The sequence below is a fragment of the Schistocerca serialis genome, chromosome 2, assembly GCF_023864345.2.
Source record: "Schistocerca serialis cubense isolate TAMUIC-IGC-003099 chromosome 2, iqSchSeri2.2, whole genome shotgun sequence".
NCBI classification, from domain to species: domain Eukaryota; kingdom Metazoa; phylum Arthropoda; class Insecta; order Orthoptera; family Acrididae; genus Schistocerca; species Schistocerca serialis.
The window spans coordinates 304,467,712-304,539,800 of NC_064639.1; the positions used below are offsets into that span (position 1 = coordinate 304,467,712).

Below are 72,089 nucleotides of genomic sequence, written 5' to 3' on the forward strand. Positions count from 1 at the left end.
TCTAAACATACACTCAGTTGTAGGTAAAGATGCAGGCAAATTTGGTTCATTTGTAGGTTACTGGAAAAATACAGTCAGTCTATAAATGCAGATCACTTACAAAACAGTCATGTGAACCATTCTAGAATACTGTTCGAATGTGTGGAGCCCATGTCAAAGAGAACAGAACATATTGAACGTACACAAAGAAGGGCACTATGAATAGTTACAGATTTGTTTGGCTTCAGAAGAGCATCACTGAAATGCTGAAAATGTTGAACTAGGAGATGCTTGGTGATATGCATCAACTGTCTTGTGGAATCCTACTTTCTATGTTTCGACAACCTGTATTAATTGTGGAGTCTAGGCATATACTGCAGCCCTGTATGTATCGCTCCTATATGGACAATGACGACTGATTAAACCAATTACAGCACCCCTACTAAATATTACAAAATTCTTGGGCCTGGATAGTTCGTTCGGTTGCCATGGAAAGAAAGATTACCGGTTTGATTCCCGATCCTGCACACATTTTTAATTCGCTAGGACGCTTCACTCCATTGCACACACCGTTGCTCAGTTACAAGTTTGTACTCTAAAATTATTTACTTACTTTTAAGCTCAATTTCTGCGGTCACTTAAAACCTAGTTTAAAAGCGCACATCTTTCTTGTTCATATTTTAGAATTTTATTTTATCAATATGTAAAATCTGGCATCTTAAACCGGCAAAACCTCCCATTTCATAATTTACATTGTACTGCACTAAGGCCCCAACTCTTCGAATAGCCCGCGTCTCACATTCAATTGAATACGAGATCTTGCAGGTTAGCCAAGATAGAAACGCAGCACTATGCAGAGCAATAAAAACCGAAAACAGCATTTACCATCAGATCTCTTCTGCGTAAGGCTCCCTAATGATTTAAACATTTTGTTGGAACCAAACAGCATTTAAATCAGTCATTACACAGGTGAAGTTGCAATTCAAAATATCAGCAATACTGCAACGACAGGAAAATGCGAATCGTTGGTATCTAAGGAGGTAGTTCCACAGTACTTAACATCTGTGACTAATTCATAAACACAAAGTGAGAGCCCTATGGTTGAGGAGGGAAAAATGTAATGTTTATGTTCGCGGTTCAGTGACATATTGTGTGATACAGTCTTGTAAGTATTGTGGTATGCGACGTGTGTCGTTTAGAATGGTAAATTGCTTGTTTAATTCAGGTCTTGTCTTATTCGTAAGGGTGTCCAAATCAGAATTTGACAATTTGAAGCACAAACAAGTGACACCCTCTGATCATTAAACTAACCAGAATTTAAGTTGCTTAAGGTGTATCATCATTCTTGCATGGAAAATCTGTACCAGATGATTCCGATATGCGCATTACAGAGCATATTGCGCGCGTAGCATGTTGTTAACATCTTGTAACTTTCGACTCTAGTCTCCTACGTCAATCAGTGTATATACTCAATGTTTGTTTCATTTGTATTGCGTAAAATATCATTGCGACATCTTCCTGCGAATATTTGGGAACTCATTTCCGTAATATATGTTTGCTGGTCCTTTTCTGATCTAAGCGTTTGACGTTTTGTTTTGTAAACAACTAAAAACTGTTTACCGCACTGACGGGTAATAGAGAAACATTGAGTGAGCATACTACCGAACAGGATAGATTGCAAGCACTAATGAACTCTTTACATATAGAGATATCTGGACTTGAGATAATCTTGAAATGGATGCTATTGGTTTCATTAGTGTAAGTCATTTGGGGTAGTACATTGGATCCACTCATTTCGGGCACAAATTACTTTTAGTTCGTTTATTGCTTAGCTCGGTTATTGTGCTGTGTGTATGCCAATATAACTCAGAACCTTCAAGATGGGGAACAAGTCAAGAGGTGGGTCCTATATCAACAAAATGAAGTAACTGTTAGAAACTGCGTTTATAATCGTAATTGGCCAGATAAAAAACTATTTCTCCTTAAGTTTTAGTAAAATTTAGGTGCATCTCACTAGTTGGGCTGACCGTAAAACTGAGGTGCTCTGTTTGTTGAGACCTGACTGATTTATTTGGTATCTATAGCCTACCTTCCGACTGAGCTGTCTCTTGGGAAATTGGACACATGCTTTGATCCGCTACTTTAACCTGTGAGTTCATGAGTGATGTAAATTTTACAAAACTTCTCTCCAACCAGGATTTGAGGTTCTGGTAGTGTCACTCGATGAGCCACAAGGTCTTGCAATCTTCTTGAATTTTGTTCTTTCTTTGCTGTCCTTCCTTCCTGACATATTCTGTTTCCCGCAACCAATAATCATCTGCTTCACTAGTTCCTGCTTCTTTCGTTTGCTTCATCCTTGAAATGTGTAGCCCCATAGTGTAGAACCATTCATGATAAAGTAACAGAGCCCACTGCCTGTGTGGCCAATCATGTTTGTGTTTGTGAAAATGCCTTTTCACCTATCAAAACCAATATACCATTGTGATGTGTTCCTTTGTGCTGCAATACTTGTAAATCATTTGATCTGCAGTCATACGACTTGTGTAATAAGCGACAAGCCATGGTGCAGTTCCATAACCTAGCCTACATTTGTAAGGAGGATTGTGTTCCAGTGTTGCCAGCCATAATTCTGTGTGCATTGGGATTTCTCCATATCGTAGAACCAAGTACCTGACCTGGCCATTTTACACAAACGCTAGTGAATCACTTTCTGCTTTGGAAATAGCTTGAATATTAAAACTGGCAACTCTGTTTCTGTTTATATGTTTGTCACAACGTGTATGTAGTTTTAAATTAATAGGCTACATTTATGTAGTCTATGGGATTGAATAGCATCCTTGCCATTTGTCATGGCCAACAAGAGCAATGATAGTAGTACAAGATTTTGGGTCTAGTCTACAATAGGTGTATGAGGCAGTGTTATACTCTTTCAAGTGTGATGTCTGAAGTGTTTACCATTGTTTTGTTTATATATTTCAGTTGTGTTCTTTAACATTATGTTGTTTATTTACTGTGGGTGGTGGCTTGGAGTGCGTTGTGTACTTAACCTGTGTATGTTAATTGGAGATGGCGGCTATGTTGATGATTGTGATATTGTCATTCGGCTTTGCACATATTTAAATGGTAATTGTGGTGACTGACTGATCTCTAGCAAAGTCACAGATTTAGGGTAGAGTGGAAGGTATTTGGGAACTACCAAAATATTTGATACTACTAGTCAGTTTTGACCCATGATGTCATCATGATGGTGGACATCACCATGTTGCCCTTGCACAAAACGATGACCATGATATCACATTAAAGGTGCAAACAGACAAAACTAGTCCAAGATACATGTAATTGTAAAACAAATGTAAAACCAATGGGACAACTGCAATAATTGGATTTTGGGTGGTGGCTGACAAAGTATGACATTTCTTATATCAAAGACATTTCAAACAAATACTTATTTAAAAGTCTATTCTCAAAAATTCAAAAACCTTAACAAACACAAATATAGAAAGTGAAATCTGTGATACTAAAACACAAATGAGTCTGCAAAAAGTTGGTATTGGAAATTTCATGTGGCCTACATAGCTGAAATGAAATCTACAATACCAATAGGCCAAAGCTCTATATGTAGGTTTATTGAAAACATAGCCTAACCAAAATAGCTTGCACAGTTCCCATGATACCCATCAATCTCAATCATTGTTACTGGCGACTGATAACTCCACTCAAAAATTCATAAAAAATTACATTACCATCAACTTTGATATACTAGTAACGAACAAGTATGACACAAACACGGGGGGGGGGGGGGGGGGGGGGATATTATGTCAGTCATTTCTCTCAAACTGGGAACCTCTCCAAATGGATCTCCAAACATGGTCGTGCTGATTACACCAAATAACTTGCCACTCTCCAGTGATACAGTAACTTCCATTATTTTTGTAACTTTAGCACAGACATGGCATTCCACATGTGCAGAATCAAGCCATACATTTGCAAAAGGTAAATAGTTGTCACCATATCATCACCCATTATGACATACAAGAAACTGCTGGTAAACTTCATAGTCATATCAAATAATTAATAAGAATCGAAAAACATGTTTAAATCTTCAACCATGAGCATAAAATAGAAATAATAATTCTAAAGCCAGAAGCAAGTCTGTAGCTGACATTAAAATTACTAACAAATCACCATGCATACAATTCCTAAACGAGTTTCAGCAGATAGGTCTCAACCACTCCAATGAATCTCTAAAATCACTAATAAACAATTTTGAAACACCAATGTTCAACACTAAGGTGTGCCACCACTTAGTCCATAAGGACAGAAGGAATACCCCTGTGAAGACTATGTCCCGCCAGCCAACAAACACCTTTGTCTTCATCTACCAAATGCAAAGGCTCAAAGAAACCTAACAAAGGCAACAGTCTTTTCTTTGCTGACTCGAAGACCCTCTCCCACGGTGTCATTGCATGATACTCTTACCTGGCCGAACTCCATCTCGCTGGTGCGCCCTGCCAACCATTTCTCTGCCCTGGAATGTGCTGGCTGACCTGAGGAGAATGCCAACACCTCTGTAGATCTTATGGAGCAGATCCTCCAGCCTCTGCACTCTGTAGTAGTGAATCTTTGGAGGCTGGCACTCAGTAGCCGCTGAGGTGACAACCCTTCATTTATTTCTCTCCTCCCCTTTCCCCCATCATGACTCTCCTCCAATGGAATTCTCATGATGTTAAATCCAATAAGGACGAATTAAGGCTGTTCTGGGAATCACAGTACCCACTTGTTTTCTGCCTTCAGGAAACAAAATTGCATCCTTGTGACTGCTTTGATATCTTGCAGTTCTTTTTTGGTGAACGCTGACCTTTCCCACTGAGGACGGCGTTCCAACCCATGGAAGAGTCGTGCTGCTCACCCAGGATGACATTTGTGGTCAAACAATCTCACTGAACACCTGGCTGGAAGCTGTTGCAATCTGCATTTTCCTTCCCCACTTCATCTTTTCTCTTTGTACCGTCTACATCCCTCCATCATTCGGTGTCACCAGGGCAGACTTCGTCCAGCTTATTGGACAACTCCCCCTCTCCGTGACTTTAATGCACACTATCCCATTTTGGCTCTTAGCTAACTTGCCCAAGAGGTGCCCTCTTGGCTGACATTCTCAGTCAGCTCAACCTCATCTGCCTTAACACTGGAACACCCATGTTCCTTCTAGACTCTACACACACCTATTCCCATTTAGAGCACTTGTTCTACACTGCCCAGCTTGCCCTTTGTCTCGAGTGGTCCGTTCTCTCAGACATGTACTTGAGAGATCATTTCCCATGTGCTGCCCATTTGCTGATTCCTACTTCACTTACATGTAAACCAAATTGGCAGCTTTCAAAGGCCAACTGGAGGCTTTACTGCTCCCTGGCATCCTTTGATGAACAACATTTCCCCAGTTGTGATGACCAGGTAGAATATCTTACAGATATTATCCTGCAGAACATTCCATCTTCGCATTTCACCTTTACCCCATGCCAAGTCCTGGTCCCATGGTGGTCAGAGGTGTGGTGTGACGCAGTTTGCGCACAGAGATGAGCTTTCCACATTTTTCACCATCATCCTACATTGGAGAACTGCATTCCTTATAAATAGTTTGTGTGCAGTGTTGTCACATTCTTCAGGGTAGCAAAAAAGCTACCTGGATTTCATTTATTAGTTCTTTTAACGGTTCCACTCCCTTTTCCTTCATTTGGGCCAACCTCCGATAACTGTCTTGACCAAGGTCCATTGCCCAGTTTCCACCCTGACCATAGCAGATGATGTCATTGTGGGCACCATTGCTATCTCCAATGTTTTGGGCCACTATTTTGCAGAGATTTTGATCTCCACTCACTATCACCCTGTCATGATATCATTTCCTCTCAGAATCGGGCATGCTAAAATGCCACCTTTACTATGCGGAGCTAGATCATGCTCCCACTTCATCCGGATCTTCTGTCCCAGGGCTGGATGATGTTCACATTCTCAGATGTTGTAGCACCTTTCTCTTATGAGCAAGCACTTTCTCCTTCATACGTACAATCGCATTTGGGCAGGTGACACGTTTCCCAGCCACTGATGTGAAGACTTTGTCACACCCGTACCTAAGCCTGGCAAGGACAAACACCTTCCTTCCAGCTACGGCCCATTTCACTCACCAGCTGAGTTCACAGGGTGATGGAATATATGACTTATGGCCAGCAGGTATGGTGCTCGAGTCCCGTAATCTACTTACGCCTGCAGAATGAGGATTTCATGCACAGTGTTCTACAGTTGGTCGTCTCATCACTTTGTCAATGCATGTCATGAACCTTTTTTCTGCAGAAATATGAGACTGTGGTTTTGTTTTTTGATTTGGAGGAAACCTACAACACCTGCTGGAGAGGACTGGTATCCTGTGTACTCTATACACCTGGGGCTCCTTAGTCCGCCCGCCACTTTTCCTTCAGGGATTTTTAAAAGACAGAGTTTTCAAGGTAAATTTGGATTCGTCTTTGTTGGACACTTTTATCTGGGATATTAGGGTACCTTGATGCTCCATGCAGAGAAGGGAAAGCAGAAAGGTGGAAGGAGTATATAGAGGGTGTATACAAGGGCGATGTACTTGAGGACAATATTATGCAAATGGAAGAGGAGGTAGATGAAGATGAAATGGGAGATATGATACTGCGTGAAGAGTTTGACAGAGCACTGAAAGACCTAAGTCGAAACAAGGCCCCGGGAGTAGACAACATTCCATTAGAACTACTGACAGCCTTGGGAGAGCCAGGCCTAACAAAACTCTATCACCTGGTGAGCAAGACATGTGAGACAGGCGAAATACCCTCAGACATCAAGAAGAATATAGTAATTCCAATCCCAAAGAAAGCAGGTGTTGACAGAGGTGAAAATTACCGAACTATCAGTTTAATAAGTCACAGCTGCAAAATACTAACGCAAATTCTTTACAGACGAATGGAAAAACTGGTAAAAGCCGACCTCGGGGAAGATAAGTTTGGATTCCGTAGAAATGTTGGAACACGTGAGGCAATACTGACCCTACGACTTATCTTAGAAGAAAGATTAAGGAAAGGCAAACCTACGTTTCTAGCATTTGTAGACTTAGAGAAAGCTTTTGACAATATTGACTGGAATACTCTCTCTCAAACTCTGAAGGTGGCAGGGGTAAAATACAGGGAGTGAAAGGCTATCTACAATTTATACAGAAAGCAGATGGCAGTTATAAGAGTCGAGGGTTATGAAAGGGAAGCAGTGGTTGGTAAGGGAGTGAGACAGGGTTGTAGCCTATCCCCGATGTTATTCAATCTGTATATTGAGCAAGCAGTAAAGGAAACAAAAGAAAAGTTCGGAGTAGGTATTAAAATCCATGGAGAAGAAATAAAAACTTTGAGGTTTGCCTGTGACATTGTAATTCTGTCAGAGACAGCAAAGGACTTGGAAGAGCAGTTGAACAGAATGGACAGTGTCTTGAAAGGGGGGTATAAGATGAACATCAACAAAAGCAAAACGAGGATAGTGGAATGTAGTCGAATTAAGTCGGGGTGACGCTGAGGGAATTAGATTAGGAAATGAGACGCTTAAAGTAGTAAAGGAGTTTTGCTATTTGGGGAGCAAAATAACTGATTATGGTCAAAGTAGAGAGGATATAAAATGTTGACTGGCAATGTCAAGGAAAGCGTTTCTGAAGAAGAAAAATTTGTTAACATCGAGTATAGATTTAAATGTCAGGAAGTCGTTTCTGAAAGTATTTGTATGGAGTGTAGCCATGTATGGAAGTGAAACGTGGACGATAAATAGTTTAGACAAGAAGAGAATAGAAGCTTTCGAAATGTGGTGCTACAGAAGAATGCTGAAGATTAGATGGGTAGGTCATATAACTAATGAGGAGGTATTGAATAGAATTGAGGAGAAGAGGAGTTTGTGACACAACTTGACTAGAAGAAGGGATCGGTTGGCATGACATGTTCTGAGACATCGAGGGATCACCAATATAGTATTGGAGGGCAGCGTGGAGGGTAAAAATCGTAGAGATGGAGCAGATTCAGAAGGATGTAGGCTGCAGTAGGTACTGGGAGAAGAAGAAGCTTGCACAGGATAGAGTAGCATGGAGAGCTGCATCAAACCAGTCTCAGGACTGAAGTCCACAACAACAACATAATGCTCCATTGTAAGTGTCGTTCTCTTTGCCGTAGCGTGTAACCCTGTTATGGCCTGTCTCCTGCTAGGCCTCTCTGGCTCCCATAAGGCATCTGTGGCTCACTTTTCGTCAACGACTTTGCAATCTGTTGCAGTTCTTCATGGGCTTGTCTCCTTGAGTGGTGTCTTCAGCGATGTCTCAATTGTCTTTAATCGTGGAGCATTATTGGTGGAATGTCCCCTTCTTTTGTCCCTTTGTACTAAGGATAGCCTTTGAGATTCCCTGTCTTTAATATTAGCAGATACTTCATGGATGGTTGAACTGGTCCTCAGTTTCCTTCATGAAAGTGGTTTTTATTTTCATTTATAATCTTTTACTTTCCTCCTGAAGCAGGGGCAGGGTAGTTGTGGTGTGGCCGCTCTTCAAGTTTTCTGGATCTTGGACCCATAAGCGCCCATGTCATAAACTTAGAAAACCAATACTTGAAAGAAATGAAAAGCAACTATGCACTAAGCCCGACCCTCAGTCAGAGGGTTCAAACTATAAAGGAAGGAATCTATCTAAAACCACACACACTAAAGGCATAAAAGGCAGGTAAAATCTAAAACCTGGAAAAACAGAGGGATAAAAGAGCGAACTTTGTATGGGGGTGTGGTCATGGGTCCCTCTGACTGGATGCACCCACTTTAAGGGGACGCCTCTATCTTTGGCACGTAATTTTTGAATCATGGGATGATGATCCTGCCATTTAGTACTACAACCATCCTCACTCAATCAGTCAATAGTGGAGCATTGACAATGGCTTTCGCTTTTCCATTGACAAAACCGTGTGTATAATTTTCTGTTGACGTGGTGAGTTATTCCACCATCTATGCATCTTGGGGCTTTTGCTCTTCCGTTTACTGAAATTACAGAATTCCTGGGGCTCAATCTTGATAGGAAACTTTCTTGGTTCTCCCACGTGCCTTGCCTGGCTGCACACTGTACTTGATCCCTCAATGTCCTCTGTGCCCTAAGCAGTACTTCCTAGGTAATGGATTGGACCGCCCTCCTTTGTTTATACTGATCCTTGTTTGTTTGAAGCTAGACTATGGGTGTTTTGTTTGTTTATCTGAACGTCCAACCACCTTACACCATCTTAACGTAATCCCCCATTGTGGAATACGTTTGCCCAGTGACGCCTTTTACACTAGCCCAGTTGAGAGTATCTGTGCAGAAACTGCTGAACTCTACCACTGTCCTACCAGTGTGATGTCCTCCTCAGTGGATATGAATGCCATTTCTCTTCCATGCCTGGCCATCAAGCCTTGCCCCTTTTTCAATGACACTCTTGACTGCCGGCATGGGGCCCGCACTTCTTCTCTGTTACCTCTCGGAGTTTGCTTTCGGCTACTGCTCCGGCAGCTTAATTTTGTGCTGTCTGCCATGTTCCTGATGGGTGTGAAACTTGCACCGCATTGACTTTGTGCAGCAGCCCATGTTCATCTTGGATTTCATAGGCTTTCCAAGGACACTACTCCAGATTCGATCTATTGCTGTGTTTCTCGACCTTAGCACGCAACTTAGTGGTAGCTCCTTCGTGTCTGCTGATAACTCTAATACCAACTGTTGACCGTGCCTTCTTCATTGGCACTGACCATTTTCAGTATGTACTTCCAGAACACTGCTAGATTTTTACAGCAGAGCTCTTTATCCTCTATGAAACCACCCAGTACATGCAGTAACGTGACTTTTTAACTGTGGCATATGCTCCAATTTTCTCAGTGTCCTTCAGAGCATCAGTATGCTGTATACGGTCCATCCCTTAGTGCATCAGGTCCAAGGAACCTTCCACTTGCTCGCTGTTGAGAGAGTCATCATGATGTTCGTGTGGGTTCCTCGTCATGTTGGTCTGATGGGAAACGAACCTGCTGTCACTGCTGTCAGCTGTCAAACTGTCAAGGATGCAGTCCTCCTGCCTTGGCACGCTAGTACTTCTCCATTCCTTTCAATGATATCCGTGTTGCCATCTGTCACCAGGTGGTGTCACTTTGGCATCACACAGGTATTTCCATCATGGGAACAAGCTCTGGGAAATTAAAACACTCCCAGCTGCTTGGCTAACCTCTGCTTGGCCCTCTTGCTGCGATGAGATAATTTTATGTAGGTTGTGTATTGGGCACTCTCTTTTTAGTCACAGCTATTGGTTAAGTGGTGATCCCTCACCACTTGTGCTCATTGTCATCAACCTTTGACGTTTCACCATTTCCTGACCCAATGCTTTTATTTTAACTGCTTATATGTCAGTTTATGTTTTCCATCTTAGTTTTTGGCTGTTTTAGCTAATGGTACATGGGCTATCAATGGGGGTTTACTTTTTCTCCATTGTAGGAATATGGCGTAAAACATTTAATCTTTGGTTAGAGACCTCTGCTTCTCTACAGCATATTTTGTTGATCTTTACCTTTGGTTTTAGCTGTCTTTCCTTCCATTGGTTGGGCTTAGTGTATAGTTGCTTTTAATTTCTTTCACATATTGGTTTTCTAAGTTTATGACATGGGCGCTTATGACCTCAATTGTTTTTGCTGCCCCCCCCCCCCCTACCCCCCCCAAAAAAAAAAAAAAAAAATGGATGAATAATCATTCATGAACAGTGCATTGGTGAGATGTTTTAATTCTGCGTCAAACAACTCTGGTTCACAAATTTTCTTTGCTCTACCACCAATGTTTTTATGATGCCTTCGCTTTTGTTGTGTGTGGTCATCAGATCCTGGTGTAAGTACCTGTCTGTGTACGTGGGTTTTCGATAAACTGTGTAGTGTAAGCTACCATCTGGTTTCTTGAAAACTAGCACATCAAGAAAATTCAGTCTTCTGCCTACCTCCTCCTCTGTGCTAAACTGAATCTTCAGATTAATCCCATTGAGATGCTTGTGCAAATGAGCTAGTTCCTCTCTGCCATACCTCCACACAATAAATGTAGCATCCATGTACCGGAACCAAATATTCGGTTTCTTGTTTCCAGTTTCAGTGCTTGCTTTTTGAATTTTTCCGTAAAGAAATTTGCTATTACTTTGCTTACGAGGCTCCCCATAGCCCATTGAAATGTGTGGTTTGAGGCAATATTCAAACAGTTCTGCAATATTGGGAGGAAAAATCTTGCAACCCTTCATTGAGTGGAATGATAGTAAATAGCAATACCACATCAAAGCCCTCAGGGGCTGAGCATTGATGTGCTGGGTATGGGCTTGGTGACCGCAGAGTTCCTGAGCTGGAGACTGGTAAGTGCCACCCAGCCCCCATCACCGTAAGCTCTGGGCATGCTTCAATGACCACTGCGCAGTGTGGCGGTGGAATGTTTTGTGTCTCAGGGAATGGGGATCTTGGCTTGACTGCCTGGATTGTGAGGACGGGATAAACCTCTATAAAAAAAAAACCTCAGTCTCAAGGTGTGCTGCGCGCTTTTGGGATGCCTGCCTGTTGAGGTGGAACAGCTGTTAGTGGGCAACCTCTGGGAAACCTGCCACACGTCAGTTGTATAAGGCTTACTGAGGCATGTGGGGCTCTGTCTCAGTGACCCTTATTTCCCAAGCTGCTCGTGGGACTGAGGTGGAAGCCTCGAAATCATCATCTTCTCCTCCCAGCAAGAAGGGTGTACCATCTGGGAGTATTCACACCCATCCATCCAAAAGAATGAGAGAGGCTGGTCGTCCTGATAATAAGAATATTTTGGACTGCAGTAACATGGCTCATCGAGTCATGAATAAAAATGTATTTCTGGTGATAAAAGAGGATGGAGGGGACATTTGAAAGTGTCCTCCTTTTATGTCCATAAGGGTTTAAAAGGCCTTGCTGGAACATTAAAATCTATAAAACGATTGCGTAGTGGCTTATTGTTGGTTGAAACTAACGGGTCAAAGCAGGTAGACGTTCTTAAGAAACTGGGTGACTATGATATCATTGTTGATACACACACCTCTCTGAGCTCCAGTAAGGGCATTATCACATGCCGGATAACATGGACATGGACATAGAACTCAAGCAAGAATGGGCATCCCAGGGAATAGTCGATGTGGAGCAACTAACGCACAAGAATAATGGAGCAACTGTAAAGACTGCCACTTTTTTGTCACATTCAATTCTGCGTCACTGCCTGAACATCTTATGGTGGGGTTCCTTGGACCCAGTGATCGGTCTTACATTCCAAACCCTACGTGGTGCTATAAATGCCAGCATTTTGACCCTACAATCATAAGTTGTGGAGGTGAAGCAATCTGTGGGAACTGCTGAAAAGCCACTCATGACACTGGGGCTGACTGCTCAACTCCGGCGAACTGCATCAATTACTCTGATGACCAGCTAGTCTGGAGCTGAGACTGCCCTGTTTTTGCTGAAGAACGCAAAATACAGTGGATAAAAGTGATCAAGCAGATCCACTATGCTGAAGCCAAGAAAGAATATAAGGTGACAAAACGCCTTGTCTTTGCCACCTCTATTCTTCCATGGTGCAGAAACCTATTCCCAAGGCTGATGCCCCCAGTGGGTCTGGGGATTAGAATAGGACCGAGGTATTTCTGCCTGTCATAAGAGGTGATTAAAAGGAGTCTCACACTTTTCGGCCCTACGAGTTTAGTTCCCATTGTATGGTTTGACCTGCCACTTTCAAAATTCTACAGAAGTACGGGCCATAAGGGGAAGGATGCCTTATGTGGTGCACGAGTTATCCATAGTGCCCTTAGATTCGATCTCCTGAATCTCTTGACATGACTTTGCATCTCCACCTGCGATTCAACATTTTGGGCGAGGACACTTTCCAGGGTATGTCATCTTCTTCCATTGTCCTCTGTCACCCCCATGACAATATTGGATTTCTCTGCGCCCTATATCCAGCATGGCAGTCAGTCCATTGTGGTGGGGCCATCACGTACCCATTTGGTGGTAGCCCCATAACAACACAGGGATTGCACTGCTGATGCCTGAGCTGTAAACTCACCTCGTATGCCAGGGAGTAGATGCCTGTCTTCCTGGGGCATCAGGACTCCCAGCAATGGCCATCATGCCAGTTGACCTTTGCTGTAGCTGGGTGGCACCTGTGAGGAGAGCGCCTGATCGGAGTGGGTGGCCTCAGGATGGATGACCTGCAATGAAGTGGACTAAGTCATCTCTTGCTGGTGACCGTACAACACCAGCAGTCTCTAAGAAGGGCAAGATCGAATACAATGCTGACAGGTATGGCCCTAAATCGTTTCCCTCCCTCGCTACACTATAGGAGGAACGTAGGGCTACAGAATGGTGAGAGCCACATTCGCCTATGATTTTAGTCTGCAGCAGAACTGGTAGGAACATCGCGATTTCCTCTTGCAGTCTGACAACAATCTCCACGCCCATTTAGAATGGTGTGGTGTTCATTTCATCCGGTGCATTTACAGGGGACTCAAAAGACAACAGGGTTGCAACCGGTGCCTTCATCTTGGTCTTTGAGGGTGATTCATTGCCTGAAAAGGTCAAGGTGATGGTTTACTGCTGTGATGTTAAACCATATGTCCCTCCCCCTATGCGGTGCTTTAAGTGTTGGGAGTTCGGTCACATGTCTTCCTGCTGCACTTCCAGTGTCACATGTCGAGACTGCGGATGTCCACTGCACCCAGATACTCCATGTGGGCCTCCTCCCACTTGCTTCAACTGTGGAAAGCACCACTCCCCCTGCTCGCCAGACTGCCCAGTATTCCAAAAGGAGTGGAAAATCATGGAGTACAAGAGCCTGGACTGGTTGACTTACCAAGAGGCTAAATGTAAATTTGAAAGATTATACCCCATTCGGTTGACGTCGACCTATGCTGCAGCTACGTCACCATCACCATCCCAAGTGCCAGTGGTTCCTTACTCTGTGCCATAAACAGTGGGCCCTCCGGGCCACTAGAATACATCTTCCCCCATGGCGGGCATCTTCCTCCGTTGCTCCCAAAGCACCTACTTCGAGAGCAAGGACCCCTCAAATGCAGGGGACATCAACCCCCCCCTCCTGCCAGAGAAGCAACAGCCTCCTCCTGCTTCTCTTGTGCAGAAGGGGTCCCATGGGGCCCTCTTTCCCAAGGTCTTCACTAATGCCACGGCGGACATTTGTCAGTGGCTCATGGAGCCAAAAGCTGCTGGACGAAGAGCTTCATGGCCTACCTCTGTGCCTGAAGCTGCTTTGGAGATATCTTTCCAGCAAACCCCTAAAGAGAAGTGAGAGAGCAAGCAAACTAAGAAGTCTGCTAAGAAACAGGACCACCACCACTCCCTATCAATTCTGCATCTGAGGATGTGGTGGAGATTTTAGTGTCCCCTCTGGGCCTGGATCTCACTGATTCCTCATCCACCATAGAAATGGCTACAAATACTCAATTTGTGGCAGCAGGTAACCGTGAGGCATAATGTGCATGCTTGTGCGCTTCATGCCTTTCCAGCGTGAAGATAACGTCATCCTCCAGTTGAATTGTGGCGGTTTTTTCTACCACCTGGCTGAGCTACGGCAACTCTTAAGCTTTACACCTGCTTGCTGCATTGCCGTTTGGGAAATGTGGTTCCCAGCAATGCGGACCCCTGTCCTCCTCGGCTATAGAGGATGTTACAAGAACCGTAGTGACTATAATAGAGTGTCTATGTCCTGAACTCAGTATGCAGTGAACCTATGCCGCTTCAAACCCCTCTTTAAAGCTGTGACTGTCAGGATAAGGACGACACAGGAAATAACTGTCTGCAACGTATATCTTCCTCCAGATGGTGCAGTACCCCTGAATGGATTGGCTGCACTGATTCATTAACTCCCTAAACCTTTCTTACTTGGGGGGGGGGGGGGGGCACTGTGCTAACTGGCCGAGACAGAGATGTCGAAAATTTACTGTCACAACTTGACCTCTGGCTCTTAAATACAAGTGCCCCCACACATTTCAGTGTGGCACATGGCACATATTTAGTCATTGATTTCTCAGTTTGCAGTCCTGGCCTTCTCCCATCTATCCACTGGAGAGCACATGATGACTGTGTGGTAGTGACCACATTCCCATCTTCCTGTCACTGCCGCAGTGTCAGGCCCACTGACGCCTGCCCAGATGGGCTTTAAACAAGGCAGACTAGGAAGCCTTCGCCTCTGCTGTCACCATTGGATCTCCCCCACATGGTAACATCAATGTGGTGGTTGAGCAGGTAACTACAACGATCGTTTCTGTTGCGGAAAACATGATCCCTTAACTCTTCAGGGTGTCCCCGGCGAAAGACAGTCCCTTGAGGGTCGCCGGAAGCCACTGGGGCAGTGAAGTAGCGTCAGCGAGCTCTATAGCAGCATCATTGCCTGTAACACCTCATAGCCTTGAAATGGCTCTGTGTCTGTGTTCGCCAGCTTATCAAACGATGGAAACAGGAGTGTTGGGAGAGATACGTCTCAATCATTGGGTGCCAAGTCTGGGTGAAGATCAAATGAGTTTTTGGGTACCAGACCCCAGCAGGTGTTCCCGGAGGTAACATGAATGGCAAGTTATCTACTGACGCAAATGCAATTGCCGAGCACTTTGCTGAGCTCTACGATCGCACCTCTGCATCGGAGGATTACCTCCCAGCCTTTCCCACTCTCAAACAGTGGATGGAAGGGAAAGTCCTCTCGTTCACTATACTCAACAGTGAACCCTATAACGCCCCTTTCACGGAGTGGGTCCTCCTCAGTGTCCTTGCACATTGCCCTGACACAGCTCTTGGGCCAGATCGGAACCACAGTCAGATGATTAAACATCTCTCGTCTGACTACAAGCGACATCTCCTTGTGATCTTCAACCGGATCTGGTGCAATGGCATCTTTTCATCGCACTGGCGGGAGAGCACCATCATGCCAGTGCTCAAACCCGGCAAAAACCCGCTTGATGTAGATAGCTATCGGCCCATCAGCCTCACCAACGTTCTTTGTAAGCTGCTGGAATGTACCGTGTGTCAGCGGTTGGGTTGGGTCCTGGAGTCATATGGCCTACTGGCTCTGTGCCAGGATGGTTTCCGCCTGGGTCGCTCAACCACTGATAATCTTGTGTCCCTCGAGTCTGCCATCCGAACAACCTTTTCCACATGTCAACACCTTGTTGCTGTCTTTTTTGATTTGCGAAAAGCATACGACACCACCTGGTGACATCATATCCTTGCCACATTATATGAGTGGAGTCTCCGAGGCCCACTCCCAATTTTTATCCAGAATTTCCTGTCGCTTCGTACTTTCCGCGTTGAAGTTGGTGCCTTCCATAGTTCCTCCCATGTCCAGGAGAATGGGGTCTTGCAGAGCTCTGTATTGAGTGTATCTCTATTTTTAGTGGCCATTAATGGTCTAGCAGCAGCCATAGGGACGTCCGTCTCACGCTCTGTGTATGCAAACGACTTCTGCATTTTGTACTGCTCCACCAGTACTGGTGTTGCTGAGCGGCACTTACAGGGAGCCATCCACAAGGTGCAGTCATGAGCTCTAGCCCACGACTTCCAGTTTTCGGCTGCAAAGTCATGTGTCATGCACTTCTGTCGGCATCGTACCATTCATCAACCAGAACTTTGCCTTACTGGCCATCCCCTCACTGTAGTAGAGACATATCAATTTTTAGGACTGGTTTTCAACGCCCGGTTGACTTGGCTTCCTCACCTTCGTCAGCTTAAGTGGGAGTGCTGGCAGCACCTCAATGCCCTCCGCTGCCTGAGCACCACCAACTGGGGTGCAGATCCCTCTACACTGCTGCAGCTCTACAGAGCCCTTGTTGAATCCCACCTTGACCATGGGAGTCTGGTTTATGGTTAAGTGGCGCCCTCAGCATTGCGTTTACTCGACCCAGTGCACCACTGTGGCGTTCGACTAGCGACAGGTGCTTTTAGGACGAGTCTGGTGACTAGCGTCCTGGTGGTGGCTGGAGTACCTCCATTGCATGTCGGGCATGTGTAACTGCTTGCCAGTTACGTTGCACACATTTGTAGTTCTCCTGCGTATCCGAATTACCGTCTCCTTTTCCCACCCACAGCGGTTCATCTCCCTCGTCGGCGGCCCAGGTCAGGGCGTACAATTGCAGTTCACGTCCAATCTCTTCTGTCTGAAATGGGATCCTTCCCTTTGCCACCTATATACCAGGTCCATTCGTGTACACCTCCATGTGTACACCTAGGCCGCGACTTCGTCTGGACTTTTCACATGGCCCAAAGGACTCAGTTCACTCTGCGGCTCTCCACTGTCACTTCCTCTTTGTTCTTGACATGTACCGAGGCCACGTTGGCTTCGCGTATGTCCATGGAGGACATATTGAACAACATTTCTTGCCCGATGGCTATGTTGTAGAGCTGGTGGCCATATCTCGTGCTCTTAAGCACATCTGTTCATGCCCTGGGGAGTTGTTTCTTCTGTGTACTGACTCCTTGAGCAGCCTACAAGCTATCGACCAGTGCTACCCTCATCATCCTTTGGTAGTGACCATTCAAGAGTCCATCTATGCCCTGGAATGGTCTGGTCATTCAGTGGTGTTTGTGTGGACCCCAGGACACGTTGGAATCCCAGGCAACGAACTTGCTGACAGGCTGGCCAAACAGGCTATGTGGAAACCGCTTATGGAGATTGGCATTCCAATAACTGATCTGCATTCGTTTTTACACTGCCAGGTTTTTCGGTTTTGGGAGATGGAATGACAACAAACTGCTTGCCATTAAGGGGACTATGAATGTGTGGCAGTCCTCCATGCGGGCCTCTCGCAGGGACTCTGTGGTTCTCTGCCGGCTCCACATTGGCCATGCTTGGGTGACCCACGGCTACCTCCTGCACTGTGAAGACCCACCTCCGTGTCAATGCGGCATGCGGTTGACAGTGCCCATATCCTGGTGCACTGTCCCACTTTGACTGCCCTGTGACAAAATCTTTGGTTACTGGACTCATTTCCGCTAATTTTATCTGACGACACTTCATTGGCTGATTTAGATTTACATTTTATTTGTGAGAGTAGATTTTATCATTTGATCTAAGTTTTTGTGCATGTCCTTTGTCTCTCTATGTCCTCCACCCTAGTGCTTTTAGAGTGGAGGTTTTAATGTGTTGCAGGGTGGATGGATTCTCCTTTTTATTCTCATGGTCTGCCAGCCATGGTAATCAGTTTTGTTGTTTTAATCTATTTTCCTATTTCTTGCGTTTCTGTGGTTTTTGTCTCCCCTTTTGTCCATTTAAGTGTTTGTTGCCCTTCCGTTGTTCTTGTGGCTTTTTCTCTCTCTCTGTTTTGTGTTGTCAGTGTCATGTGTTTTATTCTCACCCTTGTGGCATTGTTTTATTCGGAACAAGGGACCGATGACCTAGCAGTTTGGTCCCTTCCCACTGTCTTTTAAACAAACAAACCAACTAATCAAGGCGGACACTTAGACACAGATGATGCCTAGCAAGCCTGTAGACCCAACAAGCTCCTGTACTTGCACGTGCACATGTCAAAGGAAAATGAATGAGGACAAAGCAGTCCAGGCAGCTGCACCTGGAAAGAACAACAACAGTTCCGCAGTGAGCATCCAGAAGGTACAAGAAAAGCAGAGTGCCTCTCAACACCCTCTTTCCTCCTTATCCTCTAAGGGCCAGGGTACAGGGAAAGGCTCATGACGCTCGGGTCAAAAGCTGTCCCGAGCTCCATCAGACATCATTCTTTCCCATCTGACTGTTGAGGAGAATATCATGGAGTTAGATGCCTTGGATTCAGGCAACCTCTCCACTCCCTCTCGCTCTTCAAGTGCTTTACCTCCCCAGGGGTAAATTAAAATGGCACTGATGACACGGCTTCCACACTACAGTGGAACATGAAGGGGTTCAGAACTCATGTGGAGGAACTGAAACTTGTAGCACAGGCACGTCCTGTGTGCTTTTGTTTACAAGAAATGCATTTTAAAGATACAGATGTCCCTGTGCTACAGGGATATAAGCTATACCGCAATGGTGACCTATTGGGGGAAGGGCCAAGGGAGGTGTCACAGTGTTTGTCAATAATGTGCACCATTCCTCTGCTCTCCCCTTGGCTACTGACCTTCAAGTAGTTGCAGTTCAAATTATTGTGTGTCGAAGGATCAGTCAACCAACCAAGGCGGACGCTTAGACACAGACGACGCTTAGCATGCCTGTATCCCCCACTAGCTCCTGTACTTGCGTGTGTACAAGTCAAGGGAAAACGAGTAAGGACAAAGCAATCCAGGCAGCTGTACCTGGAAAGATCAACAACAGTTCTGCTGTATTTACCTCCGCAAGATGCACTAGACTCTGAGGCTCTCACAGATCTTGTCACACAACTCCCGCGACCATTCCTCCTGCTGGGAGACTTCAGTGCCCATCATGTCCTGTGGGGCTTGACCAGTACTTGCCCTTGGGGTTGGATCTTGGAGGGCCTCATGACATCTCATGAGCTGTGCATCCTCAACAGCAGTAATCTCACACATTTCTCTACTGCTACTGTGTCATTCTCAGCCATTGACCTCTCTTTCTGTTCTCCCACCCTCACTGATACTGTTCAGTGGGAGGTCATTAATGACCTTCATTCCAGTGATCACTTCCCTATCTGCCTTCACCTACTAAATGGCTCACCATCTGAAGTTAGGCCCCCTAAATGGATGGTCAGCAGGGCTAACTGGACACATTTCAGCCAGCTGGCTGTGTTTGAACACTGTGACAGCATCCAAGGATGGGTGGATTACATCACACAAGTGATTCATTGTGCCACTGACCTCCATCCTCAGGTCACCTTAGGAGGAGACCAGTACTTTGGTGGACAGATGAGTGCCATTCCGCGATCCGGGAAAGGCGTGCTTCTCTTCGACATTTTAAATGCCAACAGACAGCAGACAACCTTAGGAACTTCAAGTTGCGAGGCCAAGGCTCGATGTATCATTAGGGAGAGTAAGAAAAGGTCATGGCAAGTGTTCCTGTATTCCATAAATCGTTCCACCTCTTGTATAAAAATATGGGAAGCCATCGGGAGGATTTCCAGAAAACGCAGCCGTTTACCATAAACAGCAGTGCTGAAACAGGGGTGCATTGAAACAACACCCAAAGATGTCTCAGACACTGGCTGAACATTTTGCACAAACTACTGCCAATGAAAACCAGGATCTGCGGTTTCATCGCTATCATGCAACTGTTGAGAGGGAAAAGTTGGACTTCAGGTCCAACAGTTCTGAGGCCTACAACTCTCCTTCTCTCCACGTGGGAGCTTGAATCGGCACTGACTGAGATCTGTGACACTGCACCTGGTCATGACCAAATCCGGTACTGCTTGCTTCGACATTTACCAGCGGAATCAAAGGAAATCCTCCTCGTAAGTTTTAATCTAATACAGCAGACAGGCAAATTTCCAAACTTGTGGAGGAAAGGACTACACATGCCGCAGTAGTTATCAGAGTATCGCCTTAACGAGCTGTGTAGGAAAGACTCCGGAGCGAATGGTTAACCATTGTCTGGTCCATTTGTTAGAGACCAGGCAACTCCTTAGCCGCTCTCAGTGTGGATTCCGAAGATTTCGGTCCACTGTCAACAATCTGACCCTCCTAGAGGTGGCTGTTCAGCAGGATTTCCTCCGTAAGCATCACTGTATCGGCATATTCTTCGATATAAGTAGGGCATACGATACTACTTGGAGACACTGTATTCTTGCACAACTGTTTCAGTGGGCTTTCGAGGCCACCTACCCATCTTCATACAGTCTTTGCTGTCTCGGCAGTTTTTTAGGAACCAAGTTGGTGACACACTGCTTGATCGATTTGAGCAGGAGGATATGGTGTTCCTCAGGGCAATGTTTTAAGTGTTACCCTCTTTGCCATAGCCATCAACAATATCACATCTATGGTAAGGAGTCCTGTACAGTGCTCCTTATTTGTAAACAATTTTGCTGTTTTTTGTTGCTCCTCCAGTGTTACAACGATGTGCTGTCAGTTGCAACTTACAGTGCAGATGTTAAGGGAGTGGGCTGCAACGATGGGTTTCCAGTTTTCTGCAGATAAGTGTGTGTGTGTGTGTGTGTGTGTTCATTTTAATTGTTCTCATCATCTTTTTAATTTGCCTGTCTTGAATAGGGGAGACACCATCCTACATTATTTTAGAGACACAGTGTGGTTTCTGGGCCTCATGTTTTATTCCCAATTGTCATGGTTACCAAGCCTGTGAGACATGAAAGCCAGAACCCTGAAGGCACTGAACATCAACAAGTGTTTTAGCCACAGGTGTTGGGGAGCGGACAGGGCGTGCCTCCTTTAGTTTTATCAGGCGTTTGTGCATTTGCGGCTGAATTATGGTTGCACGGTGTATGGGTCAGCAAGGCCCTTTTACTTTGGATCATTGATGCTGTCCATCGTGAGGGGATTCGGGTGGCCACGGGTGCTTATCGGACCAGTCCCATACCTAGCATCTGTGCTGAGGTGGGGGAACCGCCACTTACCATCTGGCGCCAGCTCCTCAAGATGCTTCAGGCGTTTAAGTTCCTTGCAGCTCCAACTTCACCTGCATACCATACTGTTGCTCGTCCTCCTCTGTATCACCTTTTTTTCCAACTGTCCATGAGCCACAATGCTATTTTGGATTTGCATGCAGCATGTGCTGGAGTCACTCAGTGTGGAGCCAGTATGACCCCAAATCCAGGGCTTTAACAGTCTGCCGCTCTGTTGCAGAGTGATTTTAGATTTGGTGCAGTACAGGAGAGATAGTGCTCCTGTTTCTGTTTTTAATGCGATATTCTCTGATATTTTATCTGAGTACCACGACCTTGTGAAGTTGTTTTTACAGATGGGTCTAAGCAGAGGTCTCTGTTGGTTGCTCTGTCATTTTCCTAGATCGCGTCCTCAAGATCAGACTGCCTCGAGAATTTACTGTGTTTGATGCAGAATTATATGTGATCTTCTGAGCACTGGATCATATGAGACATTCTCCTGGTGTTAGATTTCTTGTGTGCTCAGATTGTCTGAGTGCCCTTTACTCTCTGCAACGTTTGTACCCAGCAGGTACAGTAACCCAGAGTAATCAGGATGCCCTTCTACAACTACAATTACTGGGTAAAGAGGTGTAATTCTGCTGGGTACCTGGGGTACATTGAAATTGCGGGAATGAGAGGGCAGATTTAGCAGCCAAGGAGGTGTGTCGTGATCCTCTGGTATTTCGGTGTGCTATCCCCCTGCATGCTATCACCTCGTTATTGAGGTACAAAGTCGTGAGTCGACGGGAAGATGAGTGGCTGGCAGTGACGGATAACAAGCTGTGTACCATCAAGCCCACAACTCGGCCGTGGAGTACTACCTTCCAGTCATGTCGGCGGGACGAGGTCCTTCTTACTCATCTTTGCATAGGCTACAGCCCTATGTCCTGGTGAGAGGTGCTTGAGGTGTGCAGATCACAATGCACCACATTTTATTGGACTGCATTTTATTTGCCGACCAGTGAACTGTGGCATATTTGCTGGCAGATCTGCTGTCTATTTTATGTAATGATCAAACGAATGTGGTTAGGTTTCTATAGTTATGTGAATTGTCCAACTTTTTAACAAGATTTTAGGGAGATGTTCTTAATGTGTCAAAGGGTGGCTGGCTCACTCTAATTTTTTGTAAGTGGTCAGCCAGTCACACTTCCCTGTGCTTTTCTTTTAGTTCTTTTGTGTTTTGTTTTCTCTGTGATTTAATTCCTTGATTAGCTCTCTTCCCTCCTAATTGGTTTTAGTGCAAGTGATGCAGAGTGGCTGTGTGGTCATTTCGAGTGCATGCATGTTCAAAACTTTAAGTTCATCTTCACATTCGTTTGTTGTCATAAGTGTAAGGGTGCTGATGAGCTCGACGTTGGGTTCCCATCTCGACGTTGGGTGCCCATCAGATCCACACACACACACACACACACACACACACACACACACACACAAAATCAAAACTAAATATGTCCTCTGGTTGAATCACTATGCTGTTTAATTTAGTGATAAAATTCTTATTATACTTATTATTCCCTTCATTCCTTTCTACGTGGTTATAGATTGTTATTGATGTCCTTAATGTCATATCTGTGTTTTCTTTGGATAGTCACTTGATGTATTTGGAAGACTGTGTCCCCACCAAGGGATTTCCACATCTGTGTATGGGTGTTCTTTTGTGGTAATATGGTGCTGCTTATGTTGAGGTTTTTGCTCATGACAAAATCAACCAGACTCAATCTGTTGTCATTACACTCTTCATGTAGATTGTACCTTCTCATATTTAGTGTAAACACAGTTTCCCTTCTCACTTTGGCTTTCATATCTCCTAGAATCACTTTCACATCATTTTTAGCTGTAGCATCATACATGCTGTCAAGTTGTTTATAAAAGGAGTCTTTAGCCTTATCATTCGTTTGCTCTATTGGAGTACGAGTGCAAATCAGTGTAATGGTGAAGAATTTCAGATTTTATTCTCAGTGTGCATACCCCACTATTTATTGTTCCAAAGGTCTGTATTGCTAACTTGTATTCCCATTGTACTAGAAAGCTGGTTCAAAGACTGAATCCAACCAACAGGTTTCTCCCCACCTATCTCCTGCAGTGCTGCTATTCCTGTTTAGTACTTTATCAGTTGGTCTTGTTCCTGAATGCTCCTGCTTTGAAAAGACTCAGCACATACCAAATAGCCATTATTAGAGGTTATCTGGTTTTCACATGTGCTTGACATTTTCATGTCTACATGCATATTACACACCCAAGAAGTCATCTCTGCCCACTACCACCACTGGGGCTGCCCCTTCACATCCTGTTGAGTGGCTGCCTTTTCTGTCAGAGGTGGTTTCTTAGCCTTTGAGGATCCCTCCTCTTCCTACAAGGTAGCTGGTTCCTACTGTTAGCCTCAGTAAGCAGGTGCCCCTTTTGCCAGCTCTGCTACACCAATAACTTTAATCTCTGCCTTTACTGCTATTGGGTTCTTCACTGTTACCCTGCCTAGGCCTCCATACAAGTACTATCACCTGCACCAGGTGACCCAAGGTTTTGTAAAGAGGTGTTACTCCTCTATCCCTCCCTACTTTCTCATCCTGGCTTGGAAACAGAAGTGGTGGAGTCATAGAGTGCTGATAATTTCATAAATACAAGACCCACTGGTATAGGCAATTGCTAGTGCATTCTGGGAGCCTGGTCTTGGAGCCTGAACAGTGATGATAATAGCTTATGATCTGTAATTAAATGGAACTTCTGGCCATGTGAAAAATGACAGCCAACTTGTCTTTTGCAATTAATGATCCTGGGCTGGTTTAATGTTCTGGTCACAAACATTTTAAGTTTTTCCATACCATTTGTTTATGAGACAGGACAGCTCCTATTCCATGTGCTGAGCCATCAGTAGCCAGAGTTAGTGATAAAGTAAGGCTGCTGCATCATGAAACAGGGCACAGGATTGAAGAATTTCAAGGTTTGAGAAGTCTTCTGACAAGTGTAAGCACCTGATCAGTGAAAGGGGACCTCTGTGTAACAGTCAATGGATAGTCAATCTAAACTGTCCATGGGATAAAATGGAAACAGTAATTAAACTTCTCAAAAAACACTTGTCGACCTGTTATTGGCTTGGGGATCGTCGATTTACATGCAGTGGAAGTGTACTCTTGCATGTGTCAAAGGTTCTTTTTACTGAGAACATAGTCAAGGTATGCAACAAGAGGCTGGAAAAAAGAATATTTTGAAATATTATACTTTTGAGGCCTCTGTGGCCACTGTGAAAATGAGACTCAGATTACGACATTTTCTTTGTTAGCACACCTCATTATCCAAATGCTATCCAGGTAGTTTCCACAGCAGGGGATACATGTAATGACCTGTTCCAAAACTCTTTGAAATATGGCTGGTGTACTAGCAACTCAGAATTGTAATCTATTGTACTGACAGAGGCCAAAGGGGTGTTCAACACCAACATTTTTTGCTCTGGTCTAACAGAAGCAGAAAACAAGTTTCTCTGAGATCAGTTTGGAAGCAGGTTGCGATCCCCTGAAAATTTAAAAAAGGGTCTGTCACGGCATGGGAACATATATGAAGCTGCTTCTGGTTGTACATCGACTATAAGTTTAAAATTGCCACGCAACCAGAAGGAGCCACCCGGCTTTTGTGTTACCACCAAAGGACAGGCCCATTGGCTGAAAGAAATAGATGGAAGAAGTTGTTGCTTTTCAGTCTGTCTAATTCTAGCTTAAGTCCTGTGGGCATTAGCGGAGTTGATTTGCTTTAAAGAATTGCAAGCCTGATAGAGGTTTCAAAACTGTGTGAGCATGAAAGTTTAAAACTTCCCTCAACCCACCTCCATGGTGCAAATTAGATCGGGTAGTGTCTATTGTTCAAAATGGCACTGAAGGTTGAATAGAATACACAGAATGTTTGACTAGAAAACCCATGTGTGGAATATTGTGTGTGTGTGTGTGTGTGTGTGTGTGTGTGTGTGTGAACTGAGATGCTTGAAAAATTGCCACATTGTGCATGAAGTTTCAATACATTTATTCTGTACTAACTACTAAGAAACTTGTACAGTTGAGTAAATTAAGGAAATTCCTGACAGCTGGCAGTGCTTTTGACATTTTTGAAGTGCAAGGCACGAACGACTTAGAGCTATGAAGAGTGTTGCCATAGAGACATTTACAAATTCGCGTTATAGACACGTGATGCAGCTGCGCCCAGGATATGGACATTTCTGGGATAATGTTGCTTAATTTGTATACTGCACTTATACATCTAAACATTGTGCATATTTCTTTGTTTGATTGTTTCACAGTTTCAAAGGTATTTTCACGAGTATATAGAAGTGAGATGTTTTTGATACTTCATTACAAAAGCAGTTCATTTTTTGCTTTTGTTTCTAATAGAAAATTGACAAAATGACTACCCAGGCAATGCCAAATTTGTCAGTTAGTTTTGTTGTATTTGACTAAAAGACACACTTGGCCTGCCAGTTGAATCTTAATGAAGTTCATAAGCCCATAATTTTGAATGCACATTGTTGTTGTCGTTATTGTTGTTGTTGGGTTGTCGAACTAGCTGCTCAAGACTGTATTTGGAAAACTGTGTTCAAAAGTACATCACAAACATTATATTTGTCCATTGCATTGAACACTCCCCTCCTATGGCATTTAATCTGTCTTTTCGATATGCATTACACCTTCAGATGAAGTCATGTTTCCAGGTAGAGAAGGAATTAGCATATTTCATCAAAATATAAGAGATATTAGAGATAAAGGTGAACTGCTTATAGATATTGACTCTGAAATTATTGGTATGTCAGAGCACCACTTAAATAATTTGACAATTCAAAGGCTTCCTTTACCAGTATACAGATTAACTGGCTGTTTTTCAAGCAATTCCTTGCAGAGTGGAGGAGTGGCTATGTACGTAAAAAAACAGTATTTCATTTGAGTCCGTAGATATATCACAGCACTGCACTGAACAGATATTTGAATTTTGTGCAGGGACAGTTGAATTTAGTGAAACTAAACTTCGAATTGTTGTTGTTTATTGGTCTCCTTTCTCTGACTTCAGAGCATTTCTGCTCAAGCTAGAGATGGTTCTTGATTCACTTTGTAGGAAGTACCAGAAATTATTTATATGTGGTGACTTCAGTATAAATTTTGTATATCACGGTGCAAGAAAAAAGATGTTGTTGATCTCCTAAATTCATATGATCTGATGCAGATTGTGTTTTTTCCAACTAGGATACAGGGGAACAGTAGCACAGACATGGACAATATTTTTATTTATTCTTCATTACTAGATGTCCATTCTGTTAGTAAAAGGGTGAATGGCCTTCCAGACCATGATGCACAAATTTTAACACTAAAAGGCTTTTGTACCCAAATAAATGTCACTTGTAATTACAAACTATGTAGGAAAGATAATCCAACAGTAATAGAGAGTTTTTTAAACCTTGTCAAAGAACAAGAGTGGCAGGATGTTTATAATGCCAATGACATAGATGATAAATATAATGCTTTCCTTAACACATTTCTCAAACTATTTGAGAGTTGCTTTCATTAGAACTTTCTAAATGGGATGCTAGCAGTAATAAGCAGCCCAGATGGCTAACTAGTGGGATAAGGATAGCATGTAAAACAAAGCAGGAATTATATCAAAATGTTAGAAGTAGTCACAATCAAGCTACAGTAGCCCATTACAAACAGTATTGTAAGGTGCTTAAAATGTTATTAGGGAGGCAGAGACTATGTGGTATGCAAATAGAATAGCTAATTCACAGGATAAAATTAAAACCATATGGTCAGTTGTGAAGGAAGTGTCTGGTCAGCAGCACAAGGTCAACGATATAAAGTCAGTTCATAATAAAAATATTTGTGTTACTGATAAATCAGATATATGTACAGCATTTAACAATCATTTCTGAACATTTCTGGTAAATTAAATAAAAATTTAGTTTCTGCAGGGAATAATATAACTTTCTTGGAAAATGCCTTTCCGAGATTGATGTCTGAATTACTCCTCTGTGATACAGACGAGGAGGAGATTGAGTCAGTAATTAAATCACTGAAGACTAAGGACTCTCATAGTTATGATGGAGTGCCTAGCAGAATATTAAAGTATTGTGCTGCACATGTTAGCCCTGTATTTAGCCATATTTATAATTTTTCCTTTAGGAATGGTTAGTTTACTGAACCATTAAAGTACACAGTAGTAAAGCTGCTTTATAAAAAGGGAGAAAGGGATAATGTAGATAATTTTAGACCTATTTCTATGCCGTCAGTGTTTGCTAAAGTTGTTGAAAAGGCTATGTATGTAAGGATAATTGATCATTTTATATCACACAATTTACTATCAAATGTAGAGTTCAGCTTTAGAAGTCGTTTAACAACTGAAAATGCTATATTCTCTTTTCTCTGTGAGGTACTGAATGGGTTAAACAAAAGGTTTCAAACGCTAGGCGTATTTTTTGATTTAACTAAGGCATTTGATTGTGTTGATCACAAAATATTGCTCCAGAAGCTGGACCATCATGGAGTATGAGGAGTAACTCACAATTAGTTCACCTCTTACGTTAGCAATGGACAACAAAAGGTGATTATTCACAATGGCTTTGATGTGGGGTCTGAGTGGGGTATGGTCAAGTGGGGGTTGCCACAGGGATCAGTGTTGGGGCCACTCCTGTTCCTTATTTATATAAATGTTATGCCCTCTAGTGTTACGAGTAACTCTAAAATATTTGTGTTGCTGATGAGACTAGCTTGGTAGTAAAGGATGTTGTGTGCAACATTGGCTCGGTTTCAAATAGTGCAGTTCATGGCCACGTGCACGGTTTGTAGAAAATAAAATAAAGCCAAATCACAGTAAGACTCAGTTTTTACAGTTTCTAACACACAATTCAACAAAATCTGGTGTTTTAATATCACAGAATGGGCATATGATTAGTGAAACTGAAGAGTTCAAATTTCTAGGTGTTGAGATAGATCGTAAACTGTCATGGAAAGCCCACGTTCAGGATCTTGTTCAAAGACTTAATGCTGCCATTTTACTATTCGAACGGTATCTGAAGTGAGTGATTGTTTGACATGAAAATTAGTGTACTTTGTGTAATTTCATTCGCTTATGTCACATGGTATTATATTTTGGGGTAACTCTTCCCATTGTAAAAGGATATTTTTAGCTCATAAATGGGCGGTTCAGGCAATAAATGGTGTAAGTTCATGAACCTCTTGTCGACCGCTGTTGACAAGTCTGGGTATCTGTAATCTGCTTTCTTGTTTTACTCTCTTCTGTTTCTAGTGTCTCTCTGTTTTCTTGTCCTCTTTTGTTCCTTTTAGTGTTCCTTGCATTTCCTTCGTTCTTGTGGTTTTTCCTTTCTTTTCGTTTTGTGTTATATGTCTCATCTGTTTTATTGTAACACCTGTGGCATTGTTTTATTAGGAACAAGGGACCGAAGACCTCATAATTTGGTCCTTCCCCACTTCTTTTGAACCAACCAACCAACCAACCATCTTGGCCTTTGAGGGTGATTTATTACCTGAAAAGGTCAAGATGATGGTGTACTGATGTGACGTCAAACCCTATGTCCCTCCCCCTATGCAGTGCTTTAAGTGCTGGAAATTCATGCACATGTTCTCCCGGTGCAATTCCAGCGCCACATCTGTGGACATTCACTGCATCTGAATTTGCCATGTGCACCTCTTCCCACATGTGTGAACTGTGGAGAGCATTGTTCTCGCTGCTCGCCAGACTATCTGGTACTCCAAAAGGAGCAGAAAATTATGGAGTACAAGACCATGGACAGGCTATCTTACCATGAGGCTAAACTAAATATGAAAGACTAGACCCTGTTCCCTTGCTATCTTCTTATGCTGCCCCCATGATGACATTGCAATCGATGATGCTGTTACACCCATCATCTAAGGTTACTCCACTGGGCTTCTACTTTGGGAGCATTGCACGCCCCCCCCCCCCCCTCCCCACCCCCCGACCCAAATGCTGGGGACATTGGTCCCCTTCCCCCCAGCTGGAGAAGTAATGGCCTTCTCCGGCTCCTCTCAACCAGAAGGGCCCCTTGAGACTCTACCTTCCATGGTCCCCCCACCCCACCCCCAGCCCCCACCCCCCCAGTTGTCCAGTGGACACCAGCCAGTGGCTGAAAGAAGTCTGCTAAGAAATGGGAGCCTCCAGTGGCACCAGCACTCCTCCACGGATCTGCGTCAGAGGACGAGGTGGAGATTATGCTGTCCCCTGAGGACATAGATCTCCCTGACCCCTCTGATGCAGTGATACTGGATGCCAACACTCAACCAATGGCGACAGGTGATGATGAGGCCCAATTTGCCTCCTTGGTCACTCCGTGCCATCACAGATGACAGAAAGCGCCATTCTCCAGTGGAGCTGCAGCAGTTTTTTCTCCCACCTGGCTGAGTTATTTCAACTTCTAAGCAGTACATCTGCTTTTTGCATTACCCTTCAGGAGATCTGGTTTCCCATAATGCGGGCCTCTGCCCTTCATGGCTATCGGGGGTATTGCAAAAACCATCCTGCCTATGACAGACTGTCAGGTTGAGTATGCATCTTCATCCTTACCTCTGTCTGTAGTGAATTTGTGCGCTTTTCTCCTTCTGGGTGATTTTAACGCCCATAACCCTTTGTGGGGTGGAGCCAAGGCTTACTGGCTGTGGCAAAGATATTGAGAACCTACTAACCCAACTGGACCTTTGTCTCCTAAATACAGGTGCCCCCACACATTTCAGTGTGGCAAATGGCACATATTTGGCCATCGATCTCTCAGTTTGCATCCTGGCCCTCTCCCATCTGTCCACTGGAGAGCACATGACAACTTGTGTGGTAGTGACCACTTTCCACTCTTCCTGTCCTACCCCAGTGTCCCTTCTCTTGACACTTGCCCAGGTGGGTTCTTCCCAAGGCTGAATGGGACACTTCCACATCATTGAGTATCCGTTGCATGCCACCATCTATGAAGTGATCCATGTCGTCACTAATACCATTGTTGCCGCAGTTGAATGAGCAATTCATTGTTCCTCCAGTTGCCCCCGGCGGAAGTCAGTCCCTTGCTTGTTGCCGGAAACAGCTGTGGCCATTAGAGACCGTAGGCGGGCCTCCAATATCATAAGCGCCACCTGTCCCTGGAGAACCTTATTGTATTCAAACGGCTCTGTGCCCGAGGTTCGCCTCCTCATCAAACGAAGGAAGCAGGAGTGTTGGGAATGCTATGTGTCCACCATTGGAAGATGAACTTCCCCCTTCCATGTTTGGACCACACTCTGCCGACCTTACAGCTATCAGAACCCTGCAGGTGTACCTGGAATTTCCACAAATGGAGCTGTGTTGGCCAATCCAGATGTAATCATAGAGCTTCTTGCTGAGCATTATGGTTGCATTTCTGGGTCTCAGAATTACCACCTCACCTCCATGTTTGGACCACACTCTGCCGACCTTACAGCTATCAGAACCCTGCAGGTGTACCTGGAATTTCCACTTATGGTTGCATTTCTGGGTCTCAGAATTACCACCTCACCTTTCGTCTCTTCAAACAGAGGGTAGAACGACAACACCTATCTTTTGCTCCACTCCACCCTGAACCTTATAATGCTTCCTTCAGTCAGGGGGAATTTCTCAGTGACCTTGCCGACTGTCCTGACACATCCCCTGGCCCAGACCGCATCCATTCACACATGCTGAAATATCTGTCACCGGATTCCCACCACCGCCTCCTTGCTATCTTCAACTGCATCTGGAGCGATGGTGAATTCCCATTGCAATGGCGACCTTTCGCCGCAAAGTTTTCGGGAACTGGAATACTGAATGGTTGCACCCTGAGTACACCAACTAAACTTCGCACTATCAAGGACTAATGTGTGGCGGTCATCCATGCAAGCCACTCGCAGGGAATCTGTTGTCCTTTGCTGGCTCCGCATTGGCCATACATGGCTAACACATGGTTACCTCCTCCATCGCGAGGACCCACCTCAGTGCCACTGTGGCTACCATATGACTGTCATCCACATCTTGCTGGACTGCCTAATTTTAGCCGCTCTGCGGCGGACTTTCAGCCTTCACAGCACCCTATCTTTGGTGTTGGACGACAATGCCTCAACAGCAGATTTAGTTTTATGTTGTATTTGTAAGGGGGTTTTTTATCGTACCATCTAAGGGTGGGCATTTGGCCTTCTGTTCGAGGCCTCCAAACTCTCTGTCACCCTTTTTTTGCACTTGTTTGTCTTGGTGTTCATCTTTTCCGTACGTGTGTTCATCTTGGCTTGTCTTTTTGGGGTGGACATTTTAGTGTGCTGCAGAGTGGCTGGCTCATCCTCTTTTATTCTTGTGATTAGTCAGCCCAGACCATCTGCTCTTTGGTTTTAATATCTTCTGCTACTTTTTCTTGTAGTGTATGTTTTCCCCATTTTTGTTCGTTCCATTCTTTTTTTTTTTTTTGGGTCTGGTTCCCCATTCCTTTTCCCCTTTTACTTTCCCAAACGTACTTTGGGTGTTGTTTTACCTTGAGCGTTGTTTGCATCATGAAAAAGGGACTGATGACCCTATAGTTTGGTCCCTTTATACCCCAAACCAGCCAGCCAACCAACCAACCAACCAATCAATCCTCCGCCAGTGTCTACGGTGATGGGTCTCCCTTTAGAGAACCCTCTCTTGAGAAATCTACAGACCAACGAACAACCAGTGGCTGAAGGAGTCAGTGACTATGGGCCCAAGGGCTGCCATCTTCTCTTGAGTTCCTACCCCCCATTACTGATAAGTCCTAGCAAGCATCTCAGTCCTCCAGCAGCAAAACTGATCATGGGACATGACCAGTACCATTGGCCCCTTCACACCTAAACAGGACATCCTTAACATGGCAGATCAGTGGAACTGTAGTGGATTTATTGTCACTTTATTGTGCATTTTATTGAAACAGTGCTGGCCCTGAGAGAGCACCTTAAGGGCTCTGATTGGTTCGCACATACGTCATCAGTGAGGGGATTTCACTCTTTACCACAATGGAAGCAATAGAAGTGCAAATGTGAATGAACCATGCAATCACTATTTTTACCATTTATTTACATTTAGCAAGGCACATCTTATCTTGTGATAGCCACCCTAATTTGACAGCTCTGCCTGCTTTTCCCCTACTTGGGGATTTCGATGCATAACAGCCATGTGGGGAGTACAAAGTCACCTACTAGGGCACTTGTGATTGACTAACCCTCTTCAACTGTTGCCAGTGGCATATTTTCCCATGTTGGCAATACAGTCTTTTTCCTCCAGTCTCATAGCTTCGATACAGTGGTTACTGCACAATACACTTTGTGACAGTATCCACATTCTGATGATCCTGTCACTTCCTTGGCACCACCTAATGGGGCCAGTTGCCATGTTGGGCGCTCCGAAGTGCCGGCTTGTAGTTGTATACCACGTCTGTCACCTTTTGGGCCTGCTCTTTCAGTTTGCATTGACAAGGTTGTGGGTGGTCTCATATCTACATCTACATCTACATCTACATTGATACTCCGCAAGCCACCCAACGGTGTGTGGTGGAGGGCACTTTACATGCCACTGTCATTACCTCCCTTTCCTGTTCCAGTCGCGTATGGTTCGCGGGAAGAACGACTGTCTGAAAGCCTCCGTGCATGCTCTAATCTCTCTAATTTTACATTCGTGATCTCCTCGGGAGGTATAAGTAGGGGGAAGCAATATATTCGATACCTCATCCAGAAACGCTCCCTCTCGAAACCTGGCGAGCAAGCTACACCGCGATGCAGTGCGCCTCTCTTGCAGAGTCTGCCACTTGAGTTTATTAAACATCTCCGTAACGCTATCACGGTTACCAAATAACCCTGTGACGAAACGCGCCGCTCTTCTTTGGATCTTTTCTATCTCCTCCGTCAAACCGATCTGGTACGGATCCCACACTGATGAGCAATACTCAAGTATAGGTCGAACGAGTGTTTTGTAAGCCACCTCCTTTGTTGATGGACTACATTTTCTAAGCACTCTCCCAATGAATCTCAACCTGGTACCCGCCTTACCAACAATTAATTTTATATGATCATTCCACTTCAAATCGTTCCGCACGCATACTCCCAGATATTTTACAGAAGTAACTGCTACCAGTGTTTGTTCCGCTATCATATAATCATACAATAAAGGATCCTTCTTTCTATGTATTCGCAATACATTACATTTGTCTATGTTAAGGGTCAGTTGCCACTCCCTGCACCAAGTGCCTATCCGCTGCAGATCTTCCTGCATTTCGCTACAATTTTCTAATGCTGCAACTTCTCTTTATTCTTCTTCTTCTTCTTCTTCTTCTTCTTCTTCTTCTGCTTTTACGGCCTCATTGGACCACTTCAGTCAATCATTTCTGGTCCTCTTCTTTGGTATTTTCCCCTTCCGAGTGGCCCAGTATCTCTTCATTCGTTCCGATGCTTTTCGTCGTTCCTCATCTGTAAATACCCTTTTCATTGTATGTCATTTGTCAATTTTTGGTTTAAATCTTATTTCTGTGTCCCTCAGCTTCTTTAAATTTGGCGTTTTGTTCTGCAAATCATCCAGAGTTATTTCCAGTTCTTCCATATCCTCTCTTATTTCCTTAAGCCATCCTCCTTGTTGTTTCAAATTCCAGAGTTTCTCAATAATTTTCCTTGATAATCTGGTTTCTGGTGTCCTCAGAATGTGACCACAGAAAGAGATCCTTTTCTTTCGTATAGTATCAGTGATGGGCTCCAGTTCTCTGTATACCACTTCATTTGGAACTATCCTCCATTGCCCAGCTTTTTGATATTTCTTATTTATGCATGTTCTAGCAATTCTTCTCTCTACTTTTAAAATTTTGTCAATTCTGTTTTTCTGGGTGACTTTAAAAAGAGTTTCACTTCCGTATGTAACCTCTGGTTGAACCACCGTCTTGTAATGTTTTAATTTGGTTTTAATTGATAGACATTTTTTATTGTACGTAGACCAAGTTAGTTTTTGAGCTTTTATCATTTTATTAGTTCTTGCTCGCCATGCAGGTTTCTCGTCCAATTTATGTGTTATAATTTCACCCAGGTATTTAAATTGTTTCACTATTTTAATTTCCCTATTGTTCACTGTGATGTGATCTATTACAAGTGGATCCGTTACCATTATTTCAGTCTTTTCAAATGATATCTGGAGTCCTAATTTTTGTGCTATATTTTGTAAGCTTGTTATTTGTTTCGTGGCTTCCTGAATATTATTAGCTAGTAATGCTAGGTCATCAGCAAATCCCAAGCAATTTAGGTTTATTTTATCTTTCTTAGTTCCAATTTTAATATTCATAGGATTTTCCTTGTACCATTCTCTCATTACATATTCAAGAGCACCATTGAATAGCAATGGTGATAAACAATCTCCCTGTCTCAACCCTGTTTTAATCGTAAATGGTTCAGATATTTCTCCTCTAAATTTTACTTTGGATTTGGTGTTCGTTAAGGTTAACTGTATCATTTTTATTAATTTAGGATGAAGTCCAAAATTCCTTAATATTTTCATCATTGAAGATCTATGGATGCAATCATACGCCTTTTTGAAATCTACAAAGGTTATGACTAGTTGTTTTTGCCTTCTTTTGTAGACATCCATAACTAACTTCAAGGTGATTATCTGTTCTGGGCAGCTTCTCCAGGATCTAAATCCTCCTTGATATTCTCCCAGTTCCAGTTCTAATTGATCTTTACAGCGGTTGTATAGTATTCTTGACATGATCTTATACGTGCAGTCCAAAAGGGAAATTCCTCTATAGTTGTCTGGATTTGATTTTTCTCCTTTCTTATGTAATGGATGTATTATAGCAGTAGTCCAATTTTCTGGTAATTTCTCTTCATTCCAGATTTTTACTATGCATTGGTGTAATGCTATCTTTACTGGTTCTGCTGCATATTTCCAAAGTTCAGCAAACGTTTGATCTTCTCCACTTGCTTTGTAGTTTTTGAGTTCTTTCAGAGCTCTGTAGACCTCATTTATTGTAGGTGGATTTATATTTTCTGCTGGTGTTTTAATTGGGGTTTCTGTGTTTATCTGAAGAAGTTCTGGGGGATCTTCACAATTTAGTAACTTGTTAAATGTTTCTGCTAGAATTTCTGTATTTTTACTATTGCTATGGGCTAGGTTATTATCTTTATCTTTTAACATTAATGTTGGAGGATCATATCTTTGTAATTGTCTGCCAAATATTTTGTAATAGTCTCTTGAGTTTGTTTTTTCACTATTTGTTTCTATCATTAGAAGTATATCTTTTTGGTACTGACGTTTAACTCTCCTTATTATTTTTTGTGTTGTCTTCCTTTGTTTTGTGAGTTCCAAATATGATTTTTCTGTTTTTTCATTTTGATGCCTTAACCAGGCTTGGTGTCGATCCAACACTGCTTCATCACATTCATCGTTCCACCACTGGTGTTTTTTCCTTGGATTTATAGGGGCAACTTGTTCAGCTATTTGTTTCAATTTGGGAATTATTTCTTCCAGATCATCTGTTATTTTTATATCCCTGGTTTGTGCTTCATAATCCTCATTTTGTATCAGTTTATGAGGGTCATAGGTTCTCTTCTTCTTCTGGTGGGATTTTTTCTTTGCTAATGGGGTTAATTTAATTTTAATTTTTATCGTGTAATGATCTGATCCGGTATCTGTCCCTCTCAGTACTTTCACATTGTAAATTTCCTTGTGGTAATTCTTATCCATGCAGACATGGTCCAGTTGCCATTCTCCTTTTTTCCAGTCTGGATGTTTCCAAGTTTTTAGTTTACTTGGTCTTCTCTTAAAATACGTCGACTTTGAGATCATGTCATGGTTTCTGCAAAATTCCACTAGTCTTATGCCATTTTTGTTTGTTCTTCTTTGTGCTGTCCATTTCCCTATTATGTCTCTATATCTCTTTTCCCTTCCTAACTGGGCATTGAAGTCTCCAATTAAAATTTTGATGTGATTTTTATTAATGTTATTCGTCGTTTGATCTAAGAGCTCCCAAAATTTTTCTACCTCTTCTCTGTGTTCTTTTTTATTATTTTTATCATTTGTCGGGGCATGGGCATTTATTATTGTGTACATTTTATTTGCAGCTTTTAGAGTTAATGTTGAGAGCCTGGGAGATTGTGCTTTAAATTCTATTATGGACTCTATTATTTTCAGACTCACCACGAATCCTGTTCCAAATTGTGGACACTGTTTCATGACTCTTTTCCCTGGTATTCCCTTATAAATCCTATATCCTTGTGATTCTATCGGCTCCTGATCAGTATTTCTCATTTCTTGAAGTCCGGTTATGAGAATCCCCTTGCGATCCATTTCATCCGTCAGAATTTTGAGTTTGCCTGGTTGTATGAGGGAATTTATATTGTGTGTCGCAATGTAGTTTATTTGTCCTGTCTTGAGTTTTGGTCGTCTGTCCGTTTTGGGTATTTTCAGATGCTCCAACTCATCCAAGTTATCTTTCAGGTGACTGCCCACCGTATCCGAGTGCAGTCTTCCTTGGTTATTGCCAAGCGGTGGATTATTCCTTGAAAGATTTCCTTCCATGTTTGACTTTCAAAGGTAGTCAACCTTGTATGGAGCAAGCTTCGAGTTACAACTACGGTTGTTAGCCGTAGAGGTTGTTTAGTGTTTGGTCCGCGAGAGCTATTTTATTTCGCTCAAGTCCGCCGGTAAACCGGTGAGGACCCCCCTATCCGCCACCTGGGATGCGCCACGTCGGAGTATCACCTCTCCGCCTGTTACGACACCGTAGTAGGTTCGTGGACTTCTCTTTATACTACAGCATCATCCGCGAAAAGCCGCATATGCAGTCACCTATGCCACTGGAACTGCAATCCCTCTTTCTATGGGCGCTGTCCACCTGCATCCAGTACCATGGTGGACTAAAGATAGTGCAATAACTATTCGTGACTGTTGATGGGCTTTGCAGTATCTGAAGTGACATCCTTCAGAGACCTCTTTCATTGCTTTTAAACTGCTCCGTTCAAAGGCTTGCTACCTAGTTTAATGCAGCAAGAAGGGATGTTGGGAATGGTACACCTGCTTCTTGTGAACCTTTATCTATCCCACTCTCCTAAACTGTTATATTATGAACATTTCACTGTCTCTGAACTGCTTCAGGGTGTCAACACATCACACAATACAGCACCAAGCCCTGATTTGGTTCATAATAAGATGATCCAAAATCTTAATGTGACTCAGACTCCATCTACTCAGAGTTTTCAATTATTTTGGGCTAGAAGGTGTTTTTCCTTCATGGTGGAGATAGTATCATCATATCAGTCCTTGAACCAGGCAAAATCCCCACACCCACCGACAGCTACTGACCGATTAGCCTCACCAATGTGCTTTGCCACTTGTCTAAAAGGATGTAGTTTGATGATTATTCTGGATTCTCAAATTGTGATGTTTTTGTTCCCTTATCAAGAATGGTTTCTGGGACGATGATCCACAGTCAACCATTTGCAGGAGTTGGAATCAGCAATCCGAAAGATCTTTTCGAAATGCCAATACCTCATTGCTGTTCCTTTGACCTACATAAGGCGTACACCATCATCTGACACCATCACATTTTACTTACCCGCCATGACTAGGTCTGTTGAGGCTCACTACAGATTTTTACTCATCAGTTTTTGTCCCATTGTTCATTTCAGTGTAGAGCTCACAGATCACTCAGCTTCCCAGCATTAAGAGAGTATGGCATCCTTCAGGGCTCCATGTCGAGTGTTACTTTTGTCCTGATTGACATCACTTGGACATTGTTTTGCAGTGCTGATTTTCAGGGCACTCTGTGATAAAAAATGGATACAGCTGCGCCATATTCATCAACTAAAGGCAGGCAAAAGCTTAACTTTCTCTGCTTCCTTGCCCACACTTCCCCATAGTTGCATCTTTCATAATGAGCCACCTACTACTGATGGCAGCTCATATTCTTGTGGTATACCCCATTGATTTGGCTCTTCTTTCCAGATGTGCCTTCAAGACTCTTTGCTTTTAATATTGGTGGACAATGTACTGTCCATTGAAGATGTTCTTTGTTGCCCCCAAGAAAGTGGCTTTTATTCTCAGATCTAACGCTTTAAAATGCTTTTGGCATGGTGGTGGGGTGATCGTGTTTGGGGTGTCGGCCGCTGCATGCATGTTCGACCCGGGCTCTTTAAACCCTGTCTCTTCTGCCAGCTGCTCTGTTCATCCCTCTTTTACTGTAAATTTAATTAATTTTTGAGACACCCTATTTCACTACTCTAGGATTGTCCCTTTCATATAACACTCTGATGAAGACAATGCCTTAAGGATTCTGTATCCTTGATACTAGCTGATGAAAAAAAAAGACAGTTGAACAGGTTGTGCATGCTTCTTCTGAGAGAATGGTTTCTATTTCCATCTCTCTGGAGTCACTTGACTTTCTATTTCTCTTACTTTTGTCAGTCCTACTAATGTTCATTATGTTTTTACCCTTACCACTTCTGTTACAGATCTCTTCTCCACTTGGGTGGAAAGAAAATTTCAGTTGCTGTCATACCCCTTCATAGCAGTGGTGGGGTCAGATATGGTAGAGGTGTCTCTCACAGCTGCAGATGATCCCTTTGTCTGCTCTCTGACATACAGACTGGCATGACCTATACGCTTTAAAGTCTGTTTAAATTATTTCTCATCTGTGGCATCAGTACTGCTTTCAGTGATGCAATTTTACCATCCTATTTCAGTTCTGTTAAATTAGTGGCTGATGTCACTAATTCCAGATGGACTGTAACATGAGACACTTGACATTGTTGTTTAGCCCCTTAACCTCCCCACCCAACCAACTGATACGTTTGCAATAATGGATGAACACAGAATGCTGTGTCTTCCAAATCTGACACTTACAATAATGGCAAGCAATGCAATAGACTACAGATATGTGAGGGGCGCCATAAAATTTTTACAAAAACAGTGAAAGAAAAATTCTTTTTGGTACTAATCCTTTTATTGCTACTCAAAATATTTGCCTTAAAATCTTACATACTTTTGCAAGTATTCAAACTAGTTCAGGAAACATTTTTTCCACTTTCAAGTTGGTACTTTAACATTGCAGTTTTAGAAGGATTCAACACCTTCTTGATGTGATGAAGATCACTGTTCACACATTTTTTGCAGTCATAAAGGAACAGAATAAGTTTTTATGCAGTAAATAAGATGAATGTAGGCAGTGAGATATTAATTTGAGGGTTTTTTTTCTGTCAGATAATCAGTTGTTTGATGTCCTGAGTGGCAGCAAACATCATCACGATGAGGAATGGTGTGATGTTTCTGGATTTTTTTTCCTCTGGTTTCTTCTATGCCTTGTAGTGAACGATTTGTGGTACACCATTCAGTATTAATTATTCTCTAATTACCTAAACCAGTGGTCACAGCCTGCTTAGTGTAACCAAAGGTATGAGCCATCTATCATTTTCAAAGAAGTGATTTGTGAAAAAACCAGTTTTCTTTATTTCAGTTAGTCCTGGCACACCTGAACAGTTAACTGCTGCTTTGATTTCAGTTCATACAAATATATACAACTTTTGTGTCCTGTTGTTTATTTTGTATAAGGTTGTATAAGGACTTGGCATTTTATCAGTGGAACTTTTTAGCATTTCCATGCACCAGCTGTTATATGCCTGCTTTTGAGCTTTGGTCAGATTTTGCTTAATTCATTGGGAACAGATCTTTTTCACAGCTAAACATTCACTCAAATTCAAATGTACGACAGTGTTTAGTATGCCTAAGAACACCTCTATCTCATGGTAAGATCCTGCTGATCATCATATTGTTGTGGATAATAGCAGCTTGTTGCAGGCAGGTTGAGGACCGTGTGACCAGAGTTGCTCTTGCCATACCACAAATGTATCATCAAAGCATCTGTAGAAATGCTGTGATGGTCATCGTGCTATCTTTAGCGTGATTTCTTCAAATTCTTCCATGTAGAAGTTCTCCACAACAGGTGACAGATATGAACCAGTTGGAATCCCATCAACTTGCTCATTGAAGTTCCCAATTTGAAGGAAGTACATCGTTGTCAGGCAGGGACAGAACAAGCTTAACATATTATGTTTAAAACAGTACCTCAGGGAAGACAGTGTTTGTTGGAAGGAACTCTGATGAACAGTGAAAAATCAAAACACAACAAGGTATTGCCTGGATCCAGTTTCATTATTCAATATATTGACAGTTTTTGATGTGGTGATTGAAGTGGTTTATGGGGGCTCCTAAAATGGTGCCCAGATGTTTGGACAGTGCGTATGTCAGTGAGTCAGTAGCAGAACTGGGTGTCTTAATGATGCACACTCCTTGTGTGTCTTTGGTACACCATATAGATGAGGTGGCATTGGTGCTTGTGGTTTCAAATGCTTCAAGCTCGTGCAAAAGTGTGTGTTAGTTATTATAAGACACTACATGTTAAACAGGAGTTGCCAGTGTTTCTAAATGATAAAAGGTTTGAGAGTCAAAGGTAATGAAATGGTTGCCTTATGATGACCGAAGAAAAATATGTTCCACAAAGATATCCAGTATAAACGCTGTCTTGTGCATCAGGTTTGGAGATGCCAACCCAAGTTAATGGGTGTATTGAGGAATACAGAAAAACCTAGGTTTTCTGTGATTTCCCTAAATCGCTTCAGGCAAATGCCGTTATGGTTTCTTTCAAAGGGCACAGCTCACTTCCTTCCGTATCCTTTCCTAATCGGATGGGACTGATGACCTTGCTGTTTGGTCCCCTTCCACAAATCAACCAACCAGCCAGAAACCTATACAGGGGATCATATGTAAATACTGTTATTATACCTGCTACATCCAAAAAAATTGATGATTAATGCAAAAGCTATCAACAAACCACAGTAGCACCACAGTAGCACCACAGAAAAAGCAATTTGTAACAAACAGTGTTCCTCTATCTGAATCAGTAACAGCTACTCTGTAGCAGCTACTCTACTAAAGGAGAAAGCTGCAGGGAAAAATTGAAAAGGACTTAAAATAGGAGGGTCTAGTTATAGAGATGGTCCCCACTCAGCAATTTTAGATTTTTATCAATTTTTGTATGTTAGTTTATGAAGCATCCCTTTAGTAACCTTCTCCCATAAATTGTTAAAAAAAACCTGCAAGTTTTTGTCACATCTGGATTTGTAGTTGAGATACAGGGGGATGAAACTGAGTGGTGAGGGGGGGGGGGGGGGGGGGAACTGTGCTGCATAAATAAAGGACTTTTTGACCACTGTGTCTCAAAAGGTACATACCTGCAATAATCGCCATTATTTCTTCCAAAAAATATAAAATTTCCTCAGTTGTTCTTTTTCCATGATGGTCTACAATTATCCATCCAAGCCAGTATTTTGAAGCATCATAAAACAGAATTATGTGAAGCTGTTGTTAACTACGATTAAAATAAAAGCAGTATCTGATATCCCCATTGCCAAGTGGCCAAACCTGCCAGGCTCCCAAGGTTGCTGGTGTGTTATTTGTTATGGGTGCATTGTTTTATCTGGGAAATTGTTAACAATCCATTGATGATGTAGGGAGCACTATTTGCTTTACAAATGTCTGCTTATGTCTGTGTATGTGCGGATGGATATGTGTGTGTGCGCGAGTGTATACCTGTCCTTTTTTCCCCCTAAGGTAAGTCTTTCCGCTCCCGGGACTGGAATGACTCCTTACCCTCTCCCTTAAAACCCACATCCTTTCGTCTTTCCCTCTCCTTCCCTCTTTCCTGATGAAGCAACCGTTGGTTGCGAAAGCTTGAATTTTGAGTGTATGTTTGTGTTTGTTTGTGTGTCTATCAACAAGCTAGCACTTTCGTTTGGTAAGTTACATCATCTTTGTTTTTAGATATATTATTTTTCCCACATGGAATATTTCCATATATATATATATATATATATATATATATATATATATATATATATATATATATATAGAGAGAGAGAGAGAGAGAGAGAGAGAGAGGGGGAAACATTCCACGTGGGAAAAATATATCTAAAAACAAAGATGATGTGACTTACCAAAAGAAAGCGCTGGCAGATCGATAGACACACAAAAGGCATGTTTAGCCACAGGGTGATCCTCATTACCAACAAACACTGTCTGCCTGTGTCCATTCATGCGAATGGACAGTTTGTTGCTGGTCATTCCCACATAGAATGCGTCACAGTGTAGGCAGGTCAGTTGGTAAATCACGTGGGTGCTTTCACACGTGTCTCTGCCTTTGATCGTGTACACCTTCCGGGTTACGGGACTGGAGTAGGTGGTGGTGGGAGGGTGCATGGGACAGGTTTTACACCGGGGGCGGTTACAAGGGTAAGAGCCAGAGGGTAGGGAAGGAGGTTTGGGGATTTCATAGGGATGAACTAAGAGGTTACGAAGGTTAGGTGGACGGCGGAAAGACACTCTTGGTGGAGTGGGGAGAATTTCATGAAGGATGGATCTCATTTCAGGGCAGGATTTGAGGAAGTCGTATCCCTGCTGGAGAGTCACATTCAGAGTCTGATCCAGTCCTGGGAAGTATCCTGTCACAAGTGGGGCACTTTTGTGGTTCTTCTGTGGGAGGTTCTGGGTTTGATGGGGTGAGGAAGTGGCTCTGGTTATTTGCTTCTGTACCAGGTCGGGAGGGTAGTTGCGGGATGCGAAAGCTGTTATCAGGTTGTTGGTGTAATGGTTCAGGGATTCCAGACTTAAGCAGATTCGTTTGCCACGAAGACCTAGGCTGTAGGGAAGGGACCGTTTGATGTGGAATGGGTGGCAGCTGTCATAATGGAGGTACTGTTGCTTGTTGGTGGGTTTGATATGGACGGACGTGTGAAGCTGGCCATTGGACAGATGGAGGTCAATGTCAAGGAAAGTGGCATGGGATTTGGAGTAGGACCAGGTGAATCTGATGGAACCAAAGGAGTTGAGGTTGGAGAGGAAATTCTGGAGTTCTTCTTCACTGTGAGTCCAGATCATGAAGATGTCATCAATAAATCTGTACCAAACTTTGGGTTGGCAGGCCTGGGTAACCAAGAAGGCTTCCTCTAAGCGAGCCATGAATAGGTTGGTGTACAAGGGGGCCATCCTGGTACCCATGGCTGTTCCCTTTATTTGTTGGTATGTCTGGCCTTCAAAAGTGAAGAAGTTGTGGGTCAGGATGAAGCTGGCTAAGGTAATGAGGAAAGAGGTTTTAGGTAGGGTGGCAGGTGATCGGTGTGAAAGGAAGTGCTCCATCGCAGCGAGGCCCTGGACGTGCGGAATATTTGTGTATAAGGAAGTGGCATCAATGGTTACAAGGATGGTTTCCGGGGGTAACAGAGCGGGTAAGGATTCCAGGCGTTCGAGAAAGTGGTTGGTGTCTTTGATGAAGGATGGGAGACTGCTTGTAATGGGTTGAAGGTGTTGATCTACGTAGGCAGAGATACGTTCTGTGGGGGCTTGGTAACCAGCTACAATGGGGCGGCCGGGATGATTGGGTTTGTGAATTTTAGGAAGAAGGTAGAAGGTATGGGTGCGGGGTGTCGGTGGGGTCAGGAGGTTGATGGATTCAGGTGAAAGGTTTTGTAGGGGGCCTAAGGTTTTGAGGATGCCTTGAAGCTCTGCCTGGACATCAGGAATGGGATTACCACATACAAAGTTTGCCCCAGGTGTAAAACCTGTCCCATGCACCCTCCCACCATCACCTACTCCAGTCCTGTAACCTGGAAGGTGTACACGATCAAAGGCAGAGCCACGTGTGAAAGCACCCACGTGATTTACCAACTGACCTGCCTACACTGTGACGCATTCTATGTGGGAATGACCAGCAACAAACTGTCCATTCGCATGAATGGACACAGGCAGACAGTGTTTGTTGGTAATGAGGATCACCCTGTGGCTAAACATGCCTTGGTGCACGGCCAGCACATCTTGGCACAGTGTTACGCTGTCCGGGTTATCTGGATACTTCCCACTAACACCAACCTATCCGAACTCCGGAGATGGGAACTTGCCCTTCAATATATCCTCTCTTCCCGTTATCCACCAGGCCTCAATCTCCACTAATTTCAAGTTGCCGCCACTCATACCTCACCTGTCATTCAACAATATCTTTGCCTCTGCACTTCCGCCTCGACTGACATCTCTGCCCAAACTTTTTGCCTTTGAATATGTCTGCTTGTGTCTGTATATGTGTGGATGGATATGTGTGTGCGTGCGAGTGTATACCCGTCCTTTTTCCCCCCTAAGGTAAGTCTTTCCGCTCCCGGGATTGGAATGACTCCTTACTCTCTCCCTTAAAACCCACATCCTTTCGTCTTTCCCTCTCCTTCCCTCTTTCCTGACGAAGCAGCCGTTGGTTGCGAAAGATGCTGCTAACTATCAGTTAAATTTTGTAACTATAACTGTAGCCAGTGAATGAGAGATTTACTACAAATCAAATATGCTTCAGGTAAACATTCATTGGTTTAGTCCTCAAATTCTATCAGCAAATGAAAGTACAAACTTTCAGAGTCGCAACTTAACATCACATGTGAAATATTATGAAGTCCCACGATCTTGCAGACAATTGGCTGTATGGCACTCAAAAGTAAAAATTTAACCACAACCTTACTCTTCCTTATCTGCCAAGAAAGTGGCTGTGTTCTTTGGTATCGACAATATTCGTTCTCCTTTCTCTAGCTAGTTTGATCCTCCCCAGCTACCTCTTTCGTCATTGACTGCAGCTGTCATTGTTCCCATCCCAGATGTGCAATTGTTAGTGTGCAAATCACTACTCGATGGAAAAATTACAATCCTCAAGGCAGTTGGCAGATTTAAATAAACGAGGTCTCATTGCATAGGCCCTGAGATGCTGCTTAATGCCATATTCAACTGTATATGATTATTTAAATCCATATTCACATAAATTCAAGATTAAACTGTGTAACGGCCCACAGTTTAGTTTTTCTCTGTAAAATAGTAACAATCCATATTACTGAATGGCTGAAATAGTAATCTGGTCCCAGTTACAGGTTTCCTGTCTAACAACAAAAATTTGGTTTTTAGTATTTTATAAAATTATTGACTGAATTTAAAAATTTAAAATGGTGTCATAATCTACTCATTAAGATCTACAATCTTTCGGTGCACACAGTAAGAGAAGTATTTAAGTTAGAAACTCTGTATATATCTTTAGACAGTTAATTCAATGCACACAAATTACACAGACTGCATTCATCAAGCATTTGAAAACGAAAGCACTTATCAACTTCTAACAAATTTTACACACCATTTTAGAAACTTTTTCTCACTGGCACACCCCAAAAAATAATGAAAGGAAAAAAGTTCACAGCTTGCTTCATTTTAGCTGTCTGTGTGGTAAAACTTCAGCATCAGGCATCATATTTTAATTTACTTTATTACGAACTACGTTTGCAACAAATTTTGCAGAGAGTATCCACATATATCACTCAATGAAGATTTAGCAACTTCCAGCAAACTTTAAACATAATTTGTAAACAGACATTGTGAGCTGTTTTATATAAGGGAGTTCATTTCTGATTATGTAAGGAATTGAAGTGTGGAGATACCGCTCTATACCAAACAACTAATGTGTTAATTCACATTTATTTTCCATGGTGCGGTACATAGTGCTGCTGAAACTTTATTGGTTTGTAACATTTTTCACTTATTTAGAAAAGCGTTAAAATGAATGTGTATGTAAGCGTAATTTGAACATGGGAACTGTTATTCAATAAAAACAGGATGCTCATCAATTAGAAAGGAGGTCAGCCTATCTACATCCTGTGGTGTACAAGTGAATGTATGTCTTTATTTAAACGAAAGTGTTATTTTTTCTCAGAAATTACTGATTAGTTCTGACAGCGAGGTACATGTTTCATGTAAAGTCTTCTAAGATCTGGCTATGTGCCTGTGGCAGACTTTTTCTTGTTGTGATGTTAAATATCATTGGTATCAAATTGGTATCGATTATTTGACCAGTTATTTAGTGGTAAGAAGCTGTTTTAATATTGCTTTTCTATTTTTATTTCATGTTAACAGACTGTTTTAAATATGTGTGGTAACTTGGTTTTCAAGAAATCTTTGTATTTCTTGTTACAGGTGTGCTGTGGTAGTGTGGTGATTTTGACAGATACTTAGTGAAACAGCTGAATGTGTGTGGCTTCTGCAAGCAAGTGTATCTACGCCTTGAACAGACTAACAACATATAGTGAAGAAAATGATATCTACAAAGGGCAAACAAAGTCCCAAAAAGGGTAGTGGTAAGCTTAAGGATTCCAGTAAAAGCAGCACGAAGATGAAACCTGTTGAAGTACCTGAGTCACCATCAAAAGAGCCAGTATTATCATTCCCACTCCTTAAAACAATGGATAATAGCAGAACTCTACCACGTTATTCTGCTATACTCAGTCGTACAGAAGAAGAGGGAGTTGGTATGGATGATCTAGATGCTCTACAACTTGAACTGGAGGCATTACTTTCAGCTGTTGTTGTACGAAGCAGGGTGTTGAGAGAAGAGATACAAGTCCTTAGTAATGCCGAAGAAAAGAGGGATAAAAAAGGGAAGCTCTCGATTAACAAACCACCTCTTTCACCAGGGAAAAAGATCAAATTGCAAGATAGACCAGTGAAAAAGCTTAAAGAAATGCCTGGTAAAATCAGGAGTGAGGTAGCACAAGCTCCTCTTCCTATTAAATTCACGAAGGTAAAACATGTGCCTAGTGCAACTTTGAGCCAGTCACCCTTACCTCTTCCTGAACATGATCAACAAGACTTGAGCAAAATGGAGGCACCTAAAATTGTGCTTCCAAAAAATGACACACCAAATAAATTTTGGGCATCTGTTGAACCCTATTGTGCTGATATAACTCCAGAAGATGTTAAATTGCTTGAAGAACTAATACAAGAACATGAAAATGATAGTGAATACTATAAAATTCCACCACTTGGACGCCATTATAGCCTACGCTGGAGTCAAGAAGATTTAATGGAGGAGCAGGAGGCATCCAGTAATGATAGTAAAAGTAAATCAAATGGTAATAATGCAGAGGTTAATAACTTGCTAAAGAAGGCAGAAAAACCTGGTGATGGGACAACAGGTTCAACACCTGCGTCAGGGCCGCTAACACAGCGCCTCATTTCTGCATTGATGGAAGAGAATATTATGGTGCCACTTTCTGAACCTTTTGACCCAAAAAAATGCAGGAGTGGGGAAAATGCAGCACCTCGCTCAGGTCTTTTTAGAAATTTTGCTGTTAGTGGTGCAGCCAATTTTGAAAGAATTGTTAGAAAAGAGCTTGAAGAACAAGGCATATTTGAATTTGATGAAAGTCCAGATCCAGAGGATGATGAAATTTTACAAGAGTTAAAAAGATGTCAAGAAGAATTAAAGTTAGTAAATGCACATAATGTTCAACAGTTAAAGAGACTTTTAAGACTTGCAAATGAGGAAATGGTAAGGCAGGATCTAAAAAGAAAATTGCAACAAGCAGATAATGAAGTTCTAGAGATGTATCGCAAGGTCACTTCAGCAAAGCAGAAGAAGAAACCACTGTCAAAAAAGGAACAAGATGCAGTATGGAAAGCTCTTAAAGATAGAGATGCAATTTTGATGAGCTTGGACTCTCTGTAGAGATATAGGCTTAATTTGAGTTACAGAATGATGTTTTGAAGTATAAAAAAGTTACAGAAGTGTGTAACAGTATTGGAAAAAAATTCTGGTACGAAGTGTGCCTGTTCGTGTGATTAAAATATGTAATATTGCTCATAAACAAAAACTTAATTTATACCTTTTAGTAATACAGTGAATGTTATGATCTCGTTATTTTGTGCTTTATGATTTTCTAGATTCGTTGAAAAGGCATCATAAATCTTTTAATTTCTCTTTTATAGTTCGACAAATTTTTTGTACCATAGAACTTGCTTCAAGCACTCTCCAGATATTTCTATGTGATAATATATTAGTGTGTGGGAAACAGCATTGTGCCATTACTATTTTCGTGAATTGGTTTTTAGATTCTATTTACAGAGAAACATTTCTGTAATTGCCTTTCTCATTTTTCAATAATTAAAGGTCAAAATTTTTGATGCATATAAAATTAATACATTGCTGCATGGAGTAAAGAAACATTGAGACATTTGTATGGAACATAGATAATGAGAATACATTGAAAAGTTACTTGTGATATCTTTTTCATTAGTTGCAACACTATTTCTGCACTTTGCTAGAAACTTGATAATGCAGCTCACATTTGTGTGTATGAGATTGCATGTGACTGTGCTGTGGTAGCTGCATTGTGTTAACTACAGTTTTTTTCTGCCATTTCTCAGTTTATGTACAAAAATAAAAAAAAATGTAAATGTATGTCTGTTACAGTATGTTTTTTGTTGATAATTCTCCTGAAATGTCCAATGCCAGTTCTCTAAATTTTCTCACTGATATTCTGTGAATAGAACATCATCTTCTCTCCAGGAATTTCCATTTGAGTTCATGGAGTATTTCTGTAATATTCACATCTTTATCAAACTTACCAATAATGAATCTAGAAACCAGCCTCCAATAGAGTTATGGGAACAACTTTTGTTTAACTATTGTTTTCATGTGCAATGGTATCGGAATCATGTAGAATATCTCAAATTATCAAGCAATGGGGGCATTTCCAACAAATATATTGTTGATTGAGAAAACTGGAAAAATTTAAAAGTGGTGTTGTTGGTGGCTCATGCCATGGAATGACTATATTAATGAGTTCAGTTGTGATTCAGTGGACCACAGGATCAATAAGGTCCTGACTAATCACACAGTGAGTAAAACTTGGGCTCCTTCAACTGTGAGCTCTCTTCCAAAGGAGGTCATTAAGAGACTGAGACAACGTATTTCTGTTCCTACTTGGTCTCTTTACTCATGTGCATTTTAAGAATGTTTGGAACACACAAATAATTCTCCTGATGTTATCAGCAGATTGAATCAGGAGACTGTAGTCACTGAGGCTGAAAAACAGTTTTCATTTTTTTTTCTTTCTTCAATTTTTACAAAAGTTCTTTTGGAGGACTCTGTACAGCTTGTAGATGACAGGTTTGCAATGGACCAATATCAGCCCACTCTTTTCCCAGTGTACTTTTCATTTAATGACTACTTTTGTGAAGAATCTAATGGCATCACAGTAGCAGTCCCTCGTATCTTGTGATGCCCATCTATTTTCTGACTGAATTTGAGAGTGTGCACTACATTCAGCTGTTTTAAAACTGACAGTATTATGACAATGTACTGACTATACATGGATAGTTTGGCTTCATGGTTTGGACAGTGTCCAAGTGTTTCTTAAATGTCAAAATGTAAAATTTACCGTAGACATGACAAAAGGTGATGTATATTTACAGGCTACTTGTTTCCAACATTCTGGAAAGACAGTGGGCAGTCTCAGTACATTAATTCGTCAAGGCCATGCTGTATTAGACAAGATCCAAGCAGATTTGGAACATCGTCAGATTGTGTATTGGTCTTTTCAAATACAGATTGTGCTACAAATGTGTTAAGCACAGACCAAGGAAAAGAATGAGGCCTTTGAGGCTACCCACTGTATGTTGGGGATGCTTCGACAGAAATAGGTGTAGCACTGGAGAAACATTGGTTTATATAGTTTTTCCCCCAGCAGCAGAAGTTTTTGTATTTCTAGTATCTTTCAAAGAGAACTTCCTGCTTCACAAGATAGGCTTTTGTAGGATTCAGAGCAAGTCTGTCAAATCTTACATAAGGAAAATTATGTGTACAGTTCAGAAGCACTTTGTGGAGCACCAGCAATATATGCATCTCTTCCAAACTAACAAAGCTGTTGTTGCCGAACACTGTGTTTCTACTGGCTATTTGGTTAATTATAATGAAATGAAAATTGTGGCCCGTACATCAAACTTCCAGGATTTGTTCAAAGAATCAGTGGAAATACAGCTGTCTGATGACTATCAGTCACGGCACTGGTTTCCATTTAGATAGGCCTACCACAAAGTACCCTGTCATCTGGAAACCTTGTTCTTTGGCTAATTGACTTCTTTATGTGAGTTAACTGAACTGATCGATCTGATACTGCTTAGTTGACATCACTGGGAGCGGTTGGAGCAGTACAAAGACTTGGAGCAGAACCACATATACTCAGGTAATGTCTGTGGAATGACTTACACAGGTGCTAATTTCTAGTGGAGGACAGTGTACCTTACCCAGTATATATGTGAAGATGGCCAGAAGACTGTGATGAAATATCGTAGCAACAAGTTACCGATATCCGACAGTTCTCTCAAAATTTCACAGTAGAGTTGTTTGTGTTTACTCTATGGTTTTTATATTATAATCAGTGTTCTCTTAAGAAAATTGGTCTCTAAATTGATGATGTAAAATTTTCCATACAACAATGCTGTCTTGTTAAAGGTACACTTTTGCCAGTTATAAATGTTGCAATTGTTGACATAGAAACTACCAAGCTTCATACACATCTGAAGATGAATTCTCTCGCATATCTTCCAGAGGGGGGAAAAATCATAATTTCAAATAGATTGTGTAGAGAGAATGAATAAATATTTGGACTTTTATACACTCCTGGAAATTGAAATAAGAACACCGTGAATTCATCGTCCCAGGAAGGGGAAACTTTATTGACACATTCCTGGGGTCAGATACATCACATGATCACACTGACAGAACCACAGGCACATAGACACAGGCAACAGAGCATGCACAATGTCGGCACTAGTACAGTGTATATCCACCTTTCGCAGCAATGCAGGCTGCTATTCTCCCATGGAGACGATCGTAGAGATGCTGGATGTAGTCCTGTGGAACGGCTTGCCATGCCATTTCCACCTGGCGCCTCAGTTGGACCAGCGTTCGTGCTGGACGTGCAGACCGCGTGAGACGACGCTTCATGCAGTCCCAAACATGCTCAATGGGGGACAGATCCGGAGATCTTGCTGGCCAGGGTAGTTGACTTACACCTTCTAGAGCACCTTGGGTGGCACGGGATACATGCGGACGTGCATTGTCCTGTTGGAACAGCAAGTTCCCTTGCCGGTCTAGGAATGGTAGAACGATGGGTTCGATGACGGTTTGGATGTACCGTGCACTATTCAGTGTCCCCTCGACGATCACCAGTGGTGTACGGCCAGTGTAGGAGATCGCTCCCCACACCATGATGTCGGTGTTGGCCCTGTGTGCCTTGGTCGTATGCAGTCCTGATTGTGGCGCTCACCTGCACGGCGCCAAACACGCATACGACCATCATTGGCACCAAGGCAGAAGCGACTCTCATCGCTGAAGACGACACGTCTCCATTCGTCCCTCCATTCACGCCTGTCGCGACACCACTGGAGGCGGGCTGCACGATGTTGGGGCGTGAGCGGAAGACGGCCTAACGGTGTGCGGGACCGTAGCCCAGCTTCATGGAGATGGTTGCGAATGGCCCTCGCCGATACCCCAGGAGCAACAGTGTCCCTAATTTGCTGGGAAGTGGCGGTGCGGTCCCCTACGGCACTGCGTAGGATCCTACGGTCTTGGCGTGCATCCGTGCGTCACTGCGGTCCGGTCCCAGGTCGACGGGCACGTGCACCTTCCGCCGACCACTGGCGACAACATCGATGTACTGTGGAGACCTCACGCCCCACGTGTTGAGCAATTCGGCAGTACGTCCACCCGGCCTCCCGCATGCCCACTATACGCCCTCGCTCAAAGTCCATCAACTGCACATACGGTTCACGTCCACGCTGTCGCGGCATGCTACCAGTGTTAAAGACTGCGATGGAGCTCCGTATGCCACGGCAAACTGGCTGACACTGACGGTGGCGGTGCACAAATGCTGCGCAGCTAGCGCCATTCGACGGCCAACACCGCGGTTCCTGGTGTGTCCGCTGTGCCGTGCGTGTGATCATTGCTTGTACAGCCCTTTCGCAGTGTCTGGAGCAAGTATGGTGGGTCTGACACACCGGTGTCAATGTGTTCTTTTTTCCATTTCCAGGAGTGTAGTTAAGCTGACAGTGGGGACTAAAGCCCACTGTCCTTTCTTAGTAACATAATCACTTGATTAAATATTTGAATGAAAAAAAAAAAAAAAAAAAAAAACAAACCATGGAATGCAGTTACTGACTGACGCCAGTAAAGAACCTTGATTCATATATCCAGTAATACATTGTCTGACTTAATTTGGAGCGTTATACAGAACCGAATGGAAAAAAATTGTATGTACCCACTGGATAATGAGTTTAATTATGAGCTGGTGTTTACTCTGCTGACTTCATGTTAGCAGCAGCTGTGTTAGTACAGTAATCGTAGCAGATGTTTGACACGAGCTGAAATACGTAAAATTACATCTTGTTTGTTGTTAGCTATCATGGATATTCCTCATACCATTTACCCAGACGTTCGAGGATGCTAGAACAAACAGTAGAAGAGCGCCACAAAGAATAGAGAAGTATGCAGGTGGAAAACCACTGGGGTCCACATCTGTGACCAGAGAAGCGAGAAAAAAATGCGAACATTATGACTCAGAAATTTAGTAGTTAATATATACGTCTTAAATAGTTCACCTTTTGGAACACAAATTTTTATGGAGACACTAGTTGCCAGACAAAATATGCAATAAAATTACTGCAGTGAGGAAGAAATTGGATTTTATTAAAAAGCAAAAGGACAAACACTCTCTGTTCTATGCTACTGCTCATTTTATGTTCGTAGAATGTAAGACATCTCTGTAAAGCAATAAGAAACAAATGCACATAAAAATGATGAATGTTTAAAAAATTCACTGTCTGCTAAAATATTCAAAGTTATGGATAAAAAGTAAGCAGAATATGAAATCATCAATTTTGGTATATCTAGCATTTTTCTTGGGGTTCGTTTTCTTATATGGAATGTGAGCGAGAAGTGCAATAGCCGAAAACTATCAAGAGAAACTAAAGAAATGTAAACTGTGAAATTTAAAGTTATCTGGTAGTAATTTCCATAATTATGAAAGCCAAGTAGATTAGCATGAGTCATTATTTATTCTTTGTGTACAGCCTCATGGACAAGCATATGATATGTGATCTCTCTGTTGGAGTCCAGGCAGCAAATACACATCGTAGGAAAACTCCAGTACCTGAAGAAAAATATATAGAAAATCAAAATATTATGTAGAAAATGGAAACAACAAATCAGCTGAACATCTGGAAGCTCATCACTTAACACATGATTATGTTTGATGAAACAGAAGCATTATCCTATGCATCTACCTACAGGGATTCTGCCATAAAAGAAGCACTTGATATCAGAATGTGTAACAACTTGAACTGGGGCAGCAGCTCCTTCCTCAGTGGTACATGGAAATGAGTGCTTAATGCTGAAAGGCAACAGAGAAATAAATGAGTTATCCATCATCTAATGAAATCAGCATCACTACCAGTGTTCTTTAGTCACAGACATTGACATAATCTCTGGCATCATGTGGAAATTCCATGAATCTGTGTTGCCCCCTAGACATAATTTGACTAACGTAAGTACCTAATGGCCTGCAGAAATACATCATCATGAATCTCACTAGTAACAACTACAAATAAAATAGATGCTGGTTTTAAGTAAAAAGCTATAAAAAAGTGATGTAGGTGTTTGGAGAGGAATGATGTGGATTTAGGAAGGGATGTTCATGGATAGGTAAAAGAAAAAAAATTCTGTATTAATTGTTTGTCTCCAGTATATGTTGTTTTTAGATCTTGAAAGGCAAATAATTGAGTTGGAAGATTTTTGTTAAAATATTAGAAAATTATAAAGGTCCAAATTATTTAATCAGTAAAATTATAAACTTGTACCTATCTACATATATCAGAATTAAATTAGATGATGGAAAATCTGTTGAAAACCTAATTCATAAGTAGTTCCAAAGATGTGGTCTATCACTGCTGTTATTTATTGTCTGTATACTGTTGATCATGTATGTGTCTGACAGCTGCAGTACAGCTAATATTTTGGCAGTTTCTCATCTGCAATTTTTGTGGTTTCCATGTTGTTATGACTGTGAAAGTATACTCACAAACATGCACTGTATTACACAACATAAAATTGCAGATGACAGAACTGTAATAAAATATCAGATGTACCAAAAGCTGAAAATTCACTAAAATATGTATGGGTGAAACTGTTGAAAATTGTTTGCTCAAGAAGGCGGGATCCTTTTCTTAAAAAATGGATACTACAGAAAGGAATTTTACATAATTTTAGTGTTAATATAATTTTAATGTTAATATAGAAATATTACTTCAACAAAAGATTGAAAAATTTATTTTGTATAATGTGGAAATAGTGAAGACAAGACACTGTGATAATTTGTGAAGTGTACACCAAATTAAAGTAGTAAAACAGTTTTTTGTCGTGATATAAATGGAAAGTAAAATCTCTGACATCCTTCTAGCCACAAGTTAATTCAGTGCTACTTCAGTAAGGGGTTAATGCTTGTCATGCCCATTGCATTCTGTATGATCATGCACAATGGTGAGTAACCTACCTCCGGGAACTCAACTTTTTGCTGGGTGTGGATTTGGTGATGACATGGTTCCTGAGTTAGGGGCAGTGAGCACCGCTAGTGCTCTGTACTGTAATCCCTTATGTGCTTCATTGCCCACAGTGCGGTGTGGTGGCAGAATCTTCTGTGTCACAGGAAGGGGATCTTGGCTTTACTGCCCAGATTGCAAAGATAATATAAATGCCTGTAAAAAGAAACGGTGAACCTAAAGTTGTTCTATATACCTATGGGTGGATGGCTGTTGAAATGAATCAGTTACTAACTGATGACCTCTAGGATATCTGGCGCAGTACTGTTGTATAACTCTTAAGGAAACAAGTGGGGCTCTTTTTGGCTCAATGAATGTTTATGGATCCTACATCACTTACTAATCCTCTCAGTGTTTTGGGTGGTTTGTAGGGCAATAATCACACCCAAACAAAGAAGAGGGCTCATGTGATCAGTCCAACCAGGATATCTTTGGATAATAGTGTAAGTAACATTTGTTATGTATTTATTGTTATTGAAAGAGAAACTCACCACTTTATATCAGTAAAGCATTAGAGAGCTGTAAGAGATAGGTAAATTTAGTTCATGAAGAAAATGATAAGTGTGTAGAAGGTGATGAAAATAATATGATGATACAGGTTTAATATCTTCTAAGAATTCAGAGTCTGGATCAGCTATGATTCCAGAGGAACTGAATATGTGCTGTAGTGAGACGGATGAGTGTGTGAATAGCAATAAGGATGGTGTTGATTTAAGTACAGGGGTATCTCCCCTGTTTGAAACTGATGTGTGTTGTGTGCAGGTAGTGGAGCCAGTGACAAGTGTTTTCATGGATGGACATGTACACATGGTGTATATACCAAAAAAAATTTTTATTGTGCAGAGTGTAGCTGCAGATGATAATTTTGCTTAATATACTTTGAAGGATTCACTGAAGGCTGTCGATGGTATCAATTATGTTCAGAATGTTGTGGATAAAGAGGGGGTACACATACATTCAGTCATAAATGGTGAACAACAGGTGATTGTAGGTAATGATGTAAGCAGAGAACCTTTGCAAGATAAGAGGGAATGTGATTTTACTTCAAGTGATTGGGAGATTCATGAATTTTATTTTGCTAAGCAGGTAAGGATACTGAGTGAGAGTTAAAAAAAAAAAAAAAAAAAAACAACAACAACAACAACAACAACAACAACAACAACAGACAGTTGCTTACCATGGTGACAGATAAATCAAGTAAAACTGTGTACATGATCACAAGATCATTAAGAATTCAACCTGTGATTAATATTGAAGCAGGGGGAGTATGTGAAACTGCATTAGCAATTATTGTTAGTTCCGTATGTGGGTTATGGGTCAGCATAATTTTAGGGTTAGACTTCCTGGGAGAACATAGGGCAGACCTTTGTTGCAAAGACAAAGTATAGAGGGATATACCAAAACAGCAAATGAAGAAGCCACCAGATAAATGGGATGAATGAGTTTCACAATATTATTTTACTAGTTTGTTATCTTTGTTACATGATGATTCAGTGCACGTAATGGCTATGTGTGAAAAGCAAGGAAAGTTCATTGAGGTAATAGCAGCACATAAAGGACATATTAGTGTTGAGCAAATGCTTCAGCATACGCAACGGTACTGTCGAAACCACCACATCAAAATCATGACAATAAGTGTGTCGACTTTGGGTGCAGTCTTCGTTTCGACTCTCATCTGTGCGGCCTATATCTATTAATGGTAGGAAACTGCCTACCCTCCTGAACTCCCTGAACACCAAGTACTGATTGAGAGGGTCATCCTTAGCAAATAAGTAATGAATTAACATACCAACCATTGGCTTCTATAATTCAGGTTCGATTAGCAGAAGAGAAACTGGAATGCAGTGTGCATAAATGAAAAAAATGTAAGATGTGTTGTTAAGTAATTTTCAGAACTACTGTTGCACTGCGATCTGGTGGACCAGATCTTCCAAAAAGGTGAGGTACGTTGCACAGCTGCTTTTTGACTTGGTGGCTGTAATCTGTGTCCAAGCATGTAGAAAGCTGTTACTGCATTCTGATGCAAGCAGCTGCAGAGAGGCCATGCTGGCATGGTGGAAGACCCTTCCTTGGCACTTAAACAAGTCCGGTTGTCACACTGTTTATACTAATTGCTGCTTCTGGTGTCCAGAATATTGTCAGCACAGCTTACGGTGGGGATCTGACAGTTATAGTGGTAATCTAGATTGCACCATGTCAGAGCCTGGTGCTCCACTGGTTCTATGAGCTACGTGATCAGAAATGATATCCTGTCAAAACAGGATGGGGTTGATACTAAAATGTAGACTTTCACAGCCGGAAATATCATGTCCATTATAATTATCCGGGCTGTTATGCCGTGGTTGGTTGATGAATTCTGTGTCGATTCCCAACGTTTCGTCTCCGACTGCGGGAGACATCTTGAAGGGGGTTCGTAGCTCGATGGAAGGTCCAACACACCCATTGGCTCGCTACTGACTGCCGCTAAATTCCGTGTCGGCGCGCTCCCACGCCGCGGCGTGACGTCACGTGTTTCGAAAACGTCAGTGCAATTGGCCGCTGTCCGTTGCCGTCGATCGCTGTTGCCATCACCCAGTAGTGGACGGGTGGTACACATCTTCTTTAGCACCGGCATCCATACACTGTTTAATTTCACGCCCTCCTCCTTTCAGTTGAAATTATTTGGGTGTTTAGTGATTTCGATTGCCTCCCTGTAGAGCCTTTCGTAATACCCGCTTGTGGCCGCTAGTACTTGCGTCTTCTCGAAACGAATATTGTGGTTCCCTGGCTGGAAAGCATGCTCCGCAACAGCTGATCATCCCGTTTCTCCTCTTCTACAATTTCCCTTTTGCTCTTCCAAACATTTAGAATGGTTCAAATGGCTCTGAGCACTATGGGACTTAACATCTATGGTCATCAGTCCCCTAGAACTTAGAACTACTTAAACCTAACTAACCTAAGGACTTCACACAACACCCAGTCATTACGAGGCAGAGAAAATCCCTGACCCCGCCGGGAATCGAACCCGGGAACTCGAGCGTGGGAAGCGAGAATGCTACCACACAACCTCGAGCTGCGGACTCCAAACGTATAGAAACAGTTCTTTTAGTGGTACCCACATAAACATCACCACAGCTGCATGGGATCCTTTACACTCCAGCTTTTTCCAATGGTTTGCGAGCGTCCTTGGCAGGCTGAAGGTATTCCTGTATCTTCCTGGTGGGCTTGTAAATTACGGTAATATTCCGCTTCGTCAAGATCCTCCCTATTCTTTCCGTTACATTTTTAACAAATGGCAGGAAAACCTTAGATTTTGCAGTAGCCTGTACGTCAGTATGATTTCTGCGTGGCTGCCTCAACGCACGTTTTATTTTGGCGGACGAATATCCGTTCTTCATTTGTACATTGTGGAGATGTTCCATCTCAGTGTCGAGCAACTCAGGTTCACTAATATTTCTAGCTCTGTCCGCTAACGTCTTGATAACACCCCGCTTCTGTTGTGGGTGGTGGTTCGAATCCCAGTGCAAATAACGGTCCGTGTGCGTGGGTTTGCGGTATACTGAGTGGCCCAAACTACCATTTTCGTTTCTAAAAACAAGCACATCGAGGAAATGTAATTTGCCGTCTACCTCCTCCTCCATTGTAAACTGAATTCTCGTGTTTATGCTGTTCAGATGTTCATGGGACCGGCTTAGTTCCTCCCTACCATGTCTCCACAGCAGCACAAACGTGTCATCCACGTATCGGAACCATACTTTTTTTTTTTTTTGCTGGCAGTACCTACGGCATGTTCTTCGAATTTCTCCATAAAGAAGTTTGCAATTACGGTACTTAGGGGGCTTCCCATAGCCACGCCATCCATTTGCTCATAAAACTGTTCATTCCACTTGAAATATGTGGTCGTCAAACAACACTTAAACAGTTCTGAAATGTCGGCAGGAAAAATTCGATCGAGCTGTTCCAATACATCATTAAGTGGAACCATGGTAAACAGCGATACCACATCGAAGCTGACCAATATGTCCTCCGGCTGGACCACTATGCCATTCAATCTGCTAATGAAATGTGTCGAATTCTTTATGTAAGAGTCCGAATGGCTCACATGTGGTTTTAACAGCGTAGTCAAAAACTTGGCTAACGAGTAGGTGGGCGAACCAATGGCACTTAATATCGGTCTTAACGACACATTTTCTTTATGAATTTTGGGCAATCCATAAAGCCTCGGTGGTAGCGCAACTAAATTGCAGAGACCTTTCTGTACACTCTCTTCAGTGGAGGACTTTTTTATTAACCGCGACACAGTTCTGAGAACGTTGTTAGTGGGGTCCTTATTCAGCTTCCTATATGCTTGCGGATCCAGTAGATCAGTAATTTTACTCTGATAGTCGGCCACATCCATAACCACTGTTGCGCTTCTTTTGTCAGCTGGGAAAACCAAAATACTATCGTCATCATTCAGGAGTTTTAAGGCTCTTCTCTCACCTACAGTTATATTACTTTTCGGTGGTTTTGCATTGGCTAATATTCTCACTGTTTCTATATGGATTTCTTCAGCTGTTACAGAATCCACACTGCGAATTCCTGCTTCTACACTGGCTATAATTTCTTCCGTGGGCACAAAACGCGGACTAACAGCAAAATTTCCTCCCTTGGCAAGCACAGATGTCTCATCGTCAGATAACGAACGTTTGGACAAATTGATAACGGTCCGGGAAATGTCTAAATGCCGAACAGTCTGATTAGATAGCAAATTATCAAACTTCTTCTTCTGTCTACTATATGTTGTCAACATACGCTTCCCCATGGTATCATGCAGTAGTCTATCAATTTTATCCCAGTCACCGCTGCACAGTTTATTACTGATCGTAATATACTATGGGTGAGAGAAGAGATTTAAAACTCCTGAATGACGACGATAGTATTTTGGTTCTCCCAGCTGACAAAGGAAGCGCAATGGTGGTTATGGATGTGGCCGACTATCAGAGTAAAATTACTGATCTACTGGATCCGCAAGCATATAGGAAGCTGAATAAGGACCCCACTAACAACGTTCTCAGAACTGTGTCGCGGTTAATAAAAAAGTCCTCCATTGAAGAGAGTGTACAGAAAGGTCTCTGCAATTCGGTTGCACTACCACCAAGGCTTTATGGATTGCCCAAAATTCATAAAGAAAATGTGCCGTTAAGACCGATATTAAGTACCATTGGTTCGCCCACCTACTTGTTAGCCAAGTATTTGACTACGCTGTTAAAACCACATGTGGGCCGTTCGGACTCTTACATAAAGAATTCGATACATTTCATCAGCAGATTGAATGGCATAGTGGTCCGGCCGGAGGACATATTGGTCAGCTTCGATGTGGTATCGCTGTTTACCAAGGTTCCACTTAATGATGTATTGGAACAGCTCGATCGAATTTTTCCTGCCGACATTTCAGAACTGTTTAAGTGTTGTTTGACGACCACATATTTCAAGTGGAATGAACAGTTTTATGAGCAAACGGATGGCGTGGCTATGGGAAGCCCCCTAAGTCCCGTAATTGCAGGCTTCTTTATGGAGAAATTCGAAGAACAGGCCTTACGTGGATGACACGTTTGTGCTGTGGAGACATGGTAGGGAGGAACTAAGCCGGTTCCACGAACATCTGAACAGCATAAACACGAGAATTCAGTTTACAATGGAGGAGGAGGTAGACGGCAAATTACATTTCCTTGATGTGCTTGTTTTTAGAAACGAAAATGGTAGTTTGGGCCACTTAGTATACCGCAAACCCACGCACACGGACCGTTATTTGCACCGGGATTCGATCCACCACCGACAATAGAAGCGGGGTGTTATCAAGACGTTAGCGGACAGAGCTAGAAATATTAGTGAACCTGAGTCGCTCGACGCTGAGATGGAACATCTCCACAATGCACTAATGAAGAACGGATATTCGTCCGCCGAAATAAAACGTGCGTTGAGGCAGCCACACAGAACTCATACTGACGTACAGGCTACTGCAAAATCTAAGGTTTTCCTGCCGTTTGTTAAAAATGTAACGGAAAGAATAGGGAGGATCTACATCTACATCTACATCCATACTCCGCAAGCCACCTGACGGTGTGTGGCGGAGGGTACCTTGAGTACCTCTATCGGTTCTCCCTTCTATTCCAGTCTCGTATTGTTCGTGGAAAGAAGGATTGTCGGTATGCCTCTGTGTGGGCTCTAATCTCTCTGATTTTATCCTCATGGTCTCTTCGCGAGATATACGTAGGAGGGAGCAATATACTGCTTGACTCTTCGGTGAAGGTATGTTCTCGAAACTTTGACAAAAGCCCGTACCGAGCTACTGAGTGTCCCTCCTGCAGAGTCTTCCACTGGAGTTTATCTATCATCTCCGTAACGCTTTCGCGATTACTAAATGATCCTGTAACGAAGCGCGCTGCTCTCCGTTGGATCTTCTCTATATCTTCTATCAACCCTATCTGGTACGGATCCCACACTGCTGAGCAGTATTCAAGCAGTGGGCGAACAAGTGTACTGTAACCTACTTCCTTTGTTTTCGGATTGCATTTCCTTAGGATTCTTCCAATGAATCTCAGTCTGGCATCTGCTTTACCGACGATCAACATTATATGATCATTCCATTTTAAATCACTCCTAATGCATACTCCCAGATAATTTATGGTATTAACTGCTTCCAGTTGCTGACCTGCTATTTTGTAGCTAAATGATAAAGGATCTATCTTTCTGTGTATTCGCAGCACATTACACTTGTCTACATTGAGATTCAATTGCCATTCCCTGCACCATGCGTCAATTCGCTGCAGATCCTCCTGCATTTCAGTACAATTTTCCATTGTTACAACCTCTCGATACACTACAGCATCATCCGCAAAAAGCCTCAGTGAACTTCCGATGTCATCCACAAGGTCATTTATGTATATTGTGAATAGCAACGGTCCTATGAAACTCCCCTGCGGCACACCTGAAATCACTCTTACTTCGGAAGACTTCTCTCCATTGAGAATGACATGCTGCGTCCTGTTATCTAGGAACTCCTCAATCCAATCACACAATTGGTCTGATAGTCCATATGCTCTTACTTTGTTCATGAAACGACTGTGGGGAACTGTATCGAATGCCTTGCGGAAGTCAAGAAACACGGCATCTACCTGTGAACCCGTGTCTATGGCCCTCTGAGTCTCGTGGACGAATAGCGCGAGCTGGGTTTCACATGACCGTCTTTTTCGAAACCCATGCTGATTCCTACAGAGTAGATTTCTTGTCTCCAGAAAAGTCATTATACTCGAACACAATACGTGTTCCAAAATTCTACAACTGATCGACGTTAGAGATATAGGTCTATAGTTCTGCACATCTGCTCGACGTCCCTTCTTGAAAACGGGGATGACCTGTGCCCTTTTCCAATCCTTTGGAACGCTACGCTCTTCTAGAGACCTACGGCACACCGCTGCAAGAAGGGGGGCAAGTTCCTTCGCGTACTCTGTGTAAAATTGAACTGGTATCCCATCAGGTCCAGAGGCCTTTCCTCCTTTGAGTGATTTTAATTGTTTCTCTACCCCTCTGTGGTCAGTTACGATATCTACCATTTTGTCATCTGTGCGACAATCTAGAGAAGGAACTACAGTGCAATCTTCCTCTGTGAAACAACTTTGGAAAAAGACATTTAGTATTTCGGCCTTTAGTCTGTCATCCTCTGTTTCAGTACCATTTTGGTCACAGAGTGTCTGGACATTTTGTTTTGACCCACCTACCGCTTTGACATAAGACCAAAATTTCTTAGGATTTTCTGCCAAGTCAGTACATAGAACTTTACTTTCGAATTCATTGAACACCTCTCGCATAGCCCTCCTCACACTACATTTCGCTTCGCGTAATTTTTGTTTGTCTGCAAGGCTTTGGCTATGTTTATGTTTGCTGTGAAGTTCCCTTTGCTTCCGCAGCAGTTTTCTAACTCGGTTGTCGTACCACGGTGGCTCTTTTCCATCTCTTACGATCTTGCTTGGCACATACTCATCTAACGCATTATGTACGACGGTTTTGAACTTTGTCCACTGATCCTCAACTCTATCTGTATTTGAGATAAAACTTTTGTGTTGAGCCAAGAGGTACTCTCAAATCTGCTTTTTGTCACTTTTTCTAAACAGAAAAATCTTCCTACCCTTTTTAATATTCCTATTTACGGCTGAAATCATCGATGCCGTAACCGCTTTGTGATCGCTGATTCCCTGTTCTGCGTTAACTTTTTCAAATAGTTCAGGTCTGTTTGTCACCAGAAGGTCTAATATGTTATTGCCACGAGTCGGTTCTCTGTTTAACTGCTCAAGGTAGTTTTCAGATAAAGCACTTAAAAAAATTTCACTGGATTCTTTGTCCCTGCCACCCGTTATGAACGTCTGAGTCTCCCAGTCTATATCCGGCAAATTAAAATCTCCACCCAGAACTATAACATGGTGGGGAAATCTACTCGAAATATTTTCCAAATTATCCTTCAGGTGCTCAGCCACAACAGCTGCTGAGCCAGGGGGCCTATAGAGACATCCAATTACCATGTCTGAGCCTGCTTTAACCGTGACCTTCACCCAAATCATTTCACATTTCGGATCTCCGTCAATTTCTCCAATCTTGACGAAGCGGAATATTACCGTAATTTACAAACCCCCCAGGAAGATACAGGAATACCTTAAGCCTGCCAATGACGCTCGCAAACCGTTGGATAAAGCTGGAATGTATAGGATCCCATGCAGCTGTGGTGATGTTCATGTGGGTACCACTAAAAGAACTGTTTCTAAACGTTTGGAAGAGCACAAGGGAAATTGTAGAAGAGGAGAAATGGAACGATCAGCTGTTGCGGAGCATGCTTTCCAGCCAGGGAACCACAATATTTGTTTCGAGGAGACGCAAATACTAGCGGCCACAAGCGGATATTACGAAAGGCTCTACAGGGAGGCAATCAAAATCGCTAAACACCCAAATAATTTCAACCGAAAGGAGGAGGGTGTGAAATTAAACGGTATATGGATGCCGGTGCTAAGGAAGATGTGTACCACCCGTCCACTACTGGGTGATGGCAACAGCGATTGACGGCGACGGACAGCGGCCAATTGCACTGACGTTTTCAAAACACGTGATGTCACGCTGCGGCGTGGGAGCGCGCGGACACGGAATTTAGCGGCAGTCAGTAGCGAGCCAGTGGGTGTGTTGGACCATCCATCGAGCTACGGACCCCCTTGAAGATGTCTCCCACAGTCGGAGACGAAACGTTGGGAATCGACACAGAATTCATCAACCGACCACGGCATAACAGCCCGGATAATTATAATGGACAGGATGGGGTTGAGCATTCATAAATGCCACACACCTTGGCTATGTAGTGTTTATCATCTGCTGCCAGCTCCGAGAGGTATTCCGTGACATTCATTGACCTGATGTGTCTTGTCCAGCCTGCTGCTGCTAGACGCTACCTCTGCTAGCTGTGGAACTATGAGCTGCATCTAGGCCTGATGCTGCCAGGAGTCAAACTGGTGCCTTCTGGCTGGGGATCATCTGCCAGTTGACTTCTGCCAACTTCAGGACACCTAACCAGGTGTCCAGGGTTCACACCTTTGCCTGCCTTGTTATTGTGCCACCACCTGCTGTGCATGCTGGCACTCTACTACCACAGACTTGTCTCCATACTAGGGTCTTTGATCGCCTTTGAGCTTGTGTTCTTTCTACCGGTTCATTGAGATGTGCATTTGCATAAAACAGCATGACCAGCGTATGATGTTTCTTTGTTCTTGCCCTTGCCTGAGTCTGACACAACACTGTACTTGCCAAAGGTGGTGACACAGCCTCATCATTATTACTGCCCATCTGACCTGGCAACTCAGTGTGAGCTGGCCATCTTCTGAGGATGTGTGCTGAGTTAAGTGCACACCATTGTCCAGAGCCAGGTGTGCTGCCACCCACTGACCACAGCACGACACCACTCCAACTGCTTGTGAAATATAAAAAGACTATTGTTTTCTCAATGCTTCTATGACTTTATGACAGTCGTTCACTTGCCACTATATACCTGCTGCCCTGTCAACCATCCTGCATCATCATTGTGACCTGCAACAAGGTCATTCAACAGTAATGCCATTCTGAGCCCATTGTACAAACACGTCTTGGATGAATTGGAAAAATGAACTGAAGCCCTTCATCAGCCATCAAAAACTTCTCCACACATTCTCTCTCAAGATTGCAATCCACTGCCCGTAATAGGCTTGAGCCACCACTCAGAGAGCATTCCACACTGCTGCCAAACATATGTCACTGGCAGTGATTATAATTATATCTTCTATGAACTGCTGGGTTTTATGCAAGTTAGTTTCTGGATTCAATGCACATTATCTTCTGTTTCAAAACTCTTCTGATAATTTTCAAGTTGTAATATTACAAGCAGCTAGCGATCTAAGACCTGTTTAAGTGCTTAGTATTGCTTGAGTGGTTAGAGGCTGGCAAGTTGCCATGGTGCGATTGGGCCAGGCAAGTCAGGCAGAGCCCTAAGGAGTGCAGCTGAACAGTTGGCAGCAGGCTGTGACCAAAAAGGGACTGGCTGTTAAGTTACAGGAAGCAGACAGCATGGAAATCTCGAGAGGAAGGTGTGTGTGTGGGGGGAGGGGGGGGGGGGGGGTTGCATTGAGTGAGTGTATGAAATAAAGCGTAATATAATTCACTTTAAATACAGAAATGGCTAACAGACACGCTATGGAAAATTGAAAGACAGCTCTTGATTTATGGCAGTGGAGTGAGCTCCCTGAAATGTAAACCACACATGTAGATTTATTATTGAGGAAATTATAGCAATAATGGAAATTCCTGAAATAGATCAAAATATGAAGTAAGGGAAAGGTAACTACTCAACTATAGCAACCTGATGTATGGGGCAGAGAAACATGGCTGCAGGAGTGTACATGTCTGGTTGATTGTATTTGTTAATACGTTACTTTTACTAGAAAAAGAGCAAGAGCTTGAAACTTATTGTGAGTATTATTTTCTGTTACGTGTTTCTATTCTAAGCACATCAGTCCACAATGGGTGAGTGGCTGCCTTTCCCTTATTTTGCACACTGAAAAAGTTATTAATATTTGAAATTATTACTGCTTATAACATCAATAACTGTTACCCTGCCAGGTGAAGTGGTCATGTGGCTGATCAAGTGATGAGGTACAGACGTGCTGCGATGAAAGTAGTGCACTTTGTAACTTCGCAGTGGAAGCATGGAGGCAAGTGGGGAAAATGTCTTCATGGGGAGATGCAACGGCTTGCAATTAACAAGATTAAATTTGTTGACAAGGAGAAAGAAAAAGTGTTTATTGTTCTGCTGGAGAATGCAATGGAATGTGCAGCCGGAATGTTACAGTTAATTAACAGGATTGCTTACAGTTTACAGAAGGAGGGACACAAAGCTGACCAGAGTGGAATTGAAGTTGCTACACCAAAGAAGGGGGAGCGAGGTGGTCACAACATAAAGAAATAAAAACTTTGTGAAAACTACACAGCTTTTGTCACACAGCACAGAATTGAACTAGCAAGGAGACACTTACAAAACTTGGGTTGCCTGTGGGATTTAGTTGTAAAAGGTGCTGGAACAAACATGGTATTATGTGCAAATGAGAGACATAGTTGCAAAAATGGCATACTTCATTAGATTTTTACGAAAGAATGAAATGTCAGAAATATAGCAGCCGGTGGTTTATGTAAATGAAACATGGATTCATACGCATTACAGAGCAAATAAATATCAGCAAAGTGAATGTGTGCGGGGAGTTTTGTTGAACGTAAGTGCTGGTCAGTGTTTTACTGTTATGGATGCAAATGGTGACAAGGGTTCAATAACAAGTTCACTTTTCATATACTCATATGTCTCAAAAACTCAAAATATTTATCACTCAGAAATAGACTGTAATAATTTTCAAAACTATGCAGAGTCCCAGCTTATGCCAGGCTTACCTCCAAGAATATTGTTGTTCTTGACAAAGCCCTGGATCACAGTAAGCGGGAGAATAAACCAGCAGCTGCTAGTTCTTTAAAAGGTGGAATACAATCCTGGCTGGCCTAAAACAATGTATATTACGAGCCAGATCTATGGAAAGCCTAACTTTTGACGTTAGTTAAGGAGCACCAGCCTTCTCCTGTTTACTGCCTATACAAAATGGTTTTGTTCTCCTTCTCCTCTTACCATACCCTCCAGACCTAAATCCCATAGAACTGACTGGCAATAACACAAAAAAATAAAATGTGTTGTTGGAATATGTCAAGTGTCATGCTCTTGGAGTGAAAAAAATAATGCCAAGGTGAGCAGCTACCATCTCCTGATGACATAAATTCACTTGGGCACAGGTGCCTGTGCACTGTTCGCAAACGTATAGCCAACAGTAACTGTTGATTGGTTGGATGAAGTGGTTTTGTGTGGAGTGAGGGAGCAAAAGTGTTGTGATGACCATGAAGTCTTATTTATTTGAAGAGAACCACATTTCATCTTTCTTTGATGAAACAATTTACCCATATGCTGAAATATATCCTGAATTAACAAAACAAAATGAATCAGTAACAACCTTATTGTCGTTTGTAACAGGCTAGTTTTTAAAGTATTACACCCACTTTCTCTTACTGGCACATGCTGTCGTCCATAATCATTTGCTGGTGACAAAATATTTGGTAACCCTCAAGGTGAGGGAGGGGAGGGTGGGGCTGGGCTAGGATCAACTTTTTGAAACCATCTATAAGGTGGTGGGCAAATCAGAAACAGTAAAATTATGATTGAAATGACATGGCAGAGGATCAGAACTTCAATAAATACAACTAACTAAATAAAAATAGTGAACAAAGTTAGATAAAGTTTTAAAATTAAGAGTTTCAAAGCATCTGTGGGGATTCATATGACAACCTTTTGGTTGTCATAAATATATTCAAAGCCTTGTGCTACACCTCTGCTCTGGACAAGCATATAAATTTAAACACTCCAAATGCAGAGGAATACATGAGATACTTTTTTCGACTACTTATTACTTAGAATATTTCTAGCCATTGTAAATGACCAAAATGTTTGATTAGAATACTCTTCACCCAGTGATCACTTTGCAATTAATTTACATAATACGTACAATCTGGTGAGTAATGAGTCTCGAATGGACAAGATTTTTAAACATCTCTTCCAGAAAGAAAGAAACACCTATGAAGGAGCTGAGGTACTGATAATTTCACTTGACAGAGCTGACTAAAACAGAACAGCAGATTTATGTAATTCAATCACGTTGGACAAGTGTTATTCAGAAAGGAATATGTTATCGGGTTAGCAAAATAGATTCAGGCCTAACATGTAAACATGAGAGTGAGCACTGGACTGAAATTAGGTTTCCATCTCCTGCAAATTGTGCTGCTTATAAATGTGGTGATAAGATAGGCAGTACATGACACCGCTCCGCTTCCAAGAATACTAGAGTGCATACCAGCACCACTCTGCTTCATAGTTGTCAATTGTTCAAGCCCACAAAAGAATCTATGTTTAAGTTGATGGATTTGTTGAATTTTAGTTTAGGTGTGACATGTATATAGTGTGTTTCAAAAATACTTTTCAAAACTTTGGGAACAGGTTTCTTTCATCAAAGCAAGAAAAAGTTCACATAAATATATGTCTGAAAATCTATCAATGGAACTCCATGTAGGAATATCAACAATGTAGAAAAAGATTGATTGCTACTTACTGTAAAGAAGACATGTTGAGTTGCAGACAGGCACAATTAAGGCACTTACATAAAGCTTTTGCCCACAGCCTTTATCAATATATAGGTAAATACACCATTCACACACACAAGCAAGCACACTTCATGCACACATGACCGCCAGTTCCAGCATCTTGGGCTAATGAAACTATCACGTCAGATGCAAGCAGCAATCTGGAGGTGGTGGGGAAGGGGAAGGGATAACATTGTACAGGTGGACACAGCGTCAGGAGGTTGTGGAGCAGGGCGGTGGGGGAAAAAAGGAACAAAAAAGGAGAGGAGCGGGGAAAGACGGTGGATACATTGGGAGAGGGTGGCAAATAAACAGGGTGAGAGATGAGACTAGGGGGTAGATGACAGAACGGGGCGGAAACTACTGGGTGGAGCGTGTGGGGACAGTATGTTACCATAGGTTGAGTCCGGGATATTATGGGAGCAGAAAATGTGTTTTAAGGATAACTTCTATCTGTGCAGTTCAGAAAATCTGGTGGTGGAGGGGAGTATCCAGAGTGCTCAGATAGTGACAGCCATTGAAATCAAGTGTCTTACGTTCAGCTGGATGTTGTGATCTAATTCGCTCTTGGCCACAGTTTGGTGGTGGCCATTCATCCTGGTGGGCAGCTGGTTGTTAGTCATACCAATATTAAAAGCTGTGCAATGATTGCAGCAGAGCTGTTAAATGACATGGCTGCTTTCACAGGTGGTCCAGCCACTGGATGTGTAGGATAAACCTCTGACAGGTCTGGAGTGGGAAGTTCTGGGTGGGTGGATTGGGCAGGTTTTGCACCTGTTTTTTCCGCAGGGATATGATTCTTGCAGCAAGGGGTTGGGACTGGGAGAGGCATAGGGATGGACTAGGATGCTGTGGAGGTTGGGGCGGCAATGGAACACCACTTTAGAAAGGGTGGGAAGTATCTCGGGTAGGTTGTCCCTCATTTCAGGGCATGATGAAAGTAATCAAAGCCCAGACTATGGGTCTGGTGTTTTGTGAGGCTAGGAAGGTCTCCTCTAAATGGGCCATAAAGAGGTTGGCATAGGAGAGTGCCCATGGCTGTGCTGCAGATTTGTTTTTATACCTTCCCCTCAAAGGAGACGTAGTTGTGGGGTAGGATTAGGTTAGGTGTATGATGAATGAGGTAGGGGGTTTGGAGTCTGAAAGACATTGGGAAAGGTAGTGTTCAATAGCGGTAAGACCATGGGCATGTGGTGTATAGGGAGGTCGTGTCAACGATGACGAGAGTAGGGATCCAGGAGGTAAAGAGGTGGGGATGGCAGAGTGTCAGTGAAGGAAGTGGTTGGTGTCTTTTTGATGTGGGAGGCTAGATTATGGGCATTTCATTGGAGGTGTTGGTCAGTGAGGGCCAAAATTCTTTCAATTTTGGGGGGGGGGGGAGGGAGGAGGGAGGGGGGAGGGGCACAATAACTAGCCACAATTGGGTGTCCAGGATTGTTGGGTTTGTGATTTTTGGGGAGCATGTATAGAAGGTGGGTATGTGGGGTATCATAGAGGTAAGAAGGTAAATGGATTCAGGGGAGATGTCCTATCATCTTCTCCCCATTTTCATCTCCCACCCCATTTGTTTATTGCCCTCTGCTAATGCATCTACCCATCTTTACCTGCTTCTCTCCTTTTTGGCTCTTTCCCCTCACCCCTCTGCTCAACAACCTCCTGACACTTCACCTGTTGGTATTCTAATCATTGCACACTTCACCAGACAGTGATTGTCTCTCTCCTCACTCATACACTACTTTCCCCTCCCCTTCCCCTTCCCCCTCCAGATTGCTGATTGCATCCCACGTGATGGTTGCATTCCAGCCTGAGATGCTGGAGTTGACGGTCATATGTGCATGAGGTGTGTTTTCTGATGAAGGCTGTGGCCGAAAACTTCATGTAAGTGTCATTTAATTATGACTGTCTGCAGCTTAACATGTGTTCTGTACAGTAAGTAGCAATCTGTCTTTCCCTACATTGTTGTGTCTGAAAATCCTTCATTTTTGAGTTATTAATGAAAGCTGATGTTTAAAGACTTTCCGGTTACAATCCAACAACTTCACGTATCTATGCACCCATTTAAATCATTGTATCCTAGATGGTATTGTGTTGCAGGGAGATTTGTTTACATGCATCATTTGTCTTTCTTCAACGTGTCTGTTGTGTAAATTACCACAGCTAGTGATTGGTTGAAAGTGTTCCATTCAAACATGGCAGGATATTCATTTGAGGAGCAGGTAGGTGTGATCTTTTTGGACAGCTGCATGACTGTTAGTGGGCACAATGCTGCATTTCTGTATCAGACAGTGTTTCCAGACCAAAGACAGCTAAGTCATCCAATCTTTCATACTGTATATATCACTGCATTGCCGAGGCGGGATCTGTAGCACCACAGAATGCTTAATGGACATGTTTTGGCCCGCCTTTTGGTATTCTTGTGACAGTGTTTCACTATGTCGATGTCTCATAGGGAGCAATACAAAACTTTACATATTTGATCAATTTTTCTTTCTTTTAATTGCTTTCAGTTATCGTATTTATGTGTGCTAACCTGTAATGAGAAAGTGTTATGTAAATTGATGTGATTATTTTGAATTGCAATGTTATTCACAATGTACCTGTGTACACTGTGCACATATTTCTGGAAGCTTAGGCCCAGTAGAAGACAATTATATCTACGAAAAAGTTTGATGAATGAGGAGGAGACAGTTGATGGAGGAGTTGGTTCAGGGCAGGACTTCATTGTGTAAGATGGGAAGTTGTGAGTGTGTTGTAATTTTGAGAACAGTCTGTTAGTTTACGAAAAGACTAGTTGTTTTAATAGTGTGGAAATAAGGAGCTGTTTGGAGAATACTATTTCATTGTAATTTACACTGAGCAAGCAACAGAGCCTCGTTGTCATGACATAAAAGGCAAGAATAAAGCGTGATCTTTGTTGTTTCATGTAACTGATGAATGGAAATTTTAGTGAGCTCATTCTTACACTGAACTATCACTTACTTTGTACAAAACTATGTTTAGAAGTGTGAGGGCCAAGCTTCCACCTTTGGTTTTGAGGGGAATAATTATGTGACAGCTAGCCGATTAGATCCAGTCCCATATCCAGTCTGAAAAACAGTTAAAGTTTACTATTTTGGGGGGTTGTGCCAGTGATCGATGTGACTAGGCGACTAAATTTTTATTTCATGTTTGGTCATTATTTTAGTAATGATCAAGATTGCTGCCACCATTTTGCAGCAGGTCAGCAGAGCACTGGATCTAGAATACATTCTTCAT

At 42.5% G+C, this 72,089-nt stretch overlaps 1 protein-coding gene across 1 annotated transcript; it reads left to right on the forward strand.

Moving 5' to 3' along the window:
- The first annotated feature begins 1,022 nt into the window (after positions 1 to 1,022).
- Positions 1,023 to 48,852, forward strand: LOC126455530 (transcriptional adapter 3-B). Its single transcript, XM_050091281.1, has 2 exons — positions 1,023 to 1,144; positions 46,626 to 48,852. The coding sequence occupies exon 2, from the start codon at positions 46,744 to 46,746 to the stop codon at positions 48,154 to 48,156; it is 1,413 nt and encodes a 470-aa protein (XP_049947238.1). The 5' UTR covers positions 1,023 to 1,144; positions 46,626 to 46,743; the 3' UTR covers positions 48,157 to 48,852.
- The last annotated feature ends 23,237 nt before the right edge of the window (positions 48,853 to 72,089 follow it).

Coding starts and splice junctions, on each gene's coding strand:
- LOC126455530 (XM_050091281.1), top strand. CDS start 46,744: ATGATATCTACAAAGGGCAAACAAAGTCCCAAAAAGGGTAGTGGTAAG.